The sequence below is a fragment of the Bos mutus genome, chromosome X, assembly GCF_027580195.1.
Source record: "Bos mutus isolate GX-2022 chromosome X, NWIPB_WYAK_1.1, whole genome shotgun sequence".
Lineage (NCBI taxonomy): Eukaryota > Metazoa > Chordata > Mammalia > Artiodactyla > Bovidae > Bos > Bos mutus.
Window position 1 is genome coordinate 48,405,633 of NC_091646.1, and position 72,089 is coordinate 48,477,721.

The 72,089-nt window shown below is 39.3% G+C and overlaps 1 protein-coding gene across 1 annotated transcript; it reads left to right on the top strand.

The window, feature by feature from the left end:
* The first annotated feature begins 16,392 nt into the window (after positions 1-16,392).
* On the top strand, positions 16,393-37,976 carry TNMD (tenomodulin). Its single transcript, XM_014481679.2, has 7 exons — positions 16,393-16,540; positions 16,712-16,843; positions 26,906-27,046; positions 27,258-27,359; positions 35,173-35,326; positions 36,943-37,112; positions 37,605-37,976. Exons 1-7 carry the CDS (start codon positions 16,493-16,495, stop codon positions 37,812-37,814), a joined length of 957 nt encoding a protein of 318 aa, XP_014337165.2. The 5' UTR covers positions 16,393-16,492; the 3' UTR covers positions 37,815-37,976.
* The last annotated feature ends 34,113 nt before the right edge of the window (positions 37,977-72,089 follow it).

Sequence of the window (72,089 nt, forward strand, 5' to 3'; positions counted from 1 at the left end):
AGAAATAGAATGAATTAAGTCAGCTGCTTCTAGATGTTTGTGATTGATTTTCCAGAGCACCTTGGAGACTGCCCATTTATCTCCTACTGTTCTTAATTAAAAAAAAAAAAAATACATCTTTGGTAAGGCCTATGCTATTTTCCATCTATCCTCCTTGGCACCTACTACTACATAGCACCACATGTTCTTTTCATGCGAGTTGCTTGATTTTACCACGTTTCTCTGAGGTTCTTTTTTTCTCCCTATGATCACTGTTTTTTTGTCAAATTCTCTTTGAATGATCGCTTTCTTTTCCTGTCTCTATTTCACGCTCACTTTTGAATGATACTTTTGGTAATATCCAAAAGGCTTATTTAGAAAGAAAAAGATCAGTAGGAAGAAAAACATTTTCTCTTACTCTAGGTTTTTCTCACATCTTAAAATATGATATTCTATTAATCTTGAAGATTTTTTAAAGTTTTCAAAAGTGAATATTAGTCAAGCCACAGTATAAGGCAATGCAGAGTCCGTTTACCTTTCTATGGCTCAATTTTATTCTTTGTAAAAGGCAGTCACTAATTTGTCCAGAGGTGATTCTCCTGGAATATAAGTAACTTCTTTCTTTTTTTTGTTACTTCTTTCTCATTGGTCTCTGCCTAAGCACTCTGAGCAGAGTCTGTCCTGTAAGATGAAGAAACTGAGGGACAGAGACCCATTGTGATTTGATGAAGGTCACATGGCTTGTCTGTGGCATTCAGAAATAGTTTGGTAAATTCAGTACACCAGTCTTCCCACTCAATTGTAAATCATTTAAACTCAGATTTAAGTATAATACCTTGCCTTGCTTACAGTGCCACAGCAGTCATTTTATTGTTACTGGCAGAGAAGGGGAGGGGGGGGATGAAAACTAATACAGTGGTTGAAAGTTAAATCTCTTTAACAGGCTAAGCTTAAAAACAAACTTACTGTTTTCCTTCAGTTCTTCGTTTTGCACCCTAGATTTGGTCTTTCTTGAAGAACATATGAAAAATTATTCCTTTGTCTTCTCTAGGGACAACTATCCCTGCTATAGTGAGAAGAGCCCTGTAAAAGCCCTGATTCTAGATGGATCATTAGCTATGTTACTTTGGGTAAGTTGTTTCATGACTGGCCTTCAGTTTTCTTGCCTTTAAAAATGAGGATTAGAGCAGAAAATTGCCAAGATCATTTTAGTCCCAACTTTTCTTCATGCTAAAATAAATAAAAGAAACCACACTCTGTGAGTGAGCACATGGAGTAAATAGAGAAGAAAGAAAAGAGACCAACCTTTGGTCAGGACTCTACACAAAGAAAAGTCCAAAGAGGTATGAAGCTGAGAAGTATGAGATGCTGTTAGCAACCTAGAAATGGATTTAGATATCATTTGGTATAGGTTCGTCATTTTACAGAGAACCTAAAGACTTGGATTAGATGGTCAAATTCCACCCCTAAGCTGTACTTTTTTGTTTATTGGTGTAGTTACCAATCAAAGGGAATATAGGATGAGCTGGAAGCAAGGACCTTAAGAAGTGAAGAGTATGGAAAGACAGAGTCTGACCATAATCTACAGAAAATGGACACCACTCTTTCAGCCAAACACTGATAACATCATTCGTAACATAACAGAATGTTTGACACTTGGCAAACATTCTGTGAGGCTATGCACCCATGAACACAGAGGCAGACAAATAAACTCATATTTCTCAAATTTAGGAATGCATGAGAATGATCTGAGGAAACTTGTTAAAACACAGATTCCAGGGTATGGCTCCTGGGATTGTGATTCAGTAGGTCTGTAATTACACCCACCAATCTGTATCTTTAAAAAAGTATTGCTGGTGATTCTAATGCAAGTCAGAACATACTGTAAGAAACTCTGGAGTAGAGAGAATAGATCAGACTGCTTCTATCTGGCACCCGTTCGTATATGGCCCATTAGAACAAGGTCTTCCAAGAAAAGAGTGCTCTACAGTGAGTTTTCTTTCACGTTAAAAAGTCAAAAGCAATACACAGAAAATTCAGGTATAATCCAAATCCAAGAATAGTATTTACTGACTGAAATAGATATAGGCTGCTAATTATCCCCTCTATCTTTAGCATCTTCATCATCACCTTTAATTATCTTTGCCCCTTGAGCATTTTAATCTACCATAGACATTATTTTACTAAACTTTACAGCAGCATTTGAAACATTTCGTATACTCTAAAGTAATGACCACCTCCACTTTTTTGAAATTCTTGCTTCACTTGACTTGCATGACATCAAGTTCTCAAGATTTAGCTCTTAATTTTCTGGCAGTGACTACTTAGTTTCCTTTGTGATACCTTCTTCCTATTCCCATTCCTGATAGGATGCTGATCTCCTCTGTTCTGGCCCTCTTCTCATTCTAAATTAGGAAAGAAAAGAAATAAATGGCAGCAGAAATGGAAAGAAAGAAAGTGAAATAAAACTGACAAATAAAGCTATTTGTAGATGACATGACCATATAATGGAGAAAAATCTAAATAAGCCACTAAAAAAACTATTGGAACTAATAAACAAGTTCAGCAAGGTTTCAGGATATAAGATCAATATACAAAAGCTAGTTGTATTTCTATACACTAGCAATGAATGATATAAAATGAAATTAAGAAAATAATTCCATTTACAATAGTATCAAAAAGAATAAAATCTTAGGATGTAATTTAACCCAAAAATGCAAGACTTGTACACTGGAAACTAGATAACATAATTGAAAGACATTAAGGAAGACCTAGATAAATGAAAAGACATCATTCTATGTTTATGGATTGGAAGAGTTAATACTGTTAAGAAGGCAGTACTGCACATAGGTCTACAGAGTCAAAAATAATCCCCATCAAAGTTATAACATTCTCTTTTGCAGAGACTTAAAGGCCAATCTTAAATTTTATATTGAAATTCAAGGGACACATAACATCCAAAACAATCTTGAAAAACAACAACAGAGATGAAGGAGTCACAATTTCTGATATAAAAACTTATTACAAAAGCTACAATAATCAAAACAATGTAAAACTGGCATAAGGATAGACCATTTAGATGACCATCCATCATATCCATGGATATGATATTCCATTTAGACCAATGGAATAGAATTACAATAAACCCAAACCTCTTTGGTAAGTTGATTTTTGACAAAGGTGCCAAGACCATTAAATGAGAAAGAACAATCTTTTCAGCAAATGGTGCTATATACACTGGATATCCACAGGCAAAAGAATGAATTTAGATCTGTACCTCACACCACATGCAAAAACTAATTCAAAATGAGTCAAAGACTTAAATAAAATGGCTAAAACTGTAAAACTCCTAGGAAAAAATCATAGGGATAAATTTTCTCACCTTGGATTTGGCAAGGTACTCTTAGATATGACATCAAAAGCATAAGCAACAGAAGAAAAATATGTAAGTTGAAAATTAAAACCTTTGTGAATCAAAGGACATTATCAATAACTATTAAGGTCATCCATAGAATGGGAGAAAATATTTGCAAATTGTATGCTTAACAAAGGATTGGTATCTATAATAGATCATAAAATCTCTTCTAACTCAAAAATAAAAAGACAAATAACACCATTTAAAATGATCAACGGATTTGAATAGACATTTAAAGGATATACAAATGGCTAATAAGCACATAAGTCTCCTTAGTTAAAGTCGCTCAGTTGAGCCCAACTTTTTGTGACTCCATGGACTATATAGTCCATGGAATTCTCCAGGACAGAATACTGGAGTGGGTAGCCTTTCCCTTCTCCAGGGGATCTTCCCAACCCAGGAAACAAACCTAGGTCTCCCACATTACAGACAGATTCTTTGCCAACTGAGCTATCAGAGAAGCCCTGACAGAAGCTTCTTCTTCTGACAGAAGCAGAAGATATTAAGAAGAGGTGGCGAGAATACACAGAAGAACTGTACAAAAAAGATCTTCATGACCCAGATAACCAAGATGGTGTGATCACTCACCTAGAGCCAGACATCCTGAAATGTGAAGTCAAGTGGGCCTTAGGAAGCATCACCACGAACAAGGCTAGTGGAGGTGATGGAATTCCAGTTGAGCTATTTCAAATCCTAAAAAATGATGCTGTGAAAGTGCTACACTCAATATGCCAACAAATTTGGAAAACTCAATAGTGGCCACAGGACTGGAAAAGGTCAGTTTTCATTCCAATCCCAAAGAAAGGCAATGCCAAAGAATGTTCAAACTACCACACAATTGCACTCATCTCACACGCTAGCAAAGTAATGCTCAAAATTCCCCAAGCCAGGCTTCAACAGTATGTTAACAGAGAAATTCCAGATGTACAAGCCTGATTTAGAAAAGACAGAGGAACCAGATATCAAATTGCCAACATCCGTTGCATCATTGAGAAAGCAAGAGCATTCCAGAAAAATATCTACCTCTGCTTTATTGACTAAATCAAAGCCTTTGACTATGTGGATCACAACAAACTATGGAAAATTCTTAAAGAGATGAGAATATCAGGCCACCTTACCTGCCTCCTGAGAAATCTGTATGCAGGTCAAGAAGTAACAGTTAGAACTGGACATGGAACAACAGACTGGTTCAAAATTGGAAAAGGAGTATGCCAAGGCTGTATGTTATCACCCTGCTTATTTAACTTATATGCAGAGTACATTATGAGAAATGCTGGGCTGTATGAAGCACAAGCTAGAATCAAGATTTCAGGGAGAAACATCCATAACCTCAGGTATGCAGATGACACCATCCTTATGGCAGAAAGCAAAGGCTCTATAAGAAGAGTCTCTTGATGAAAGTGAAAGAGGAGAGTGAAAAAGTTGGCTTAAAACGCAACGTTCAAAAAACTGAGATCATAGCATCTGGTCCCATCACTTTATGGCAAATAGATGGGGAAACAATGGAAACAGTGACAGAATTTATTTTCTTGGGCTCCACTATCACTGCAGATGGTGATTGCAGTTATGAAATTAAAAGACACTTGCTCCTTGGAAGAAAAGCTATGACCAACCTAGACAGCATATTAAAACACAGAAATATTACTTTGCCAACAAAGGTCTGTTTAGTCAAAGCTATGGTTTTTCCAGTAGTCATGTATGGATGTGAGAGTTGGACTATAAAGAAAGCTGAGTGCAGAAGAATTGATGCTTTTGAACTGTGGTGTTGGAGAAGACTCTTGAGAGTCTGTTGGACTACAGGGAGATCCAACCAGTCTATCCTCAAGGAAATCAGTCCTGAATATTCATTGGAAGGATTGATGTTGAAAACGAAACTCCAATACTTTGGCCATCTGATGTGAAGAACAGACTCACTGGAGAAGACCCTGATGCTGGGAAAGATTGAAGGCAGGAAGAGAAGGGAATGACAGAGGATGAGATGGTTGGATGGCATCACCGACTTGATGGACATGAGTTTGGGCAAACTCATGTCACTGCCCAAAAATGTTAGATGGTCCCTCAGAAACTTAAACATAAAATTATGAAATGGTCCAGCAATTCTCCTCCTAAGGACATACTCAAGAGAATTTTAAAACATATGTTCACACAAAAACTTTTACATGAATGTTCGTTCATAGCAACATTTGACTTCTTTTATTTAGGGTAATGTTTTCAAGATTCAGTCACGTTGTACCATGTAGAAGCATTTCATTCTTCTTTATTGCCTAACAATATTCCATTGCATGTCTATACTATATTTTACTTAATCATTCATCAGGTAGATGGAAATTTTTATTGCATTGATAATGGAATGCTGTTCAATTGTCAATACGGTTCTTGTATTGAAAAGTAAGGATATCTGTGATATATTTTTAAATGGCAATTCACATAGAAGACAAATATGAATATTTTATAAGATGATATATTTTTCAGACTATTAATAAAGTATATATACACACATACATGTGTATGTGAGTGTGAATTTTCACTTGAAGAGTTCAGTTCAGTTCAGTCGCTCAGTTGTGTCCAACTCTTTGCAACCCCATGAATCGCAGCACGCCAGGCCTCCCTGTCCATCACCAACTCCCAGAATTCACTCAAACTCACGTCCATCGAGTCGGTGATGCCATCCAGCCATCTCATCCTCTGTCGTCCCCTTCTCCTCCTGCCCCCAATCCCTCCCAGCATCAGAGTCTTTTCCAATGAGTCAACTCTTCACATGAGGTGGCCAAAGTACTGGAGTTTCAGCTTTAGCATCATTCCTTCCAAAGAAAACCCAGGACTGATCTCCTTTAGGATGGACTGGTTGGATCTCCTTGCAGTCCAAGGGACTCTCAAGAGTCTTCTCCAACACCGCAGTTCAAAAGCATCAATTATTCAGTGCTCAGCTTTCTTCACAGTCCAATTCTCACATTCATACATGACCACAGGAAAAACCATAGCCTTGACTAGACGGACCTTTGTTGGTAAAGTAATGTCTCTGCTTTTGAATATGCTATCTAGGTTAGTCATAACTTTCCTTCCAAGAAGTAAGCGTCTTTTAATTTCATGGCTGCGATCACCATCTGCAGTGATTTTGGAGCCCAAAAATATAAAGTCTGACACTGTTTCCCCGTCTATTCCCCATGAAGTGATGGGACCAGATGCCATGATCTTCGTTTTCTGAATGTTGAGCTTTAAGCCAACATTTTCACTCTCCTTTTCACTTTCATCAAGAGGCTTTTCAGTTCCTCTTCACTTTCTGCCATAAGGGTGGTGTCATCTGCATATCTGAGGTTATTGATATTTCCTCCCCGCAATCTTGATTCCAGCTTGTGCTTCTTCCAGCCCAGCATTTCTTGTGATGTACTCTGCATATAAGTTAAATAAGCAGGGTGACAATATACAGCCTTGACGTACTGAAGAGTAAAGGATATTAAAATAATACTCACTAAACTATTAATGGTTAATTTGTGGATTGTAGAGGTAAGGAATAAACTTTCATTTTTTTTTTTACTTCTTACTTTTGATTGATTATTTCCCAGTGAAGATGTACTTCTTTTGTAACAGAAAAAATTTTAAACACTCCTTCCACACTAAAATTCTTTCAGTTGCTCAAACGTTCCATTCTCTTTCACATTTTCAAGATTTTATCCATGATTTCCTTCTGCCTAAAACACTATTTCTCTTGATAGCTTTGCCTGCCTATTCATCTTGCAAGTTTTGATTTCTCCATCATTTTCTCCTGGAAGCCTGCCCTAAGTACCCTTCCCTTGAACTGAACTAAACCTCCCTGTAACCTTGCAGAGCAGGCTTTCCTCTGCATTCCAAAGCACCCCATACTGCCTTAAGATAGCACTTAGCACACACTGGGCTGTGATAGTTGCATTCCCTGTCTTCACCATTATACTGTTTTATATACTACAGCATTCTCAATAGATATTCAATATTTATTGAATTGATTTATTGATTTTTGGACAGGACATTACTGAAAATCCCATTTTTTTTTATTCCAAAAAATAAAGAAATATAGAAGACATTGACCATCCGGTCAAAGCTATGGTTTTTCCAGGAGTCATGTATAGATGTGAGAGTTGGACCATAAAAAAGACTGAGCACCAAAGAATTGATGCTTTTGAACTGTGGTGTTGGAGAAGACTCTTGAGTGTCCCTTGGACCACAAGGAGATCAAACCAGTTAATCCTAAAGGAAATCAATCCCAAATAATCATAATTGGGACTGATGCTGAAGCTGAAGTTCCAATATTTTGGCCACCTGATGCAAAGAGCTAACTCATTGAAAAAGACCCTAATGCTGGGAAAGTGGAAAAGACTGAAGGCAGGAAGAGAAGGGAATGATAGCAGATGAGACAGTTGGATGGCATCACCGATTCAATGGACATGAGTTTGAGCAAGCTCCGGGAGATGGTGAAGGACAGGGATGCCTGGTGTGCTGCAGTCCATGGGGTTGCAATGAGTCGGACAAGACTGAGCAATGGAAAAACAACAAATGGAAAACAACAATGGAAAAACAACAAAAAAAGACACTAAAGAAGGGAGCAAGAGAAAGCTAACTCAGAGATATCTTTCTTTAATCCAGATGAAGAGCTAGGTGGACAGGCAGAAGGAAAAACAAAAAACAAAAAACAAAGCGGCCTGATAGAAAAAGAGATCTGGGCAACATGGTCTGTCATAACTTCATCTTTCCCCTGAAATCAATTTTCCACCCACAATGGACTACTCAGTACTCCCACAATCCAAACACATACTTATACACCTATAAAATTTTCATTTATTATTGCAGCCCCAAATGCTCTTCCACATTCTCTGTATCCACCCAAATCCTATTTTTGACAGGCTTTTGACCTTGTAGAGGCTTCTGACAGAATTCACTACTGCCATCTTTGTCAAACCTAACCTTCTCTTGGCTTTTGTGACACCTCAGTGTTTTCCTCCCTTTTTCTTGGCTACACTATTTCAATCTCATTTGACAGCTCCTCCTCCTCCATCATTTGACTCCTAACGCTGGAATTTCTGCAATGAAATCCATCCAGCCAATGGACGAACGGAAGAGGCCATGATGAAAAGACCAGTGTAGCCCACAGTGCCATAGACAGTGGAGTGATAATCAACAAACTCCCGAGGGAACCAAAGTGTGACCCAAGAATTTTCTATCCTATCAGTTTGCACTTCAACACACAGATATTCTCAAGCCTGCCAAAGTTCAAGAAATGCAACACTCATGAGGGCTGGTTTAAAAAAAATAACTAGCATCTTATAAAACCTAGACAACCAAGAGATACATGAAAACAAAGAACTCAGGAATAAAGAAGCTGTAATAAAAGGAGTAGTGTTAGGCACTGAATTCATTTAAACACAGAAGCAGGACCGAACAACTTAGAGAATTCTAGGTGGAGAACAGAATATAAATGTTATAAACTATGAGAAGGTAAAAACAATAATATAGCTAACAAAAATCATGAGATGGAAGGAAAAGTGTATTTCATCACATTATATAATGATAACTTATTTCCTCATATTTATAATAATAGTTCATTATGTACCAGGCACTGTGTCAAGTATTATGTATGTATTAACTCTTTTATTCTTTACAATCCAGTGAAGTAGGAAATTTTTTAACATTTTATTTTATATTGAAATATAGCCAAAATGTTGTGATAGTTTCAGATGGACAGCAAAGGGACTCAGCCATACATACACATGTATCCATTCTCCCCCTTATGAAGTAGGCACTTTTTAGTCTTCGTTCTAAAAACGAGAAAACTGAGGCAAATAGAGATTAAATTATTTGCCTACCTTATAGCTAGTAAGTTGCAGAACTGAGCTTAACCCAAGCAGGCTGTCTTCAGAACCCATATCCTTAATCAACTAGCCAGGGAATCAGTCTAACACTCTCAAGAACTGAAACATGGAGATAAAAATATAGTAACTATAACTTCTTTGTATTTTCCAAATCTTTAATCTTAACTTTAAAAGTCTTTCAGAGACTACTATTTCTTGAGAGGGAAGAAACATTTATCTGAAATTTGTCAGTTTCTTTACTTTCACTTTAATCTATTAGTCTTTTGTTCAACTTCTGACTTTTTGAAAGAGCATGTATATTATTTCTATTAAAATTTTATATCTATCCATTCCTTAATCCTTTATAATAAAAGTGATGTCCAGAATAATGTTCATTAATCTTAGTAATTAATGTTTATGAACTATTTACTATTTGCCAGATAGCAAAGTAAGCACTTCAAATGGATTATCTTATTATCACAGCAATCTTATAGTTACTATTTTTATCCTCTTTTATTCAGATAAGCAAATTAAGGCACATACTGATTAGTTCTATTTCCTGCAGGTTTCTGGAGGTATTTTTTCCCTCCTTTTTGTACTTCTCTATATTGCTGGCTTATTTTATAATGAATACTGCATGCATTTTTTAATAAAATGCAAAAACCATTCTAAAAGCATATTTTTAAATAAATAACTCTTGAAGATTCCCAGTGGTCAGCCTTAAGCCTTTCTCTCCTGTTCTGTACTCATTTTCTAAACCATGTCATCAACTCCCATAGTTTTGAATACCATTCACAGGTAAATGGCTCCCAAATCTCTATTTCTACTTCAGGGCCCGTCTTTTCAATTCCAGACACATATGTTCAACTGCCAACAAGATATCCCCTTTTTATGCTTCATAAGCACCTCAAATTCAACATGTCCAAAATCATACTCATCACCCCAATCTGGTCCTCCATGTTTCATAATCTAATAGATGATAGCACTCTCCATCCAAATGCATAATCCACAAACACATGAATCATTTTTTATTCCTCTCCTTCTCTCACCCTGTGGATCCAATTTCTCACCAAAAGCATGCTACCTCTACTTCTCTCTACTGTCTACTTATCTCCATCTCTACTACCACTTCCTTTATCCAAGGCATCATAAGCTCTTGCAATAACCTTCTAACTGGTCAACCTTTAAACCACTCTTGCCCCCCTTACAATTCATCCTTCTCACAACAGCCAAACAGATGCTAATCAACATAAAAGGAACTGTGTATCTCCCCTGCTTAAAACCCTTCAATGAATTCCCACTGTTTTTAGAATAAACTAAGAAATCCCACACACTTTGTGGTAGCAACTGCAAATTGCCTACCTAATGTGTTTTCCCCTTTTCTAATAAAACCAGTAGATTTTTTTAGGAGTAGTAATAGACTAAATTGAAAATGAAACCTCCTCATACTCTATTGTAGCTAAAGGTGGCCATCCAACCTAGTTCTATCTAATAGATAAATGGGGCTTCCAGGAAAACTTACTTTCCTGATGGAATGAGACAGACTTAGCTGTCATATGTTTGTTTGTTTGTTTGTTTGTTTTGTCCTTTGCATTCTTTCCTTTTGCTTCCTGTAAGTAGAACAGCAGGAAGCCTGAAGATAGAAGCCATGCTCACTGGATCATAGAACAAAAAGATAGATGCTTGAGTCCTGAAACTTATGAGTCCTGAAACTTATGAGTCCTGAACTGTTGACATTGAGGCTCCTTTATGTTAGAAAAATAAAGTTTTTATTTTGTTAAACCACCATAACTTGGTTTCTGTTACATGCAGCCTAAGAGTCCTAATAGATACAATCTTGTATGATATAGTCCCTGCCTACCTCTTCAGACTTATCTCAAGCAACTCTCCTCCACATTCACTATATTACCACCACACTGACTTTCCTTTTATTCTTCAAACACAATCTCTTTTCTGCTTCAAGGTATTTGGATTTGCTGACCCCTCTGCCTGGAATAATCTCTTTCCCACTCTTCACAGGCTAATTTCCACTCATTATTTAGATCTGAGCTTAAGGGACTTCTCTTTAGTGTGGGCTTCCCTGACCACCCCCTCCCAATCTAAATTAGGTGTTTTCATAATATTCCTTGAACTTTTCCTTCTTAGCCTGTTTTGTTATTTATATATTTTTTTTATTTGCAGGGTTTTCCCCCTTTAGTTTAACTTCTGTCTCCCTAAATAGCTTCTGAGCTCTATAATGTCAGGGACTGTGTTTGTCTTGTCCACTACTGAGTATGTATCTAGCCCCTACAACAGTGCTTGCCACATAGAGTGCTAGTAAGTGAACAACCTACTGAAATTTCAGGTGCTTTGTGTCATTTTCCCTGCTCTCCTGAATCAGAATTAATCATTCCTCTTTCTGTGCTTCTATGGCATATCAATTGGACCTTTATTTTATTTCATGTTTTAAAGGATCTCAAAGTCTACTCAGAAGAAAAATACAGAAACTACTTATAATACAGTGTAACAAGTGCAACATTTGAAGTATGAGCAAGATACAAAAATAGAGCAAGGGAAAGGCCTATGAACTCAGTGAAGTTGTAGAGATGAGATCAGTGAAGTCTGTCAGGAACTGGTAACATCTAGGCAGTGTTTTGAAGACTAAATGAGAATTTTCAGGTAGACAAGGGGAAGAAGGGAAACCCAAGCAAAGACTGTAGCCCAGCAATCACACTGCTGGGCATATACACAGAGGAAACCAGAATTGAAAGAGATGCGTGTACCCCAATGTTCATCGCAGCACTGTTTCTAATAGCCAGGACGTGGAAGCAACCTAGATGTCCATCAGCAGATGAATGGATAAGAAAGCTGTGGTACATATACACAATGGAGTATTACTCAGCCATTAAAAAGAATACATTTGAATCAGTAATAATGAGGTGGATGAAACTGGAGCCTATTATACAGAGTGAAGTAAGCCAGAAAGAAAAACACCAATACAGTATACTAACGCATATATATGGAATTTAGAAAGATGGTAACGATAACCCTGTATGTGAGACAGCAAAAGAGACACAGATGTATAGAACAGTCTTTTGGACTCTGTGGGAGAGGGAGAGGGTGGGATGATTTGGGAGAATGGCATTGAAACATGTATAATATCATATGTGAAACGAATCACCAGTCCAGGTTCAATGCATGATACAGGATGCTCGGGGCTGGTGCACTGGGATGACCCAGAGGGATGGTATGGAGAGGGAGGTGGGAAGGGGGTTCAGGATGGGGAACACGTGTATACCCATGGCGGATTCATGTTGATGTATGGCAAAACCAATACAATATTGTAAAGTAAAAAAAAAAAAAAAATAAATGAAAAAAAAAAAGAAAATGCATTGCAGGGTAAAAAAGCAAAGAGTGCTCAGAATCAATAAAGCACAAAGTGTAAGGAAGGTATTAGAAGCATAGTGTGAGTAACATTGTTGAGGGGGAAAAAATCTAACACAATAAACATGGATTTCTTCATAAGACTGCTCTCATAGATTAATTTTGTTTTAAGTTTGGCCAAAGAATTGTAGAACAAATAGAACCATGATTGATATTTCATAACTTCCATAATCAATTCATGCGTGCTCATGTCTGCAACAAATTAGAAAAATATTTTCCTTTGAGACATTAGGATGTGGGTAAAGTCACACATATATATTCCATAGCTCTGCCCAGCTAAGACACCCAGTTGTCTCCATTTCTACAGAAGAAATTGTCCAAAAGCAAGGCTGGGGGTATTAGACACAGTCAAGACCTTGAAGTGCCTATGATGTCACCATAATGAGTTTTGATGTTTATAGACAATGAATAAACACAGAAAGGTTTTAATCATGGCAGAGATTATCCTCAAATCTGAGTCCTAGAAAAGACCATTGAAGGTAAGGGGACCAGTAAAGACTCTATTGCAACAATAAAAGCAACTATGAGAACCTCAACTAAGACAGTGGAACTTGAGGAAGGAAAGAATAAAACTGGGAAGATAATTCAGAGGCAAAAATGACTGGATTTAATAATTCACTAGTTATGGAGGCCTAATTAGGCAAGAGAGGAAGAAATAAAGGATCATTTGGAGGTTTCCATTCTAGAAACTGATCATCATGCCATTTAGTGAGAGAGAGAATATAGAAAGAAAGGTATATTTGGAAGGAGAGATAATTAATTCAGTTTGAGACATGTGGGTCAGGAAGATCCCCTGGAGGAGGAAATGGCAACCTATTCCAGTATTCTTGACTGGGAAAAATCCCATGGATAGAGGAGTCTGGAGGGCTGCAGTCCATAGGGTTGCAACGAGTTGAAGATGACTGAGTGACTGAGCATGACACAGCAGAGGACATGTGGTATTTGAGGCATCTCTGAGATATCCAAGTGGGAATATCTAGCAGGTTAGATGGACCCATGAGTCTGGAGCCCTAAACAGACTGGATAAAAGATATGGATTTGAGATTTATCAGAGAAGAGGACAACCTAAACTAAGGCTTTAGAAGTCAATATAGGGAGAAAAGAATGGCCTTGATAGATTTACAAATTTAGAATAAGAAATACCTAGTCACTGATTGGATAAGGGAATGTGACAGAGAGGGAAGTCTAGGACAAACCATAGATTTTTGGTTTTAGAGCCTGAGTGAGTAATGGTTCCAGTGTTACAAACTAAATTGTGCCCCCGCCACCATCCAAATTCATATGTTAAAGCCCTAATATCCATTATTTTTTAATGTGATTGTATTTGAAGACAGGGCCTTTAAAGAAGTAATTAAGGAAAAATTAAGTTGGATGGCCTAATCCAATATGACTGGTGTCTTTATAAGAAAAGATTAGGACATATATAGGCATAGAAGGGGAGTACCACGTGAACATGAAGGCCATCTACAAGTCAAGGAGGAGGCTTCAGAAGAAGCCAACTTTGCTGAGGCCCTGATCTTGGACTTCTAGCCTTCAGAGCTGTAGAAATATAAGTTTCTGTTGTCTAAGCCACACAGTCTGTGGTACTTTATTATGGCAGCTCTAGCAAACTAACGCAGCCACCAACTGAGATTAACATTGTGGGAAAAAAAGTAGGTTGGAAGAAAGTGGTGTTGAAAGGTTTTTTTTTATTTAAATTTATTTTAATTGGAGGCTAATTACTTTACAATATTGTAGTGGTTTTGCCATACATCAACATGAATCCGCCATGGGTGTACACGTGTTCCCCATCTGAACCCCCCTCCCACCTCCCTCCCCATACCATCCCTCTGGGTCATCCCAGTGAACCAGCCCCAAGCTTCCTGTATCCTGCATCAAAACTGGACTGGCGATTCATTTCACATATGATATTATACATGTTTCAATGCCATTCTCCCAAATCATCCCACCCTCTCCCTCTCCCACAGAGTCCAAAAGACTGTTCTATACATCTGTGTCTCTTTTGCTGTCTCACATAAAGGGTTATTGTTACCATCTTTCTAAATTCCATATATATGCGTTAGTATACTGTATTGGTGTTTTCCTTTCTGGCTTACTTCACTCTGTATAATAGGCTCCAGTTTCATCCACCTCATTATTACTGATTCAAATGTATTCTTTTTAATGGCTGAGTAGTACTCCATTGTGTATCTGTACCACAGCTTTCTTATCCATTTATCTGCTGATGGACATCTAGGTTGCTTCCACGTCCTGGCTATTAGAAACAGTGCTGCGATGAACATTGGGGTACACACGTCTCTTTCAATTCTGGTTTCCTTGGTGTGTATGCCCAGCAGTGGGATTGCTGGGTCATAAGGCAGTTCTATTTCCAGTTTTTAAAGGAATCTCCATACTGTTCTCCATAGTGGCTATACTAGTTTGCATTCCCACCAACAGTGTAAGAGGGTTCCCTTTTCTCCACACCCTCTCCAGCATTCATTGCTTGTAGACTTTTGGATCGCAACCATTCTGACTGGCTCGAAGACCAGAAACGATAAAACTCCTAGAGGAGAACATAGGCAAAACACTCTCCAACATAAATCACAGCAGGATCCTCTATAACCCACCTCCCAGAATATTGGAAATAAAAGCAAAATAAACAAATGGGACCTAATTAAAATTAAAAGCTTCTGCACAACAAAAGAAACTATAAGCAAGGTGAAAAGACAGCCTTCAGAATGGGAGAAAATAAAAGCAAATGAAGCAACTGACAAACAACTAATCTCAAAAATATGCAAGCAACTCCTGCAGCTCAATTCCAGAAAAATAAACGACCCAATCAAAAAATGGGCCAAAGAATTAAATAGACATTCCTCCAAAGAAGACATACAAAAAAAAAAAAAAAAAAGAAGACATACAGATGGCCAACAAACACATGAAAAGATGCTCAACATCACTCATTATCAGGGAAATGAAAGAAGATTTTGATGTGGGACATGTTGCATTTTGAGATTCTTGAGATCCATCGAGGTAGAGATAGTCAAATGACTTTGAAATTCAAAAGACATATTGGAGTTGTAAGTATAGATTTAGAAATCATTGGTATGTAAGTTATATTTTAAACTGTAGAAGTGGATGAGATCATCTAAGAAGGGTATATATAGTGAGAGGATCATCAGTGATAGAATCATAAGGAATATCAACATTATGGAACAGACTAAGGAAGACAGTGTAGGAAAAGAAAATAATCAGAGAGACAGAATGAAAAGAGAGAGAAAACTTGTAATTAACCATTTAAATCTTGTTTTTAATTATAATTTGTTGACTACATATTGATCTTAGTCCTCAAAGAGCTTTAATATAGAGAAAAAGGCACTATCTTATTCATTTCTGAATCTCCTATACTAAGCACAGTGCTTGACATTTAATATCCTTGCAGTAAATATTTGTTAGATCAAATGGAATTGAAATTAGGTCTCCATTCTTTTCTTTGTTTTGTTTGCTTATTTCTGGAGTATGCAGCATGCATTGCCACTGATATTTTAAGTTCATAGTGAAAAATCATTTCAAAGTGTCCTAGGCTTGGTCCCCTTCCAAACCAACCCCCAGGACAATAGTTTTCATTATAACCTTCTGTCTTTGCCATTCTGGATGGAATTCTGTGCACAGAAGTTATATACATATATGGGTATATCGATGCAACAAATCGCAGCACAGGAGCCCCCTGGGCTCCCTCAGGCTCTGGTATGACATATTTGAGCCATATAAATTCAGCTTCTCCTCTGGCATCTGTTAGTCGACTCACTTGCAACTCCACCTCAGCAGTGGTCTCTCAGTCCTCTCAAAGCAGGGAAAGAGTGCTGTGTGCTGAGAGATCATGGCAAAGAATCCTCCAGAGAACTGTGAGGACTGTCACATTCTAAATGTAAGTTGATTCATATTTTTTCCCCTTTTGAGCAAAAGCATGGCTTTACAGAGATATCGTATTGCTATGTGAACATTAAAAAGTGAAATTAAAAGTGACTTTGAATTACGGCTTGCATTTTTAAGGGCTATTGTTTATTTTTTGTTGTTGTTCTCTTTGTATTTTGCTTAGGCAGAAGCTTTTAAATCCAAGAAGATATGTAAATTACTTAAGATTTGTGGATTGGTATTTGGTATCCTCGCCTTAACTCTAATTGTCCTGTTTTGGGGGAGTAAGCACTTCTGGCCTGAGACACCCAAAAAAGTAAGTAAATGAACACTATTATCCAAAGATTCTGTTTTGAGTTTATTGAATTTAATTAGTGGTTGACATGTATATTACTCTGAAAATGAAAGTCACTGTTTGTTTTACATTTATTTTTTGGTGACGTGAAAAACTGAACCAAGATTTCGGTTCACTCTTTTTCTGCCTAATTATTTTGGCAAAATGGAGAACAAAGTTTTCTCTGTATTTCAGTTAGTAATGATAAGATGTAGAATTATCCATTCTTTTTTAATGCTTGGTTTTAAGGAGTTAAAGTTCCTCCTAGAAGAAAAATTCTTACTGTAAGAAAAAATAGTTTTCATCTTTCTTTCAATTATCTGGGCAGAAACTGATGGAAAAGTAATTATGCTACCACATAAGAAGAAACCACCAGAAATGGCAGCAAAAGATTTTCAGGGATTACGTTTCTGACTTAATGCATCTCCTGTGAGGACAGGCAGCAAGCTCCTTTTCAGAAGGAGTAATTCTCGTACCTGAATTCACATTTATTTGTGACTCAAAAAAAAAAAAAAAAAACTAGAGCTTTTCAGCTTCTCACTACAGGTTAGTGTTATGTTAGGGTTTAGCCACAGTTGTTGCTGTCCCAGTGAGATAGTAATGCCACAAGGTAGAAAAGTGACACCAAGTCATTAATCACAGATGTCTCAGAATGCTTCTGATATTAGGGTTATTTAGTGAAGCTTAGCAGGCCACTGTAGTTGATATTAGTGTACCTTAGTGTTATTGTCACCCCTGGGCTCATACACAATGAGCAAGTTTAGCTGTGACTCAAAGGAAATCATAGCCCCTTCATGCCAACAATTTCCATTTGAAAGAGAATTAATAAATTTACAAGCTGTACAGTGTGAAGATGATTTTCTGGTTTTATCACATTTTTTTTCAGGGTGTAGGATGTTGCTGTTGTTACCACTGTTATTAATTATTTGCTAGCAGACATAGGAAGGGAAAGGCACACATCTAGGAGGCAGGATGAAATAATGGGGAAGGGAAGAAGAAAATAATGGGTTGTTATGAACCATTAGGGAGCTTCCCCAGTGACTAAGTGATAAAGAATCCACCTGCAATGCAGGAGAAACAGAAGGTGCAGGTTTGATCTCTGGGTCAGGAAGATTCCCTGGAGGAGGGCATAGCAATCCACTCCAGTATTCTTGTCTGAAAAATCCCATGGACAGAGGAGCCTGGCAGACTACAGTCCGTGGGGTCACAGAGTTGGACACAACTGAAGTGACTGAGCATGAACCATTAGGAGCCAAAGGAGTGATAGGAGCAAAGAGAAAATAATATGGATTAATAAGGAAGGACACTGGGGGTATAGAAAATAGAAAGTCAACTGGAAAGTGAAAGTCGTTCAGTCGTGTCCGACTCTTTGCGATCCCACTGACTATACATTCCATGGAATTCTCCAGGCCAGAATGCTGGAATGTGTAGCCTTTCCCTTCTCCAAGGGATCTTCCCAACCCAGGGATTGAACCCAGGTCTCCCACATTACAGGCGGATTCTTTACCAGCTGAGCCAGAAGTCAACTGGACAAATGTCTAAAAAAAAAAAAAAAACAGAGAAGTAAGACATAACACCCTTTGGATTCTTCACCTCTGCTGCCATACTGACTTTCATTTAGTCCCAGGGGCTACCTTATCAAGTTTAAACAGGAGAAAGAATAGTGAACTTTCTTTGCTTGTTTTTTTTTATACCTTGCTCCAGAAAGGATTTTTTGCATCATCCATTGCATATAGTTAGCCCTTTCTCTTATCATTCTCACTGTTCTCTGCTTCTCAACTACTTTCTGTTCACATGTTTTTCTAGAGAAGCCATCTAACGTTGAGGCTAGCAAAGTTGGCAAAGTAATTAAGATCAGGAAAGAAATAGTAAATAAATAAGAGTGCCAAGATACATTCTGATCCAATTTTGCTATTACATAACTCATTCCCAAGGTGACACGCTGCCCCACAAATTGAATCTTGGGTCCTCTTGACAATTACAGATGGGACAGAGAAGAATTGGTCTTCCCCAGTGGCTCAGAGGTAAAGAATCTGGCTGCAATTGCAGAGATGCAGGAGATACAGTTTCAGTCCCTGGGTAGAGAAGATCCCCTGGAGGAGGGCATGGCAACCCACTCCAGCATTCTTGCCTAAAGAATCCCATGGGCAGAGGAGCCTTGTGGGCTACAGTTCCTAGGGTCTCAAAGAGTTGGACACGACTAAAGTGATTGAGCACGAGCACAAGAGGAGAATAAACTGTTTGTCCTTCATGACCATAATGTACTTAACTGGGTGTAGTCAGTCACTAGCCCTTTCAGCCACCAATATGTATGTGCCTAAATATGGGGCTCTATGACTTTTCTGGTTTTATTGTAGCCATTGTAATTGCAAATCTTATTCTGAAAAATTTTGTATTTTCCTAAAACTGCAGTGCTATTTGTCTCAGTGTAATTATAAATGACTGTGTGGGGACCTCGCTTTTATCTAACAAGGTGTCAAGCTCACTAACAGAGCCCATGGTCACCTCTGCTTTTGTATTATATCATCTTTGCTTCTCACTCCAGTTTGCTTTTTAATGCAATCCTGTAATTTCCTCAAACCAAATGTCAAATCTTGTCACTGTGGGCAAAGAAGAGGTGGGGTATGTTAGTAAATAAAGTTTATCAGGAACCAAATCTCTCAAGAAGTAATCCATTTGAGTATGTAACTTTTTAGCAAAGGAATTCTCAGAAATGAACGCAAAGCAATCTGGTAAAAGATAATACATAGGTGTCTCCTGAGGTAACTTTTTTCTACTGTGAACAAAGGTTGTTTGTTCTTCATTCCAATGGGGAGTTGTGATTTATTGCCTTTGATATTGAAGTCCAGGCCTTGCCCCAGAAGACCAGGTTAGGTCCACTGCAAACCAAGGACCCAGTTGGAGATGTGGATGCTCCACTAAGTCCACTACCTTCAATTCCCAGACAAAGAGCCCCAGGGAACATCTAGGTTTCCGATGGCTAGGGCTGCTAATAAGGCTGCCTCAGAGAGGACTTAATAAATGCTGGGAAGTGAAGAGAAGTCAGACTAGTCTTGGAAGAAGATTTGCAGAGGAAAATGATCCAGGCATCTTGCACAAATTAAAGAGGCTCCCCTTAAGAGTATGGTCTGGCAAGAATCATCAGTTAGCAGATGAAAACCCAGGATCTTCTGGACTTTCCTTTACAAGACTGTGGGACCTATGGAGACTGTGGGGACCTTGGTGGAGAGAACTGGTGATGCTGTTATGCTCATGGATGACAGTGATGTGTTTGGCATCCCAGGACTCCCTCCAAGTTTTTAATGTTTGCTCCTCTAGCCTCCAACCACACCTCATTTTTATTTTGCTTTTTGACATTTGCTTATAATAAAGTGTTTATTTAACATTCCACATCTGGTGTTGACATTTCCATGCCAGTAAGTTCTCCCCTCCTCCTCCCATTACCTCCCACCTTGATGTGGACAAAAGATCCAGATTTTTGATCTGAAATGGGAAGTAAGCTATGATGGACTCCTTCTCTCCACACACCTCAGGCATGAGCACATGCACACAGAAAAGAGAGAGGAAGGGATGAAAATAAAGTGAAACAAGGAAGACTAACTTTGAGAGAACTGCTTCACTCCCTTACAGGCTACAGATCCCCAACCCACAGCCACGTATAGAAGCCACTCGAGCTGAATGAAAGCCAGTCCATTGAGTTCTATATGCAGCTTTCTTAAACCGAGCAGAGGGTACCTATTCAGTCCCAGAGGTTTCAAGAGGGCATCACAAGGCTCCACTTCCATGCAGTGACTGCCCAGTCATCTTTGAAGCAGATTCCCTAGAGATACATTCTTGCTTAAGGCTCCCTGTATCACACATAGAACTTGAAACAAGGAGAAATCAACTCTCCAGCTAATTTATTCAATATGGAGAAAACAAGGCAGAAAAATCCCAGCTTTTAAACCAACAGTTGATAGATATAGCACAGACCTTGTAGCCTATCCTCCCTCCAATCCTTTGTAGAATGAGGCAGAAGACTAATTAATTAAATAAATGAAAGGCTGCCCTTCCTGCCATATATAGGAACTGCCTGGTGATTTTAGGGCTATTTGGAAAGCCTAAGTCCTAAGACCCACATGGCAATCCGCAGATTCCTGGAGATGTCCCCTCAGCTCCTGCATATAAACAGGATGAAATGAGAATGGTTAGGATAGGTGGGCATCTGTCTGCCCTCCCCCTCACATCAACTGCAGATGACAATTCAAAGAGTTTCACTCAGGACTGCAAACACAACAGCATTCTAGCCTGAAAATCCTTTGCTCAGAAAAAGCACTTTCCTGATAAGTCAGGATCTGGCTTTTTTGAGGCTATTTCTCTAATACTAATATTGGCCAGGGCCAACTTTATTCATTCCCCTTGTAGGCACACAGGGGATACAACTTTCTTCCCTGAGTTCCCCGGGTTTTCCAGTTTGGTGGGTGAAATGTGGGTCTGGAGAAGCATTTCATCCTCTCAAGTGAAAGATGGAGCTGGAATCTATTTAGCAGGGGAACTGAACTTTACCAGATGGTGCCATGTCAGCATTTTAAAATTTTATTTTCCTCCCAAACCATGCAAAAGTGAAGTCCACCGTTGTCTAGAAACTCTCTTGAGTCAGCTCTTACTCTGTGTTGTTGAGGGTCCGCATCAATCACATAGGTTAGGACTCTGGCTCCTAGGAACACATTTGTATTCAGTCTCCTTATTCTCCTAAGGCAGCATTGCTGGCAAATCACATGGTACCAGCCAGAAAAACCCTAGGTCTTCAAAGGGAGCTATCCTTTAGTGGCTAAGAGAGGGGCTGTGGCTACTGTAAGGAAGTAGCTCAGGAATCAACAGGTAGTAGTAGTTCAACAGTTCAACTTGACCTCTGTCTATCAAATCTGAAAAGAATTCATTTTGCCAAACTACTGTATATAAAATAGATTAACAACACGAACCTACTGTATGCATAGGGATATATTCTATATCTTGTATATATATATTCTATATCTTGTAATAATCTATGATGGAAAAGAATCTGAAAAGCTGAATCACTTTCCTGCACACCTGAAACTAACACAACATTGTTAGTCGTAGCTACCAGTCTATCAGTCGGTGGCTCAGTCGTTGTCTTCGACTCTTTGTGACCCCATGGACTGTAGCCCACCAGACTCCTCTGTCCATGGAATTTTTCAGGCAAAAATAATGGAGCAGGTTGCCATTTCCTACCCTAGAGGATAAAATCAACTATACTTCAATTTAGAAAGACAATTAATTTTGTCAACTATTCAACATTGCATATGGCAAGGGGTGAGAGATAAAGATGGGACCCAAGCCTCCAGAGACATCTGGTGACTTGTCCAAAGTCACACAGCTTGTAAGTGGCAGAGTTGAGGCTAGGACTAGAAACTGGTCTAGAGATTTTTTCCACTATTCTTCATCTGCATTTAAGAATAAGGAGTGGTAAGGGTAGTGGGTAGGAAAAACTTCCAAGTCAGCTTGAATCTCTAGATGAAAGAAATGTGGGTTTTTTTTTTTTTTTTTTTGAAAAAGAGGAATGTCTGTGCTGCCTAGTCAATTTTTTTTCCAGGGGTGAGAACTGGTGATTGAAGATACAGAAGTCCAACTTTGCATAAGAAACAATGTGTCTGCTCTGTGTTAGTTAAGGAAATACCCAGAGGCCCTTTAATTCCCACAAGCTAGTTCGGTAATAATACGGCACAATACATTCCCTTCCCTTCCTTCCAGCCTAACATCTGCTAGCCAGCTATTCTGAGCATGTATTTCACCTTTGGAGGGTGTATGTACCTCATAAACAGACAGTAAAGAAGGACGGTGGAGAGAAGAACAGCTAGATTAATCACAGGCTTCAAAAAACAAACCTAAGCCAAATGTGCTCAAATACTTTTTCAGGACAAGCTAAAGCTACTTGCCCCCAAACAGATCTATCACACTGAGGTCTCAGGCAGCTTCACTCTTTATAAAAAGCTTTTTTTTTTTCTTATCTCAGAGATTGTCACAAATGGAGGCTTGAAAGCACAGCAAACTGTGAAAGAGGGATGTTAGGGCTCATTTGCTGCCTGAGTGGAGGATTTAACTGCACTGAGGAAAGAATTCCTGGGCAAGGAAGAGAAATGAGTCTGTGTTTTCTCCATGTTTTATCAGTGCACTCCTCTTATATCTCTCACTCCTTGGACTTCACCACATATATATCTCACTTTACTTCTGAGTCATATCTCATCCCATTGGTTTACCTGTCCCACTCCAGTGTTCTGGTCCTTGGTATTTGAGATCAGCCTTACCTGTGGATGGAGCTGGAGCCCATTTGAGTGGTGCAGGAAAGATGCCCTTAAAATATCTCTTATTCTTGTTGCCATTGTGTTTAAAATCCACCAGTAGTAATTCTTTCCTTTGAGTTAAGTATCAAACTCAATTTTTTAAACAAATGCCCATCACTAATATCTTAGTGTGAAATCATTTGCCAGATAGATTTCTTTGATATAAAGTATCAGAAAAATCACGAAATTCCTAGATGTCTAGACAGGAGACAGAGGAATAGAGGGAGATGGGAAGAGGAGGAAGGCATAGAAAGGCGCAAAAGGAACAGGATATAAAAAGTACAGAAAAGGGAAACTAGAAGCACCAAAGATTAACTTGCCCTAATTTGCCAGTTTGGCAGAAGTGTTCTTATCATACTCTGACCCTGCTCTGTCCTTCCTGGAATAAAGCTGACTTAGAGGCAGTCTGAAATGAGGTATGAGGAGCCCACTCACACTTCTCTCAGACAAGTCATCCTGTCTCTGCTTTAGTTTACACCCAGAGTGGACAAAATCATTTATTCCTTCATCTCCAGAAAGACCCTTAGCCCCTTAGCCAGTGAGCTTAGTAGAAAGAAAAGTACTTCTAAAGCCAGAGGCATGAGCTCAGTCTTCATATGGGCCAGTTAAGCAATGTGCTCCATGGGGACTCGGACAAGACAGCATGTCTGGATTTGCTCAAACTCATCCCTAAGCAGTCCAAAGTGGGCCACCAGCATCATCTTCTAGACAAAGTTTGTTCCAAAAGGACACCTTTGATAATGGAATTCCATCTGAGTGAATATATAGCCCCCACCTCCCACCCAGAATTCACATACAAATGAAGTCATTCTGATCCCACTATCATTATTAACAAAAAGGCAACATGCTGGTTAATAATTACAATCAGAATGGATGCCTCCTCCCCCAACAACAACAACAAAACTCTTTGAAAGAATGCTGAAAATAATCAGGATCTGCTGAGCGTGGCAGTTTCCAATAGTTTTCATCTAGCAAGGTGTCCAAGTGAAGTGCATTGCCAACAGTGCAGGAAAATTCATTCCACAGAAGTACACTGAAATCCTAAATGTCACCAGTATGGTTCCATAGTCTTCTCCCAATGATTGAAAATACAGCCTGTATTTTCTCTTTTGCCCAGGTAGGCAGCGTTCCAACAGCCCCTAGTCTCTAACCTCATTTTTCCGTGCAATAATCCATCAGTTGTGCTACTGATGAAACAAACACCCCACCCCACCCCCAGTGACTGGTGGTGTCGACATTTGTCTCAGCAATGGATAGTATTTCTAAAGAAATTCCACCCTGTTGAGAGATCTGACAAGGCTGAATCTGCATTAGATGCCTCTCTCCTCTACTTAGGTCAGGCCCACTGAGAGCTCAATTTGTTGCCATAAGGTAGAAGTTTCTCAGGCTGGCCGCAGAGCTGCAACTCAGAACAAATTTATAACTAGAAGCAAATAACAAGTCTAAGGGAATTTGCTACCTGTCACAAACCAACTCAGACTCACTGTGTTAACTCTGCAGTTGCTGGAAAGTTCTAAATAGTGTTTTCCTTCCCCTTTTAAAATGTTGTCTCTTAAAAGACCTTGCCAATGCTCAAATTTCTTTAGGAAGCCAAGAATTTGCCATTGGTGAAAAAAATGTATTCAACAATTATTTCAGCTCTGACCATGTCTAAGTTACTGTAGGGCAGCAAAGAGGTCAATATCATTGTCTCTTGCTTTCCTATTCAGTAACTAAATCAACTTTTCACACTTGAGGTAACAGTGCTTCTACAAGCCCTTCCAACGTGTTTTTCTACTTGAGGTGGGGAAAATTTGACCAGGTTAATCTAACATTCAGTCACAGACACTGGCAGACATTAAAAAACAACCCAACCCAGTGCAAGCTCTAAAAGACTGCCACTGGGAACAGAATCATTAGAAAGCAATGTTGGCTCTGTGGATGACTTGCTTTTTCAGGCTTTCAGTTTACCAAATGCTTTTCATAAAGAAAAATGAATATGAAGAAACGTGATAGCAAAAGGCCTCCTAACAACAGGGATAAGATAGACTTCCACATGACACCATCAGGGCTGCCCTGGTTTGTGATAGCAAATTCCTTCGGGTTTTTCTTATGCTTCTAGCTGTAAACACATCTGGCTTCCCTGGTGGCTCAGCAATAAAGAATCGGCCTGCAGTGCAGGAGACCCAGGTTTGATCCCAGGGTTGGAAAGATCCCCTGGAAAAGGAAACGGCAACCTACTCCAGGATTCGTGCTTAGAGGATTCCATGGACAGAGGAGCCTGGCGGGCTACAGTCCACAGGTTCTCACAGAGTCAGACACGACATAGAAACTAAACAACAACAACGTAACACGTCCTCAATTATAAGCAATGGGCTTGTTAATAGACTGGGATATTCTACGGGCCTTAGAAAGAGGACAGTCTCTTTTAGAGGTTAGCAGAGAGTCTGGGGTTTTGTTTCAACCATTCAGGAGTAACCTGATATTTAGCTTTGCCAAGGCGCTCTTCTTGGAAGATACCATATTACATAGTGCATATTACAATTCATGGTTATTAAATTCTGTATGCAGGAGAACCTGAAGACTTAAAGTCAGCTGAATCGAGTTTGGAAAAGAGAATTCAGTAATAAACTGAATAGATTTTGTTAGCCCATAACAGAGAAGGTTAGGGGAAGGCAGTAAATGTTTCCTGGAGTTTAAAGGGCAAAAGGAAGCAGTTGAGGTCGGGGTAAGACTCTTACTTGATATTCGCCAAAGACAATGGTCTTCAGTGCTTAAAAAGGACATATCCAAGACTGGTAAGGCAATATTAAATCTCTTGGTAGATAAGGAGATAAAGAGCATTCTAAATCTGTTCAAATCTCTTTCTCAGCCCTACTGAATTTCACAGGAAGAAAGTGGGTGACCTTTGAGTACTTAGAAAGGGAAGTGGCAGTTTAAAGAAGCAGTAGAGGTCTTTGGCAGTTCCTTTTCTTACCATAAGGGAAAAACACCTTATAGACTGCTTTGCAAAATATCATTTGCTATTTAGTCAAGGCTGCCAAGAAAAACTGTTGGAATTCTTAGTAATTAGTTCAACAACTTGGCTTGAATACAAAATACTAACTCTGAAGGGATCCCCGTATCAGCTCTAGTGCCAAAAAACACCTCACTTTAATCTCAAGTCTCAGAGAATTCCCAACAGCAAGCTGCTGAGACAGCACCTCTCTACAAAGGCTCTGGAAAAAGAATGTGCCCCAGATATTACCCAATTAAAGTGTCTTATGAACAAACATGCTTCCCTAGTGGCTCAGTGGTAAGGAATCTGACTGCAATGCAGGAGACCATCCCTGGATGGGGAAGATCCCCTGGAGGAGGAAATGGCCACCCACTCCAGTATTCTTGCCTGGAGAATCCCATTGACAGAGGAGACTGGCAGGCTAGAGTCCATGGGATTGCAAGAGTCAGACACAACTTAGCTACTAAACCACCATCACCATGAACAGACATCTGTGTGTGTGTGCTAAGTTGCTTCAGTTGTGTCCGATTCCTTGTTACCCTGTGGACTGCAGCCTGCCAGCTTCCTCTGTCCATGGGATTCTCCAGGCAAGAATTCTGGAGTGAGTAGCCATTCACTCCTCCAGGGGATCTTCCTGACCCAGGGATCAAACCCATGTTTCTTACATCTACCTGCATTGGTGGTCATACTGAGTATCTTACAGCTTGTTTTCCTTTGTTCTCCCAGACATATGACATGGAGCACACTTTCTACAGCAATGGAGAGAAGAAGAAGATTTACATGGAAATTGATCCCATTACCAAAACTGAAATATTCAGAAGTGGAAATGGCACTGATGAAACATTGGAAGTACATGACTTTAAAAATGTAAGTTGGATGTTTTCTCCCTAAGGCTTCCCACTTAAAATATTAGAACACTTGAGTCAAGTTAAAAATAACCTGTAGCCTCCATTTAATTTATAAGAGAAAGCTTTCCTTTTGAATTCAAATTTTGCCAGCCTGGGGCCCTAACAAATCATGACACTCATTAATTGTGGCTACTTCAGAAAGTTTTCTTATTTTTTTGTCTGTTTTATAGGGATACACTGGCATTTACTTTGTAGGTCTTCAAAAATGCTTCATCAAAACTCAGATTAAAGTGATTCCTGAATTTTCTGAACCAGAGGAAGAAATAGATGAGGTATGTAAGAATGACAGTAGTAGTAAAAGCCATAATTTGTTGGGGACTAATTATGTGTCAGACTTTGTACTAAATGCTTTACTCTTATTTGATTCTCACAATGATCCTATAGACAGGTACTATTATTGTCCCCATTTTCAGATGTGAACCAAAAAGTAACTTGCCCAGTGTTACACAGTTAGAGAAGAGCAGATTGGGATCTTGAACTCAGACCTTTCAAAAACTAAAGTTGATGCTTTTAGGTCCAACATTGTACTTTTCTTTTTTTTTTAGTTTTAGTTTTTTTTTTAACTTTTTATTTTATGTTGTAGTACAGTTGATTAACAGTGTTGTGTAGTTTCAGGTGTACAACAAAGTGATTCAGTTATATATATACATATAACTATTCTTTTTAAATTATTTTCGCAATTAGGTTGTTACAGAATATTGAGCAGAGTTCCTTGTGCTATAGAGTAAGTCCTTGTTGGTTTTCCATTTTAAATATAGCAGTGTGTACATGGCAATCCCAAAGTCCCTAACTGTTCCATGCCCCCTGGTAAACATAAATTCATTCTCTAAGTCTGAATCTGTTTCTATTTTGAAAATAAGTTTATTTGTATCATTTTTTTAGATTCCTCATATAAGTGATGCCATGATATTTCTCTTTCTCTGTCTGATTTACTTCACTAAGTAAATGCTCTAGGTCCATCCATGTTGCTGCAAATGGCATTATTTCATTTTTAATGACTGAATAATATTCCACTGTATATATGTACCACATCTTCTCCATCCATTCATCTGTTGATGGACATTTAGGTCGCTTCCATGTCTTGGCTATTGTAAATAGTGCTGCTATGAACATAAGGGTGTATACTCATATATCTTATAACAACTTTTATATATATATATATATATATATATATATATAGCTGATTCACTTTGCTGTACACCTGAAACTAACACAACATTGTAAATCAACTATACTTCAATAAAAATTAAAAATTAACTTAAGGATAGCAGCCATTAACATGGCTTATGTGCATTTGCTTCCAAACCAAAGATTTCTGGTAAGAGTGGTGAGCTAGAAGAACAAAATCAATCCTGCCAAAACAAAAGCCCCAGGGCCACTCGGGATCCTTGCTGCTTTTGTCACACTTTGACATTCGCCTATTCTAAAGATTTTAATTCAACACTACTATACACAAAATAGATACCAACAAGGACATACTGTATAGCACATAGAACTCTTCTGAGTATTATATGGCAGCCTGAATGGGAAGGAAGTTTTGGGGAGAATGGATACATGTATATATGTGGCTGAGTCCCTGTGCTGTTCACCTAAAACTATTACAGCATTGTCAATCAACTGTACCCCAATGCAAATTATAAAAGTTTAAAATAAGAAATAAAGATTTTAGTTCAACACTACCATATATAAAATAGACAACCAACTGCATAGCACAGAGAACTATACTCAATATCTTGTGATAACTTAAATATATAGCTGAATCACTTTACTGTACACCTGAAAGTAACACAACATTGTAAATCATCTATATTGCTATTGCTTGTGCACTCAGTCATGTCCAACTCTCTGTGACCACATGGACTGTAGCCCTGCCAGGCTCTTCTGTCCATGGGATTTCCCAGGCAAAAATACTGGAGAGGGTTGCCATTGCCTTCTCCAGAGGATCTTCCTGACCCAGGGACTGAACCCACATCTCTTGTGTCTCCTGCATTGGCAGGTGGGTTCTTTATGATTAAGCCACAAGGGAAGCCCAAAATCAACTATACTTCAATAAAAAAATTAAAATTAAGGGACTTCCCTGGTGGCTTGGATGGTAAAGAATCTACCTGCAATGTGGGAATCCCAGGTTGGATCCCTGGGTTGGGAAGATCCCCTGGAGTAGGAAATGGCAACCCACTCCAGTATCCTTGCCTGGAGAACTCCATGGACTGAGGAGCCTGGCAGGCTACAGTCCATGGAGTTGCAAAGAGAGGGACACAACTGAGCAACTAACACTGGTGGCCTAGTGGCTAAGACTCCACACTTCCAATTCAAGGGGCCTGAGTTCCATCCTTGGTCAGGCAGCTAGATCCCACATGCCACTACTAAGACCCAGCACATCCAGGTAAATAAATATTTTTAAAAATTTAAAAAATATTTCAGTTCATTCATCTTACCATTTTATGCTGGGATGCTAATGGAATAATCTATCCTTAATATCACTAAGAAAAGAAAAAGCAAAGAAGGTTAGAAGTACAGTGTAATACAAATTCTCTGAAAGCACACCCCTAGGTCAGGGTAAGATAACCTAGTGCATCAGGGCAACAGCTTAGTGGCCCTTGTAGGCCTAGTGGGAGATGGAGGATTATTGCTTAAAATACAGCCATCAATAAAGCCCAGGAGACTCTTCATTTTTCCATGATATTCTGACAATAATTATGGTATGTTGCTGTCAGTGGAGGAAGGAGGGGAACCTTAGCTAAGGATGTATTGTGACTATAGCCAGAAGAAACAAATGGGTTGGGTTGGTTTTCTTAGTGCTTAACTGGCAAATCTAAAATGAAATTATCCCAATAGCACAGAGACCGCTCTATGTACTATAAATACCTCTTTCTTTTTCTTCTCTCTTTCCTAGGTTCTTTTACATTTTTCTCTTGCCCAACTCTCTCCATCTTAATTCTCATCTACCCATTTACCTTTTTCTTTTACTTTTATTTATTATTTGCAGGGATGGGGTGGTGTGGGGATCATTTTTACTTTCCATTATCCAAGTCTCATGGCTGTCGCTGGTTCCCACAGAACCAGTAACTTCCAGAGAAGTTACAGACTCTTACAGAAGTTACAGAAGTTCCTAGAATTTCCAAGAAAAGGATTTCCCCCAAAGACGATGCTCTGCTCCCAAGGTCTATGGCAAGTGAAAAGTTTGGGAGTCTTTTTTTTTTTTTTTTAAATAAGCCTATTTTGGATGCTTCCCTAGTGGCTTAGACGGTAAAGAATCTGCCTGCAATGCAAGACACCCAGGTTCAATCCCTGGATCGGGAGGATCCCCTGGAGAAGGGGATGGCAACCCACTCCAGTATTCTTGCCTGGAAAATCCCATGGACAGAGGATCCTGGCGTGCCCCAATTCATGAGGTTACAAAAAGTCGGACATGACTGAGTTAATAACACACACTCAATTTGGATGCATCCGAGGAACAGAGCAACTTCTAGGATATTAGAGACTACTATAGGAGGCAAGAATAAGATGAAAGGAGAATGAATAAGATTAAAAGCTATTATATCCAGTATCACATACTGCTTTTTACAGAAAATAATGTAAGACTTTGAGTTGGGCCAGCCAACAATGACATTCCAAACTGACATGACAAGATTTCTTTTCTGAAAAAGTTAAAGGCAGGGACTTCCCTGGTAGTCCAGTGGTTAAGACTCTGCACTTCCACTGAAAGGGGCATGGGTTCAATCCCTAGTCAGGGAACCAAGTTTCCACATGTGGTGCTGCCCCCCAGAAAGATCAGATCAGATCAGTCGCTTACTCGTGTCCAACTCTTTGCGACCCCATGAGTCACAGCACGCCAGGCCTCCATCTCCATCACCAGCTCCCAGAGTTCACTCAGACTCACGTCCATCGAGTCAGTGATGCCATCCAGCCATCTCATCCTCTGTCATCCCCTTCTCCTCTTGCCCCCAATCCCTCCCAGCATCAGAGTCTTTTCCAATGAGGCAATTCTTCGCATGAGGTGGCCAAAGTACTGGAGTTTCAGCTTTAGCATCATTCCTTCCAAAGAAATCCCAGGGCTGATCTCCTTCAGAATGGACTGCTTGGATCTCCTTGCAGTCCAAGGGACTCTCAAGGGTCTTCTCCAACACCACAGTTCAAAAGCATCAATTCTTCGGCATTCAGCCTTCTTCACAGTCCAACTCTCACATCCATACATGACCACAGGAAAAACCATAGCCTTGACTAGACGAACCTTTGTTGTCAAAGTAATGTCTCTGCTTTTCAATATGCTATCTAGGTTGTTCATAATTTTCCTTCCAAGGAGTTAAGCGTCTTTTAATTTCATGGCTGCAGTCACCATCTGCAGTGATTTGGGAGCCCCCTCAAATAAAGTCTGACACTGTTTCCTCTGTTTCCCCATCTATTTCCCATGAAGTGATGAGACCAGATGCCATGATCTTCGTTTTCTGAATGTTGAGCTTTAAGTCAACTTTTTCACTCTCCACTTTCACTTTCATCAAGAGGCTTTTTAGTCCCTCTTCACTTTCTGCCATAAGGGTGGTGTCATCTGCATATCTGAGGTTACTGATATTTCTCCCAGCAATCTTGATTCCAGCTTGTGTTTCTTCCAGTCCAGCGTTTCTCATGATGTACTCTGCATATAAGTTAAATAAACAGGGTGACAATATACAGCCTTGACGAACTCCTTTTCCTATTTGGAACCAGTCTGTTGTTCCATGTCCAGTTCTAACTGTTGCTTCCTAACCTGAATACATATTTCTCAAGAGGCAGGCCAGGTGGTCTGGTATTCCCATCTCTTTCAGAATTTTTCACAGTTTATTGTTTTCCACACAGTCAAAGGCTTTGGCATAGTCAATAAAGCAGAAATAGATGTTTTTCTGGAACTCTCTTGCTTTTTCGATGATCCAGCGGATGTTGGCAATTTGATCTCTGGTTCCTCTGCATTTTCTAAAACCAGCTTGAACATCAGGAAGTTCACAGTTCACATATTGCTGAAGCCTGTCTTGGAGAATTTTGAGCATTACTTTACTAGTGTGTGAGATGAGTGCAATTGTGCAGTAGTTTGAGCATTCTTTGGCATTGCCTTTCTTTGGGACTGGAATGAAAACTGACCTTTTCCAGTCCTGTGGCCACTGTTGAGTTTTCCAAATTTGTTGGCATATTGAGTGCAGCACTTTCACAGCATCATCTTTCAGGATTTGAAATAGCTCAACTGTAATTCCATCACCTCCACTAGCTTTGTTCGTAGTGATTCTTTCCAAGGCCCACTTGATTTCACATTCCAGGATGTCTGGCTCTAGGTCAGTGATCACACCATCGTGATTATCTGGGTCGTGAAGATCTTTTTTGTACAGTTCTTCTGTGTATTCTTGCCATCTCTTCTTAATATCTTCTGCTTCTGTTAGGTCCATTCCATTTCTGTCCTTTATCGAGCCCATCTTGGCATGAAATGTTCCTTTGGTATCTCTGATTTTCTTGAAGAGATCTCTAGTCTTTCCCATTCTTTTGTTTTCCTCTATTTCTTTGCATTGATTGCTGAGGAAGGCTTTCTTATCTCTTCTTGCTATTTGGAACTCTGCATTCAGATGTTTATATCTTTCCTTTTCTCCTTTGCTTTTCACTTCTCTTCTTTTCACAGCTATTTGTAAGGCCTCCCCAGACAGCCATTTTGCTTTTTTGCATTTCTTTTGCATGGAGATGGTCTTGATCCCTATCTCCTGTACAATGTCACGAACCTCATTCCATAGTTCATCAGGCACTCTATCTATCAGATCTAGGCCCTTAAATCTATTTCTCACTTCCACTGTATAATCGTAAGGGATTTGATTTAGGTCATACCTGAATGGTTTAGTGGTTGTCCCTACTTTCCTCCATTTCAGTCTGAATTTGGCAATAAGGAGTTCATGGTCTGAGCCACAGTCAGCTCCTGGTCTTGTTTTTGCTGACTGTATAGAGCTTCTCCATCTTTGGCTGCAAAGAATATAATCAATCTGATTTCGGTGTTGACCATCTGGTGATGTCCTTGTATAGAGTCTTCTCTTGTGTTGTTGGAAGAGGGTGTTTGTGATGACCAGTGCATTTTCTTGGCAAAATTATATTAGTCTCTGCCCTGCTTCATTCCGTATTCCAAGGCCAAATTTGCCTCTTACTCCAGGTGTTTCTTGACTTCCTACTTTTGCATTCCAGTCCCCTATAATGAAAAGGACATCTTTTTTAGGTGTTAGTTCTTAAAGGTCTTGTAGGTCTTCATAGAACCGTTCAACTTCAGCTTCTTCAGCGTTACTGGTTGGGGCATAGATTTGGATTACTGTGATATTGAATGGTTTGCCTTGGAAACAAACAGAGATCATTCTGTCATTTTTGAGATTGCAAGGCCCACAATGTCTCATTTTGGCCATAATTTATTTTTCAGTTAATTTTGCCAGATTGTCTAAATAACATTAAGTATTCATCTCATGATAGTGAAATTGCTTTATCTTCAAGAAAATCCTATTTGTTTGTACTTAGGCTACAGATTTTTTTATGAGACAAAGTTGTGATCCTGAATGACAAAAACTTTTTATTCTGTACTTCCCTCACCATTGCATCCATAGTTTGCACATGTTAACATGCAGAACAGTTATATAAATAGCCCTGATTTTTCTAACAAAGCTAGTCAGTGTACCAACCTCATTCTATACAGTCCCTTTCAGTGCATACCAAGGTCTTTACAGACTCCTGAACAAAGGAGCTAAGATGAAGAGTTTTAAATGACTAGGAGAAAAATTACACATAGCCATATTTCAAAGAATAAAAACAGTGAAACCATAAAACTAGAGAGAAACAAAAGAGAAAAGGAAAAACCTAATTAAGAGTACTGGGTAAATTGTCAAAGCCCAGGAGATTAAGAGATAAGTATACCGGACTTCCCTGGTGGTGCAGTGGCTAAGACTGCACACTCCCAATGCAGGGGCATAGAGTTCGATCCCTGGTCAGGGAACTAGATCCCACCCACATGTTTCAACTAACAGTTTTCATGCCTCAAAGAGGATCAAAGATCTCGTGTGACATAACTAAGACCTGATGCAGCCAAACAAGTAAATTTAAAAATATATATATGTTTAAAAAGAGCTAGGTATACACGACAACTACTTCCAACATTATAAACAGAAAAGTAGGTAGTGCTCTTGACAATAAAAAAGAAAGATTGCCTAAATAAAAACCATTCTGTCAGACAAACTCCAAGCATCTAGAATGAAAGGAGTAAAACAGTAGTCAGGGCATTGTAGTCACAAGTTAGAGACTTGACTTCAAAACAAACAAATAAAAAATAAAGACATCTTTGGTACTACAACTATACCATTAACAGGCAATCTTGAAAGCCAAAATATTAGGTCCTGGTGCTACTTAACTGATTTCACCAATTTGGATTATAGGAGTGTTTTTCAGCTTGTGATCAAATTAAACTTGCAATCCTAATCATAAGCCTAAAATAAGGCAGGCACTCACAACACCAAGGGGTTCCCCCATGGGTCAACAGGTACAGAATCTGCCTGCAATGCAAGCAACACAGGACATGCAGGTTCAGTCCCTGGATCAGGAAGATTCCCTGGAGGAAGGCATGACAACCCGCTCCAGAATTCCTGCCTGAAGAATTCCATGACAGAGGAGCCTGGTGGGATACAGTCCATGTGGTCATAAAGAGTTAGACATGACCCAAGTGACTGAGCATGCACACACAACATCCATTTAAAAGAAAACAAACATAAGTCACTCAAGGTTCCAGAAGGCCAAATTAAAACATACTTGGCCCAGTGAGAGACCTAGAAAATGACAGAGAGCCTTCCTGACTTTAAGAGAAATTAAGCAGAGAAGGCTGCTGTTTCAGTGAGCAGACTTACAGTTAGAGGGGAGAAGGAGGAACCAGTTGCTAACTCTCCCAAAGGCACCTACTGTATGCATGGCACAGAGCTACTTCACAGGAAGCTCTGGGACTATAATTATTATTCAGACTTGAAATATGGTGTTTTCCAGTATCCCATAATTTCTCACTCACTTTATTAATTTCTCTGCCTATCCCTACCCTGAACAACTTTCTTCTCTCAGAATGAAGAAATTACCACAACTTTCTTTGAACAGTCAGTGATTTGGGTCCCAGCAGAAAAACCTATTGAAAACCGAGACTTTCTTAAAAATTCCAAAATTCTGGAGATTTGTGATAATGTGACCATGTATTGGATCAATCCCACTCTAATAGCAGGTATGGCTTCACCCTCCTCCTCTTTCTCCTCCTCCTCTTCATCCTCTGCTTTCCAAAATCAGTAACGGGTTAATGTTACCAGCATTCAGAGACTACATTTCTAGGAAAACAAATGATAAGCTTGTATCTTCTTAGATGAAACTGTATATGCTGACAGCCAGTGAGGAGGAGATTTTTCACAGCCAAGTTATAAATCAGATAAATTAATGCTGACAGGCTATTAAATATCCCATCAAAGGTAACGCCACCCCAATGTTTGCAGTGATAGCAAAAAGCTAATCTGTCTCTCTTTGTACATCTATATTCATTGCAGTCGAGCTACCAAACTATGGCTCAAACCACTATGTGCCCAACCCAAGAACAGAGGAGAGAAGAGCCAAAATAATGCCCTATTGTCTCAAGAAGGATTTTCTATGTCAAATGGTGGCATTCTCCTCAGAAGAAAGGACGGTCACTGCAATACCAATTTCTTTGTGACTATTTTAGGAATCAGTATAAAAGCAATTGGATGCTAAAGGTAGAGTTAAAGACTCCAGATCTCAACTTCCAGTCAGCCCACAGAGAGGGCAAATGTCCTTGGACATCTTATTCTGCCTAACTAGCATAAAATTTGGCCTCCCTCATTCTGGACAGCATAGATCACTATATTGCCCAAGAGAGAAGGATCTAATCAATGCGGGCATCTATTGGTACTCTTTGGCCTTAAAAAAAAAGCAATTGTGGTTTCCTGGATTGGACACTACAACTTCTGCTTCAACATCCTTCTCTTAAATGACATTAGTGGAGATAATGATGAAATTTGAGTAAAGTTTGTAGTTTAGTTAATTTTATTGTACCTATAAAGGGCTTCCCTGGTGGCTCAGTGGTAAAGAATCTGCCTGCCAATGCCTGCAATACAAGAGACATGGGTTCAATCCCTGGGTCAGGAAGATCCCCTGGAGAAGGGCATGGCAACCCACCCCAGTATTTTTGCTTGGGAAATCCCATGGACAGAGGAGCCTGGTGGGCTAAAGTCCATGGGATCACGAAGAGTCAAACATGACTTAGTGACTAAACAACAACAACCTATTGTACCAATACTAATTTCTTAGTTTTGCTCATTGTACTGTGGTTATATAAAATGTTAACCTTAGGGGAAATTGGGTGAAAAGATATACAGATACTCTGTACCGCCTTAGCAACTCTTCTATAAATCTAAGATAATTTCTAAATACAAAGTTTAATAAAAAAGCATTTAACACAGAAAAGAGAAGGGATGAGGAAGGAGGACAGAGGACACTATATCAAATCAGGCAACCAAAAATATTTACTGAGCACCGACCATGAGTAAAATCATTGTGGGAGACACCAAAGTCTCCTGCCCTCAATTTTTAATTTAACATGCTAATAAGGCAAAACAGTAAGTGTCTGATGCCAAATGAGCAAAGGTGTCTGTGTACATAGGAATGGTCAGATCTCTTTTGGAAGACCTTAAAATGTCAGCTACAGAACCCTGGAAAAGTGGTTCATGCATACCTAAATGAGGACAGTGAGAAGACACAATGAAAATCTCTATCCCCCAATGCTAGTCCCCCAAGCAAAGTGGTTGCATCACAACTTTGTGTGTATTACCTTAGTTTCAGAGTTACAGGACTTTGAGGAGGATGGTGAAGACCTTCACTTTCCTACCAGTGAAAAAAAAGGCATTGAACAAAACGAGCAGTGGGTGGTCCCTCAAGTGAAGGTGGAGAAGACCCGTCAAGCCAGACAAGCAGCAAGTGAGGAAGAACTCCCAATCAATGACTATGTGAGTTCTGTGCACATTATTCTTGTTTAGAGGAAAAAGACAAAGAGCCTTCACAAATCTCACTATTTTTCAGATCAAAGTCACTGAAAGGAGACTGGTCATTGTTTTAACAACAACAAAAAAAGTATTTAAGAAACTTGGAATACCTAAAAGGCTCATTCAAAATCAATCTTGTCAATATTTCACAATAAATGATAATGGAAAGGAATATGAAAAAGAATATATATAAATATATGTATAATTGAATCACTTTGCTGTACAGAAAAAAATTAACACAACATTGTAAGTCAACTCTATTTCAATAAAACTAAGTTTTTTAAAAAATTTTTAAATTAAGAAAACTAAAATCAATCTTGATCTAGTCCATTGATATATCTCCAAGATCAGGCTCAGGAACTTAATTACTCACCAGGCCCCAACTTCTATAGTTTCATATTCCTCCCCTGCTTGGCAGACCTCTTCCCCTCCAACACTGGTTTCTTCTTCTTTCAGACTGAAAATGGAATAGAATTCGACTCCATGTTGGATGAGAGAGGTTACTGTTGTATTTACTGCCGTCGAGGCAACCGCTACTGTCGCCGCGTCTGTGAACCTTTACTAGGTTACTACCCGTATCCATATTGCTACCAAGGAGGGCGGGTTATCTGTCGTGTCATCATGCCTTGCAACTGGTGGGTGGCCCGCATGCTAGGGAGGGTTTAATAGCAAGTCTGAGCTCGAGTGCTTAAACTTCTGGCACCCAACATATAACAAATGCATGCTATTCAATGAATTTCTGCCTATGAGGCATTTGGCTCCTGGTAGCCAATACTCCGGAATTGCTTGTAGGTAATTCTTCTCTTCATGTTCTAATAAATTTCTACATCATCATCAATGGCCTGATTGCTGCTGAACACACTGGGTAAGTGTTTGCTAAGAATATTTCCTGCAATGAATGGAGCAGATCTGCCTCATGTGGAAGATGATGAAAACTTGCACTTCATCAGGTTTGGGGTGTAAGAAAGGGCAAAGCATAAAGATTCTCAAATATTGTATTTTACTGGGCTGCATTGAGAAAGTGGAAATAGGGGCTGATGATAAAATGGCCCCATAACTAATGCCTAAAACCATGTCCTTTTGTGCATATCCCAGTGTTTCATTATCTGAGATACCTATTGTGGACTTAGTTAAGCATCTCTTAAGCCACTGGACAGGCAGTGAGTCACAGCAGGCCAACACTAAAATATTCCAAGTGCTCAGACTCAGCAAAGGAGAAAGCTAACCTAGCAAAAATGGTCCCAGGCTCTCCTCCTGTGAATAAGAGCTCAATTTTGGACAAATTCAACACTTTATAACTTTCAGCGTCTGATTATGTAACTTCCAAGGCAATAAGCCTGGAAAATGGGGACCCATAAATATCATTCACAGAAACAGGCATTATAGGACATTACTGAGGTGAGGAGTCCAATAGAATGCTGTTTTTCCTCCCAAACCACAAGAAACTAGCAGTATGGCACTTTCTTAAAGGAGGGGTAAGGCCTAATTTCTAATCATTTGATACTCTGCTTGGGAATGGGAAAAGGGCCAAAATGGAGAGAAGAAGTGGTTAGAGGGTCATGTTAAACTTGGAGTCCCAGCCATTTCTAGTTTCAAAATTCCTGTTCTACTCATCTGCCACCCCTTCTAGTTTCACTGGCAGGTAGTCCTTTCACTGTGTGTATGCTCAGTTGTGTCCGACTCTGCAACCCTATGGACTGTAGCCCTCCAGGCTCCTCTGTCCATGGGATTTTCCAGGCCCATAATACTTCAGTTTGTTGCCATGCCCTCCTCCAGGGGATTTTCTCAACTCGGGGATAGAACCCCCATCTTCTGCATCTCCTGCATTGGCAGGTGGGTTCTGCCACCGGGGAAGCCCATAGTCCCATCATTGCCAAACTTCAAAGTTATTGTGTCATGAAATACCTGTCTGGCACATTCTATTTTAAAAGAGTAAAATCTTCATCTGGATGCCTGTGAGCCAGCAGTCATTTTCCCCCATTTAACAGCTGAGGAAGCACATAGAAGCAGATTTGCCCAAGGTTGAGTTAAGATTAATCAGTCATTAATTCATAATTAGCATACATACCATACTTAGATTACCAATTTTCACAGGATGAGAGCATAGTAAAACATATCTGACAATGCAACATCACTAAAAGTATTTTACTGTTTTATTAATGATTTAGAAGTCATCTGAGAATTTTGGAATACTTCAATTATCATAATAGGCATTAATTTGTAGTTGAAATAGAAAAATATAAAAGATATAAAATTAATCTGAGGTTGTATGGACTTTACAACATTCTCTATCATTTTTTAATAAAATTTTTGTTTTTAAGATTGACCTATAATTTTAAATTCCTAAGATGCTCTATTCGATGCAATATACATTATTTTATATATATACACACACACACACTATGTTCTGTGGGGGATACAAAGGAAGTAGAAGGCATACTCCTTATTGTCCAAGAAAAATAAGACATGCCAAATATACAAGCCCATATACAGAAACTTATGCACAACTAACTACAGTTGTATATGACATGCTAAATGTGTGTGCAGACACACATACACACACAAGAAGTGCTGGAGAGGGTGTGGAGAAAAGGGAACACTCTTACACTGTTGGTGGGAATGCAAACTGGTACAGCCACTATGGAGAACAGTGTGAAGATTCTTTAAAAAACTGGAAATAGAACTGCCATATGACCCAGCAATCCTACTGCTGGGCATACACACTGAGGAAACCAGAATTGAAAGTGACATGTGCCCAGTGTTCATCGCAGCACTGTTTACAATGGCCAGGACATGGAAGCAACCTAGATGTCCATCGACAGACGAATGGATAAGAAAGCTATGGTACATATACACAATGGAATATTACTCAGCCATTAAAAAGAATGCATTTGAATCAGTTCTAATAAGGTGGATAAAACTGGAGTCTATTATACAGAGTGAAGTAAGTCAGAAAGAAAAACACCAATACTGTATACTAACACATATATATGGAATTTAGAAAGATGGTAACAATGACCCTATATGTGAGAACAGCAAAAGAGACACAGATGTAAAGACCAGTCTTTTGGACTCTGGGAGAAGACAAGGGTGTGATGATTTGAGAAGGTAGCATTGAAACGTGTATATTATCATATGTGGAGCGGATTGCCAGTCCAGGTTCTATACATGAGACAGGGTGCTCAGTGCTGGTGCACTGGGATGACCCTGGGGATGGGATGGGGAAGGAGGTGGGAGGGGGGTTCTGGATCGGGGACACATGTGCTTCTGTGGCTGATTCATGTCAATGTATGGCAAAAACCACTATAATATTGTAAAGTAACTAGCCTCATATTAAAATAAATTAATTAATTTTTTAAAAGAAGTTTTCATATCATATGTGAGAGCTAAGAGTTCCTACTCACATTATTTTAATTCAGGAAGCATTTCTTGTTCAAATGCGATACCTAGACTTCACATGTTTCACACTGAGATAACTTCATACTGAGAACATGTGGATCCCCTTAATGAAGCAGATCACGAATTTTAAAGGAAAATACAAGGACATGCTGGAAAAAAGCACCCAAATCATCTCATGCTTAGGAAAACACAAACCAAAATAGCAAACAGACCCAAATACATAAGTCTACCACTCACATAGGCCTAAGTCATATTAAACAGGAAGAAAGTATGGTATCACTCTCCCATCATAGATTTTTACCCCTTGCAAGGCATGAATACAGTGGGGGTGACAAATAAATTGAAGAGATTGGATCTGGTAGACAGAGTGCCTGAAGAACTATGAACAGAGGTTTGTAACATTGTACAGGAAGTGGTGACCAAAACTATCCCCAAGAAAAAGAAATGCAAGAAAGCAAAATGTTTGTCTGAGTAGACCTTACAAATAGCTTAAAAAAGAAGAGAAGTGAAAGGCAAAGGAGAAAGGGAAAGATATACCCATCTGAATACAGAGTTCCAGAGAATAGCAAGGAGAGATAAGATAACCTTCTTAAGTGAACAACACAAAGAATGGGAAAGATTAGAAATCTCTTTAAAAAAATTAGAGATATCAAGGGAACATTTCATGCAAAGATGGGCACAATAAAAGATAGAAACAGCAAGGACCTAACAGAAGCAAAAGATATTAAGAAGAGGTGGCAGGAATACACAGAACTATACCAAAAAAGACTTAATGACCCAGATAACCATGATGGTGTGGTCACTCACCTAGAGCTGGACATCCTGGAATGTGAAGTCAAGTTAGCCTGAGGAAGCTTTACTATGAACAAATCTAGTGGAAGTGATGGAACTCCAGTTGACTGACTTAAAATCTTAAAAGATGATGCTGTTAAAGTGTTGTACTCAATATGCCAGCAAATTTGGAAAACTCAGCAATGGCTACAGGACTGGAAAAGGTCAATTTTCATTCCAATCTCAAAGAAAGGAAAAGCCAAAGAATGTTCAAACTACTGTCCAATTGTACTCATTTCACATGCTAGCAAGGTAATCCTCAAAATTCTTTAAGCTGGGCTTCAACAGTACATGAACCAAGAACTTACAGATATACAAACTGTATTTAAAAAAGGCAGAGGAACCAGAGATCGAATTGTCAACATCTGTTGGATCACAGAGAAAACAAGTGAATTAAAAAAAAAAAAACTACTTCTGCTTCATTGACTATGCCAAAGCCATTGACTGTGTGGATCACAACAAACTGTGAAAAGTTTTTAAAGAGGTGGGATTACCAGACCACCTTCCCTGCTTCCTGAGGAACCCATATGCAGTTCAAGAAGCAACAGCTAGAACTAGACATGGAACAATGGACTAGTTCAGTCTTGGGAAAGGAGTATGTCAAGGCTGTATGTGGTCACCCTGCTTCTTTAACTTCTGTGCAGAGTGCATCATGTGAAATGCTGTGCTGGTTTGATCACAATTTGTAATCAAGATTATCAGGAGAAATATCAACAACCTCAGATATGCAGATGATACCATTCTAAAGCAGAAAGCAAGGAGGAACTAAAGAGCCTTTTGATGAGGGCAAAAGAGGAGAGTGAAAAGGCTGGCTTAAAAATCAACATTCAAGAAACTAAAATCATGTCAGTGTTCCCATCACTTCATGGCAAATACATGGGGGAAAAGTGGAAACAGTGGAAATTTTTATTTTCTTAGGCTGCAAAACTGAAGTCAGTTCAGTTCAGTTCATTTCAGTCACTCAGTCATGTTCGACTCTTTGCTACCCCATGAATTGCAGCACACCAGGCTTCCCTGTCCATCACCAACTCCCAGAGTTCACTCAAACTCATGTCCATCGAGTTGGTGATGCCATCCAGCCATCTCATCCTATCTCGTCCCCTTCTCCTCCTGCCCCCAATTGCTCCCTGCATCAGGGTCTTTTCCAATGAGTCAACTCTTTGCATGAGGTGGCCAAAGTATTGGAGTTTCAGCTTTAGCATCAGTTATTCCAATGAACACCCAGGACTGACCTCCTTTAGGATGGACTGGTTGGACCTCGATGCAGTCCAAGGGACTCTCAAGAGTCTTCTCCAACACCACGGTTCAAAAACATCAATTCTTCGGTGCTCAGCTTTCTTCACAGTCCAACTCTCACATCCATACATGACCACTGGAAAAACCATAGCCTTGACTAGATGGACCTTTGTTGGCAAAGTAATGTCTCTGCTTTTCAATATGCTATCTAGGTTGGTCATAACTTTCCTTCCAGGGAGTAAGCGTCTTTTAATTTCATGGCTGCGGTCACCATCTGCAGTGATTTGGGAGCCCCCTCAAACAAAGTCTGACACTGTTTTCACTGTTTCCCCATCTATTTCCCATGAAGTGATGGGACCAGATGCCGTGATCTTCATTTTCTGAATGTTGAGCTTTAAGCCAACTTTTTCACTCTCCTCTTTTACTTTCATCAAGAGGCTTTTTAGTTCCTCTTCACTTTCTGCCATAAGGGTGGTGTCATCTGCATATCTGAGGTTATTTATATTTCTCCTGGCAATCTTGATTCCAGCTTTTGCTTCATCCAGCCCAGCATTTCTCATGATGTACTGTGCATATAAGATAAATAAGCAGGGTGACGATATACAGCCTTGATGTACTGCTTTTCCTGTTTGGAACCAGTCCGTTGTTCCATGTCCAGTTCTAACTGTTGCTTCCTGACCTGAATATAGGTATCTCGAGAGGCAGGTCAGGTGCTCTGGTATTCCCATCTCTTTCAGAATTTTCCACAGTTTATTGTGACCCACACAGTCAAAGGCTTTGGCATAGTCAATAAAGCAGAAAGAGATGTTTTTCTGGAACTCTTGCTTTTTCGATGATCCAGTGGATGTTGGCTATTTGATCTCTGGTTCCCCTCCCTTTGCTAAAACCAGCTTGAACATCTGGAAGTTCACGGTTCACGTATTGCTGAAGCCTGGCTTGGATAATTTTGAGCATTACTTTACTAGCATGTGAGAAGAGTGCAACTGTGTGGTAGTTTGAGCATTCTTTGGCATTGCCTTTCTTTGGGATTGGAATGAACACTGGCCTTTTCCAGTCCTGTGGCCACTGCTGAGTTTTCCAAATTTCCTGGCATATTGAGTGCAGCATTTTCACAGCATCATCTTTCAGGATTTGAAATAGCTCAACTGGAGTTCCATCACCTCCACTAGCTTTGTTTGTAGTGATGCTTTCTAAGGCCCACTTGACTTCACATTCCAGGATGTCTGGCTCTAGGTCGGTGATCACACCATCATGATATCTACGTCGTGAAGATCTTTTTTGTACAGTTCTTCTGTGTATTCTTGCCACCTCTTCTTAATATCTTCAGCTTCTGTTAGATCCATACCTATCTTCAGCTTCTGTTAGGTCCATACCACTTCTGTCCTTTATCGAGCCCATCTTTGCATGAAATGTTCCCTTTGTATCTCTAATTTTCTTTCCCATTCTGTTGTTTTCCTCTATTTCTTTGCATTGATCGCTGAGGAAGGCTTTCTTATCTCTCCTTGCTATTCTTTGGAACTCTGCATTCAAATGGGAATATCTTTCCTTTTCTCCTTTGCTTTTTGCTTCTTTCCACAACTATTTGTAAGGCCTCCTCAGACAGCCATTTTGCTTGTTTGCATTTCTTTTCCATGGGGATGGTCTTGATCCCTGTCTCCTGTACAATGTCATGAACTTCCATTCGTTGCTCATTAGGCACTGTGTCTATCAGATCTAGTCCCTTATATCTATTTCTCACTTCTACTGTATAATTATAAGGGATTTGATTTAGGTCATATCTGAATGGTCTAGTGGTTTTCCGTACTTTCTTCAATTTAAGTCTGAATTTGGCAATAAGGAGTTCATGATCTGAGCCACAGTCAGCTCCCCGTCTTGTTTTTTCTGACTGTATAGAGCTTCTCCATCTTTGGCTGCAAAGAATATAATCAATCTGATTTCAGTGTTGACCATCTGGTGGTGTCCCTGTGTAGAGTCTTCTCTTGTGTTGTTGGAAGAGGGTGTTTGCTATGACCAGTGCGTTCTCTTGGCAAAACTCTATTAGTCTTTGCCCTGCTTCATTCCGTATTCCAAGGCCGAATTTGCCTCTTACTCCAGGTGTTTCTTGACTTTCTACTTTTGCATTCCAGTCCCCTATAATAAAAAGAACATTTTTTGTGTGTGTTAGTTCTAAAAGGTCTTGTAGGTCTTCATAGAACCATTCAACTTCAGCTTCTTCAGCATTACTGGTTGGGGCATAGACTTGGATTACTGTGATATTGAGTGGTTTGCCTTGGAAACGAACAGAGATCATTCTGTCATTTTTGAGATTGCATCCAAGTAATGTATTTTGGACTCTTTTGTTGACATCATGGCTACTCCATTTCTTCTAAGGGATTCCTGCCCGCAGTAGTAGATGTAATGGTCATCTGAGTTAAATTCACCCATTCCAGTCCATTTTAGTTCGCTGATTCCTAGAATGTTGACGTTCACTCTTGGCATCTCCTGTTTGACCACTTCCAATTTGCCTTGATTCATGGACCTAACATTCCAAGTTCCTATACAATATTGCTCTTTACAGCATCGGACCTTGCTTCTATCACCAGTCACATCCACAACCGGGTATTGTTTTTGCTTTGGCTCCATCCCTTCATTCTTTCTGGAGTTATTTCTCCACTGATCTCCAGTAGCATATTGGGCACCTACCAACCTGGGCAGGTCCTCTTTCAGTATCCTATCATTTTGCTTTTTCATACTGTTCATGGGATTCTCAGGGCAAGAATACTGAAGTGGTTTGCCATTCCCTTCTCCAGTGGACCACATTCTATCAGACCTCTCCACCCTGACTCGTCCATCTTGGGTGGCCCCGCAGGGCATGGCTTAGTTTCATTGTGTTAGACAAGGCTGTTGTCTGTGTGATCAGAATGGCTAGTTTTCTGTGATTATGGTTTCAGTGTGTCTGCCCTCTGATGCCCTCTTGCAGCACCTACCATCTTACTTAGGTTTCTCTTACCTTGAGCGTGGGGTATCTCTTCACGGCTGCTCCAGAAAAGTGCAAAACTGAAGTCAGAAAGAGTTAAAAGATGCTTGCTCCTTGGCAAAAAGCTATGACAAACCTAGACAGTGTATTTAAAAGCAGATACATCACTTCATCGACAAAGGTTCATATAGTCAAAGCTATGATTTTTCCAGTAGTCATATATGGATGTGAGAGCTGGACCATAAAGAAGGCTGATGCTTTCAAATTGTGGTGCTGGAGAAGACTCTTGAGAGTTCCTTGGACAGCAAGGAGATCAAACTAGTCAATCCTAAGGGAAATCAACCCTGAATATTCATTGGAAGGACTGATGCTGAAGCAAGGCTCCAATACTTTGGCCACCTGATGTGAAGAGCTGACTCATTGAAAAACACCCTGGTGCTGGGAAAGATTGAGGGAAGGAGGAGAAGGGGGTGACAGAGGATTAATGGTTGGATGGCATCACTGACTCAAGAGACATGAGTTTGAGCAAACTTCAGGAGATGGTGGAGGACAGAGAAGCCTGATGTGCTGCAGTTCAAGGGGTTACAAAGAGTCATATATGACTGAGCCCCTGAACAACAACAAGGCATGAACAGATAGACTTCTTATATCATGCCTTGTACTTCACTCAGACCAACCTCACTGAAGCTAGAGTTGCCTCTGTTTCTTCCACCACCCTTCCTTCCCATCACAAGAAGTGACCTTATATTTGTTTTAATGTATCCCTATCCTCTACTCCAGTAGCTCACCAAATACTTTCAGCTTATCCTCCTAAACCACTCCTCAATTACGCTCTAGTCCAGGCCATAGGTTATTTCTTCACATAGCTGTTACAACCTCCTCCTTGCTCAAGTTCCCAGGCTACAGACTGAAACAAGAATAAATGCTTTTACACAAAGTGGATTTTTCACTTATAGATTTTATAAATGCCATTTCCTTTCCTGAAAGTTGATAATAGTACTTACTATATTAAAGATCGGGCCTAACTTGTATTCAAATAATCCTCCTCAAACCATCTTTAACCACCATCTCACATCACTTTTATCTTCCCATTATCCTCCCTTCCCCTTTTGCTTATCGCAGGTACATTGGCTTCATGCTCTATTTGTGCAGTCAACCCACTTCCTTTATAGAGCTTCCTCTTACTAATTGGAAGATATTTTAAAATCCCATTTTCCTTTTACCCAAACATGAAACTTCAGTCTTCTCTATTTTATTCTATGCCTGTTTAGGTTAATATATCATTCAGGGCACATACTGTTTACACATGAGTTTACCCTGAAAATTCTTTTTTTAAAAAACAGCCCATACCCTCTCCCATTTTTCTCTGTTCAGAACCCAGTACAGTATCAAAAGCATACAAGTGGCCTTTGAATTTTAATTGAGAGCAAGAAAGAAGAGAGAGAAGAAGGTAGAAGAAAAAGAGGAATTTCCAAAAGACCACAGCTATAAGGCTCTTCAGAATGTCAATACAAAAACTTGGATTTGAGTTCTGTTGAAATTTAGGATGAAATTTCTTATCTTACTTAAATCCATATTTGCACTTCTTATCTTTTGACACAGTCTGGTTCTACAAGTATGAAGAATTCCTCTAATCCCAGAATGATCAAAAGCATTGTTGATGGCCCACAGCTCAATTATCTCTTTCCTTCATACAAATGCAGGCTATTTGCATTTTCTTCTCAATTTTCAATGATTCCATGCATAAAAAGGAAAAAAGGCAAAAAGCACATCTGCTGTGAAATCATGAAGACTGTATCGCCTTTCAGATTCTTTCGGAATCTAGATCCCAGTCAAAAGGGGTCAGGTGAAGCAGGGCTACCCACCGCCCTACTCAGCAGAGGGCACTATGCACCAGTGTGCTCAGCGCCTTCCTGTGCACCTAAAATGGCTCTTTGGCAGGACTAGGGGCAAAGGAAATCTATTTTGAGTCTTTATATATAAGGCTTACTGTCTGCTGAGTCCAAAACTGTCACTTTGGCTCCTAAAGTCTAACGCTGAAAGCTTACTGAGATAAATATGGACCTTCTCATTCACACTGTCAGGAAATGTGTGTAACTATTTTATTTATACCCTTAAAAATGATTTCATTTTGGCTTTCTTTTTTTGAAGAAGTTTCATTCCAGGACTTAATTTTGCTGACAACATGCTGTTCCCTAACAAGACAGAAAAGTGGCTCCATATTTAAAACCAGGTATGAAAGTATACGCAAAAAATATTGTTTGTGGTTCATTCCAAAGTCCTGCTTCCAAGTCTCCTCTGGTATCTTTAACTAACTTGTATGAAAACTACTTACCCAAGGACTGCAATTCAGATTAATGGTCACTTCTGGCATTTGTAGCTTAATGAGTGAATAGCCACTTGAATACTTACTGCTTTGATATTTAGCTCCCATTTGTCTGGCTTCTCTGGTGGCTCAGAGAGTAAAGAAACTGCCTGCAGTGCAGGAGACTTGGGTTCGATCCCCTGGAGATCCCCCTTGGGTTAGGAAGATCCCCTGGAGAAGAGAATGGCTACCACTCCAGTATTTTTGCCTGGAGAATTCCATTTACAGAGGAGACTGGTGGGCCACAGTCCATGGGGTAGTAAAAAGTTGGACACAACTGAGCGACTAACACACACACACACACACACCCATATGCCTATTTTTTCTTTTAATCACTTATTTGACACTGGGACCTATTGTCCTTGCTAAAAAGGCTGAGAGGGAGAAAAGCACATTGAACCAAGGGAAAACAGCCAAACCAAAATAAATCCCTCAACCCAAACAAGTAAACAAATGAAAATCAGCGAGTCTATAGTGCTGAGATGAGCTCTGTCTAATAGTGATATGAATATATTATTTATATTTATCCTTCCCCGCTGTTGCTATCATTTGCCATTCTGAATTTTCCACTGACAGCAGTATTTCCGCTGGTCTTACAGAGATGTTGGCTACTGAAATACAATTCAGGCTCATACCCACATCAGTCGTCAGTGGGCCAAGAATAAGACACTTACCAAAGGTAAGGGATTTAGGGTCCAGGCCCTAGCTAGGTTTGAGTTGCCAAAGTAGACAGTAAAAAACAGCAATGTGGCTAGCTACAAATAAAACACAGGGATTTGAGCTTGTTTATTTTGCAAAGGGGCCCATGTGGCATGCTGACCAAAAATTCACTGTGTCCACTGAAATCTATCCCTTGGGGCAGGGTTGCTTCTTCACAGAAATGTTGCTCTAGCCCTGTGTGTCTGTCTGATGTACCACTGTGATTTAAACCCCCATGTTCCCACTAATAGCTTTTGATGTTTTGGTTATGCTAAATCAAGGGCTTCCTTGATAGCTCAGTTGGTAAATAATCCGCCTACAATGCAAGAGACCCCGGTTTAATTCCTGGGTTGGGAAGATCCCCTGGAGAAGGGAAAGGCTACCCACTCCAGTATTCTGGCCTGAAGAATTACATGGACTGTATAGTCCATGGGGTCGCAAAGAGTCAGACACAACTGAGTAACTTTCACTCAGTTTATGCTAAATCACATTCTCTTCAAATCAAAATAGTTTGAGGTTGGTCTTTTACATTTCCTGTTCCTCCAGACTACTTCCCTCTTTGAGAGTGTCTCTGTATCAGGGCATGTCAGTTTAGGGTAACTGCTAAACCAATATGATTAACAAAATATGAAGAACCCAGTATTTCACTCTGCTAGACAGTGTAGCATGGCAGATAGGTTATCCTCTTTGCTCTCTAGTCATTCATAATACATTTGGCATGATAAGACCTATGCCTTCTGAACAGTTAGGAAAGTATAAGACAGATTTTTTTCAGAAGGATTCAGGAGAGCAACAGTTCTCCACATGCTCTTTCAAAAGCCAACAACGACAGTTTTCTCAGAATTAACCTACCAATTTTGCTGAGATACCACAAAGTCTTGATTTCCAAAAGATATTTGTCATTTGTCTCTTTCAAATCAAGTTCAGTTGCACATAACAGAAAATTCCAAAATGACATAACTTTAAAAAGGTAGAGGACTTCCAAGGTGGTGCTAGTGGTAAAGAACCCACCTGCCAATGCAGGAAATGAGATGATGGTTCAATCCCTGGTTTGGGAAGATTCCCTGGAGGAGGGCATGGCAACCCACTCTAGTATTCTTGCCTGGAGAATCCCATGGACAGAGGATCCCGGCAGGCTACAGTCCTCAGGGTGACAAAGACATGACCAAAGTGACTTAGCACAGCACACAGCACAAACAAGGCAGACGTAGGTAATCCATGTAGTCCAGTCAACTGTACCTACCTTTCTGCTCCACCATCCTCAGTATATGGTTTCTATCCTCAAGGATAGCTGATGATTACCACTAACTCCAGTTCTAGTCATCATGTTTACATTCTAGATTGGCATCACAAAGAAGCTGGTTAGGACAAAAGTGAAAGTCTCTCAGTCATGTCCAACTCTTTGTGACCTCATGGACTATACAGTCAGCAAAAACAAGACAGGGAGCTGACTATGGCTCAGATCATGAACTCCTTATTGCTAAATTCAGGCTTAAATTGAAAACTTAAATTGAAAAAATTAGGGGACACCACTAGACCATTCTGGTAAGACCTAAATCAAATCCTTTACGATTATTCAGTAGAAGTCAGAAATAGATTTAAGGGACTAGATCTGATAGACACAGTGCCTGATGAACTATGGACAGAGGTTCATGACATTGTATAGGAGACAGGGATCAAGACCATCACCAAGAAAAAGAAATGCAAACAAGCAAAATGGCTGTCTGAGGAGGCCTTACAAATAGCTGAGAAAAGAAGAAAAGTTAAAATCAAAGGAAAAAAGGAAAGATATACCCATTTGAATGCAGAATTCCAAAGAATAGCAAGGAGAGATAAGAAAGCCTTCCTCAGCGATCAATGCAAAGAAATAGAGGAAAACAACAGAATGGGAAAGACTAGAGATCTCTTCAAGAAAATTAGAGATACCAAGGGAATATTTCATGCAAAGATGGGCTTGACAAAGGACAGAAATGATATGGACCTAACAGAAGCAGAAGATATTAAGAAGAGGTGGCAAGAATACACAGAAGAACTGTACAAAAAAGATCTTCATGATCCAGATAATCATGATGGTGTGATCACTCACCTAGAGCCAGACATTCTGGAATGTGAAGTAAAGTGGGCCTTAGAAAGCATCACTACAAGCAAAGCTAGTGGAGGTGATGGAATTCCAGTTGAGCTATTTCAAGTCCAAAAAGATGATGCTGTCAAAGTGCTGCACACAACATGCCAGGAAATTTGGAAAACTCAGCAGTGGCCACAGGACTGGAAAAGGCCAGTGTTCATTCCAATCCCAAAGAAAGGCAATGCCAAAGAATGCTCAAACTACCATACAATTGCAATCATCTCACATGCTAGTAAAGTAATGATCAAAATTCTCCAAGCCAGGCTTCAGCAATACATTAACAGTGAATTTCCAGATGTTCAAGCTGCTCTTAGAAAAGGGAGAGGAAACAGAGATCAAATTGCCAACATCCACTGGATCATCGAAAAAGCAAGAGTTCCAGAAAAACATCTCTTTCTGCTTTATTGACTATGCCAAAGCCTTTGACTGTGTGGATCACAATAAACTGTTGAAAATTCTGAAAGAGATGGGAATACCAGAGCACCTGACCTGCCTCTTGAGAAATCTGTATGCAAGCCAGGAAGCAACAGTTATAACTGGACATGAAACAACAGACTGGATCCAAATAGGAAAAGGAGTACATCAAGGCTTATATTGTCATCCTGCTTATTTAACTTATATGCAGAGTACATCATGAGAAATGCTGGACTGGATGAAGCAAAAGCTGGAATCAAGATTGCCAGGAGAAATATCAATAACCTCAGATATGCAGATGACACCACCCTTATGGCAGAAAGTGAAGTAGAACTAAAGAGCCTCTTGAAAGTGAAAGAGGAGAGTGAAAAAGTTGGCTTAAAACTCAACATTCTAAAAACTAAGATCATGGCATCCGGTCCCATCACTTCATGGGAAATAGATGGGGAAACAGTGACAGAATTTATTTTCTTGGGTTCCAAAATAACTGCAGATGGTGACTGCAGCCATGAAATTAAGACACGCTTACTCCTTGGAAGGAAAGTTATGACCAACCGAGACAACATATTAAAAAGCAGAGACATTACTTTGCCAACAAAAGTCCATCTAGTCAAGGCTATGGTTTTTCCTGTGGTCATGTATGGATGTGAGAGATGGACTATAATGATACCTGAGTGCTGAAGAATTGATAATTCTGAACTGTGGTGTTGGAGAAGACTCTTGAGAGTCCCTTGAACTGCAAGGAGGTCCAGTCAGTCCATCCTCAAGGAAATCAGTCCTGGGTGTTCATTGGAAGGACTGATATTGAAGCTGAAACTCCAATACTTTGGCCACTTGATGTGAAGAGCTGACTTACTTGAAAAGACCCTGAAGCTGGGAAAGATTGAAGGCGGGAGGAGAAGGGGATGACAAAGGATGAGATGGTTGGATGGCATCACCGATTCACTGGACATGAGTTTGTGTAAACTCCGGGAGTTGGTGATGGACAGGGAGGCCTGTTGTGCTGGGGTCCATGGGGTCGCAAAGAGTCAGACATGACTGAGAGACTGAACTGACTGGACTTACAGTCTGTGGAATTCTCCAGGCCAGAATACTGGATTGGGTAGCCATTCCTCTCGCAACCCAGGGATCGAACCCAGGTCTCCTGCATTGCAGGTGGATTCTTTAACAGCTGAGCCACCAAGGAAGCCCAAGAATACTGGAGTGGGTAGCTTATCCCTTTTCCAGCAGATCTTCCCAACCCAGGAATTGAACCAGGGTCTCCTGCATTGCAGATGTATTCTTCACCAGTTGAGCTAACAGGGAAGCCAGGTCAGGACAAAAGGCCACCCTCTATCTCTTAGGGAGACTTTGGTGGTTTACATGTTGTCAGCCTGAACTTAGCCACATGGCCAGATATAGCTTCAAAGGAGACTGGTACTAGTATTTGTTCTGAGTGCACAATCACACCAAATGAAATCATGATTCTGTTACTGAGAAAGAAATGAGAAACTGGGGGAGGCAGTTATCAATATTAGCCACACATCGTAATATGTTGCAAGGTCTAGAATCCCTGTTATTAAAGTCATCCCTTTTGTATTAAGTTGCTCCCTCTCAAAATCTCTGTTAAATGCAAATATTACTTGAAAGTGGTAAAACATTAACAAATGAAGACACATTTTCATATGATCACAAGTCTGTGAGATTATTTCTCTGACGAATGTGGCCGTAAGTAAAAAGAACCAAAAACATTAATGGAGAAACAAATGAATATGTTAAAGGAAAGCATCCACAGGACACTGTGGGGTCAAGGCACTATAGGCTGAAAGGCTGAGGGTAAGGAGAGAGCCAAAACCAATTTTGCTTACTTCATAATTTTGCTGAAGACTAATCCCACGTATCTAAATTGTTACAATGGAATACAGTTGCTGTAGCCTGTAGATTATATACAAAGACAGTATGTCACAAAGCAAATAATTTTATTTACTATTATCACTTGCAAGATTTTTATTTGTTTTTCATTTTTACCATAGAAGGGGTAGGGGAGTGGTACTAGGAGATTTAGAACTGGTTGGGAAAAAGAGAGAAGAAAACTGCTTTCAAACAACTGTAGTTTTTATTTTGGAATAAAAATAGAGCACTATTTTGAAGAAAAGCAATGGGGACGGGATTTTTCTTTTCAAAAATCTTCATCAGTTTTTAGAATAAGACCTTTATAAAAATGAATATTTTTCATCAAAGAAGTTTTGTTTTGACAGACAAACTGACTAGAGAAAGTTCATCTTCTACATTATGAGGAATCAAAATGTGTCTGTAGAGCAGAGTAAATTTCATGACACATCATACACAGAGCAGATGTGAGAGTCTAAATCCAGAAAAAAACGAATTCTATTTTACTGTCACCCAGGGAAGTTTCCCTTTTCCTTAAAGTAGCTGATAATCCACACTTATTTTTCTGGATCTTCAGTTTTTTGCCCCATCAATGGATCCCATCCATCAACCCAATGAATATAGCTTTGGAGATATAAAAGGCTGTAACCAATTTATAGACCAATCCCAGAAGCATAAGCCTTTATATTCAGAGAAACTACGATGACTATTTAGGCCACCAGAGAAAAAATAAAGGAAAAAATTTATTAATTTGACACTTATTCACAGTCTTCAAGCCAACCAACACAAACTGATTCCCTACAGCATATTCATTGTGGGCATTCAATAAATATTAACCAACACTCCCTGGTGTTTTGACCCAGTGTTATATTTAGCAACCTCAAGAATGAAGCCCACTTCAAGTCTTAAGAGATTTTTCACAGCGATTCTACTTGTCTTGATTTTCAGTCCAATTTTTTTTCTAAAGCTTGTTTTCCTAGTATCTACATTTTATTAATGAATGAATCCTTCCCTTTGAATTTATGAGAAGTTGTACAGAATGTAGCAAAAAAAAAAAAGGTGTTCATTTGGGGGTTTTGCTATCATGATGTCAGATATTTTGACTTGGGGGGATAAGGAGGAGGGGAGGGAAAGCTGATCTGTGTTTTAGTTTTTTTCCCAAAGCCCCCAAACTCTTGTCATTCCAGTTTCTTTTTAGGTGATAATTAAACGGTCTGTAGGAGCTGAGAAAAAAACACCTCGAACCAAAGAAAATTAAAATTTATCTTTCATCAAGCTTTCAAGTATTCTCCAACCCCCAGCTATCTAATTCCACATGCCAAAGCACGTTATTTTCAAAAATAGAAGAATTCAACATCTCATAATTTTTCTTACACATTTCTCTGCATTTCATATCTTATTTCAAGGTGCTCAGTTGGAACACATGTTACTCATGAAAAGAAGGGATCTGTTTCACTTTATAGAATGGCATGTTGAGGAGAGCACATTTTTCAGATATGAAAATTTTCATTTTAAAAGTTTCATTCTGTGTCATCTTTGAAAACTAAACAATTCCACCGGGAGGGTCACATTCCTACCCTACACAGAAATGGCCCTTGTCTCTTATTATCCAACCCCCAGGAAAAGATTTCCATACAAAAATAAAGAAGCCATCTCAGACTTCTTTTTAATAACAAGCCTAAGATCAATAGACTGACTGTGCTCCCTACTGGTAAAATGGAGAGCTACAGCCAGCAGTCAAAATTTTATTTGACGAAAGCCTTATAGAACTAGGAATTAAAATTTTATTTATCATGCCTGGAAACAGGAAATCTTGCCACATGAGTTCCAAAATTACATAGAAGATTATTCACTGGCCTGAAAGCAGAAACAAGTGAAGGCAGAGAAGTTACTGGGTCAAGCTCAATGTGGATTTGAACATTAGTACCATTTGATTTTATTGTCAGTGCTACTAGCTGCTTTCTGTGTTCTGACCAAACCATATCTGAACATAGGCTGATCCAAGGGTTCTCAAACTTTAGCCTGCATCAGAGTCTTCTGGACTACCTGTTGAAAATGGATAGTCTTGGTTCCAAGAACCAGAAATTCTGATTCTTCAGGTTTGGAATGAAGCTCTAGAATCGGCCTTTTATCAATTCTTCCCGACCTCGGTGATTATGATGAAAGTAGTTTAAGGAATACATTTTTAATAACACTGACATAGTCTTTACAAAGCGCCCTGGTAGTATGAAAAATTACTGTCTTGTTTGTCAGCAACACCATCTCCCTAACGATGATCTCCCTACTGGGATTGGAGCAAAGTTTCTGGTTTCCTTGCTCCCATACATACCAGCTCTCTGCCTCTACTTGCTTTCTTGGCTCCTGCTAAATGCCAATGCAGAGGAGAGAACTTTATTATAATAACAATAATAGCTAATATTTATTCAGTGTGTTCTATCTGCCCAGTTCTAAGTGCTTTTCTTATAGTAAGTAATTCAATGCTCATATTAAGCCTGTGTATGAAGGAGGAACTATTATTTTTATTTTACAAATGAAGAAACTGAGACATTGCCCAAGGTCACAGATTGAGTGACTGAGCCAGGATATGAAGGCAGGCAGTCTGGCTCCAAAGCCCATGCACTTAACCACTATGTTATACTAACTGTCTACATATAAAAGGGAAAGGACTAGATTTTTTTTCTTTGTGATTCTATGATTTTTATCTTACTCATTAAGGCATAAAAGTACAAAATTATTGTGAGAAGAAAAAAAAGATTTAAAGTATAGCCCTTTATCAGAGGCTTAATTGACCAAGTTCAATTTCCCTGAATAGTATATGATCATAGTAAAAGCCACCATAATGCTTTTATAATGCTTCCATATTCCCTGCTAATTCATCACCTCACTTGAGATCAAATTTTCCAAGGTCACCACAGGGTTAATGGTAGCAGCATAGTGAAGCCTGCTCATCTACCCCTCTACCCCTAATTCCTGCATGCTCCCAACTCAGCTTCTCTACATACTGGCCTGATTTGAGTAGTACAATATCCATAGTCTGGGAATGACCATGTATGAAAGATGCAAAAGAATAAGCTGTGTATTAACAAAACTTGGCATGGCTTTTGGAAACCATGCTAATGCTCAGAAAACAACAAATGCAATTGAAGACATCAGCCTAAACAAGGGAGATGTTTTCCCTACAGTTGTCATAATAAATCTCTCTGAACTTTACCTGACATTTAGGTATATCAGGCTTTCAATTGTAGACCTTTGATTTTTTTTCCCCTGTATTTTAACCTCACTTTAAAACATCACTATTTCCTTCTCTTGACTTCTCTCACACGATACTTTTAAAGCAGCTAAGACATAATAGTATTCTTTTCATATCCTCTACAGAAAAACTGTGAGCCCAAAACAGGTGCAATTCTTTCTAGTTGCAACTGTGAAGGAAAAAGATCACCAGTTGCTAGTTTAAATGTACGCAAGCAGCTATAAGTTCTAGTCAGAGCTTACCAGTGCCTCATAGCAATTAACAAGAGGGAGGGGCATTCATCATCCTGAGTCTTTATGCCAAATACCGAGGTGTAGAACTTCAGTCTCTCCAACAATCACAATGAATCTTAAACGTGTGGAGTTACCCAAATCCATGAAACAATGGCAAAAGCAGGTTTTGATTGATGGCTTTACCCCCGGACAGCTTTTGCAAAGCACTGGAAAAACCACCTTAGTAATAAGGCATAATCTGTGATGCTCCCAAATCTACAATTTCTTTTTCTTCTATTCTTGCTTTCAAACCCTGTGTGTGAGGTAAACAGATAGTCGGCTGCTTAATCATATTTATAGCATTAAAACCAATTAGAAATAAATAAGTGAATTAATTAAATGAGTCACCGTTTTCTGAACTATTTAGTTAGCAAAAATTAAGAATCTCAGTGTTGGGAAGTATATGTGAAAAAGGCACTTTGATATAGTAGTAGAGATAGTATAATTAGTATAGCTATTTTGAGGGCAATTTGGTAATATCAATGAAAATTAGAACCTCACCTACTCCTTAATTGGGAATTTAAACCAAAGATAGAGAATTGCAATATAATTGCAATATATCATTCAAAAAGGTATTTGCTGCATTAATAGTACTGGGGAAAAAACTAAATGGTCCAATGATAGGTCCTGGTTAAATAAATATGTCCCATCCTTACTCTGGAACAATACAAAAGATCTGTATGATCTGATACAGAAAAATCAAGAGGTATTGTTAAATGGGGAAAAATAAATAAGGAGAAGCTTGAATAATAAAGTAATAGCTAACCATGTGCGACTTCTAGCATGTCAGAGTGAAGGCTTCTATAAATCCATTCTTACATAAAAGCAACAAAAATACTGGCAAAATTATAAAATCAACTTTTTCAGAAATCTGAAAATTACTCAAAGGCCTGAAGCAACCTGAGAGGCATTTAATCAAGGAAAAGTGCTCAACTCCTATAAAAAACACTGTATGTCATTTTATTTTTTAATTTTAACTTATTTATTTTAATTGGAGGCTAATTACTTTATAATATTGTCATGGTTTTTGCCATACATTGATATGAATCAGCCATGGGTGTACATGTGTTCCTCATCCTAAACACCCCTCCCACCTCCCTCCCCATCCCATCCCTCAAGGTCATCCCAGTGCACCAGCCCTGAGCACCCTGTCTCATGCATCAAACCTGGACTGGCGATCTATTTCACATATGGTAATATGCATGATTCAATGTTATTCTCTCACATCATCCCACCCTCACCTTCTCCCACAGAGTCCAAAAGTCTGTTCTTTATGTCTGTGTCTCTTTTGCTGTCTCGCATATAGGGTCATTGTTACCATCTTTCTAAATTCCATATATATGTGTTAATATACTGTATTGGTGTTTTTGTTTCTGACTTATTTCACTCTGTATAATAGGCTCCAGTTTCATCCACCATAGGCTCCAGTTTCATCCACCTCATTAGAACTGATTAAAATGCATTTTTAATAGCTGAGTGATATTCCATTGTGTATATGTACCACAGCTTTCTTATCCACTCATCTGCTGATGGACATCTAGGTTGCTTCCATGTCCTGACTATTGTAAACAGTGTTGCGATGAACATTGGAGTACACGTGTCTTTTTCAATTCTGGTTTCCTCGGTGTGTATGCCCAGCAGTGGGATTGCGGAGTCATATGGCAGTTCTGGCATTTTAAACTTGACCTACTCCCATGTGCCTCTCCCCAGTTCCACAGCAGCCTTGAAAAACCGCAAACTCACAACCATTGTAGCAGTACAGAAAACAGCAGCAGCATTACTGCCACAAGAGGGAGCAAACTGGGTCTAAAGTGAAGTGAAGTGAACTGAAGTCACTCAGTCCTGTCTGACTCTTTGTGACCCTCATGGACTGTAGCCTACCAGGCTCCTCCGTCCATGGGATTTTCCAGGCAAGAGTACTGGAGTGGGGTGCCATTTCCTTCTCCAGGGGATCTTCCTGACCCAGGGATCAAACCTGGGTCTCCCACATTGCAGGCAGACGCTTTACAAAAAATCCCATTCCCAGGAGATTGTCATTATTTAACCTGTTTCACAGCTCCCTGAAAAGCCCCATTCATAGAGTTTTCATTATTTGACCCGACTCAGAGCTTGATCCACAAGATAAGCCCTATTTGCAGAGCATTTGTGGAATGCAATCAGCAGCAATTGGTTAATATCATAACTGCCCGAGATAAAAGTTTGGATAACCAAGAGCCTAGCCAAAAACTTAAAATAAAATAAAAAAAGATATAGATGAAAGAAGTCAGCCCTCCACAACAGGGTTTGTAAAAAAAAGTTTTTTAATTAAGAATAATCTAGGGAACTCTATGTCCATAGTGGCTTTTAAAGAGTTTGGGCACAATCCTGAGAGTCTACAAGGCTCCGTGTGTGCAGCACTGTGTACAAGCCTAGGAAAGACCTGTGAGGACACCGGAATCTCATCTCTGGCTGATCTTAAGGCTCTGTGCAAGCCAGAAGTACAGGCTAAGGCAGACTGAGTTTTTGTAAACTGCCTGCCTGAGTGTTGAACGCATGCCCCAGCCAGTACTGATCCCCACACCCACCCTGCCCTGACAGGAAAAGGGTGGACAAATTATTGATTCAAGACACTTAAGGAAATATCTGATGAATATTTAGTAGAGACTTGCATGGATACACACTAGAGACAATACAATAGAAGTAGTTCAGAAAAGTCACTAAACAAAAGAGCAGCAAAAACAAATTGACCAAGCCTTCCCTGGCCATCCAGTGGTTAAGACTTCACCTTCCAATGCAGGGGATGAAGGTTTGATCCTGGTCAGGAAACTAAGATCTCATATGCCTTCTGGCCAAAAGACCAAAACATAAAACAGAAGCAATATTGTAACAAATCCAATTTGTTGTTCAGTCTCTCAGTCATGTCTGACTGCGACTCTATGGACTGCAGCACGACAGGCTTCTCTGTCCATCACCATCTCCTGGAGCTTGCTCAAACTCATGTCCATTGAGTCGGTGATGCCATCCAACCATCTCATCCTCTGCCATCCCCTTCACCTCCTGCCTTCAATCTTTACCAGCATCAGGGTCTTTTCTAATGAATCAGATCTTCACATCAGGTGGCCAAAGTATTGGAGCTTCAGCTTCAGCATCAGTTCTTTCAATGAATCTTCAGGATTTATTTCCTTTAGGATTGACCAGTTTGATCTCCTTGCAGTCTCCTTGCAAATTCAATAAAGACTTTTAAAATGGTCCACATCAAAAAAATCTTTAAAATTTAAAAAAAAAAAAAAACAACTGACTAATGCAACAACCAAAAAATCCTGAGGAGGCAGAGGATGTGATCTAGAGTAGCCAAATTATATTAGCTAAAATGTCCAGTTTTTAACAAAAATTATAAGACTCATAAAGAAACCAGAAAGTATGACCCATATATGGGGGCAGCAGTCGATAGAAACTCTCCCTAAGGAAGCTCAGACATTGGACTTCAAATAAGCTTTTATATATATATTCAAAGAACTAAGAGAAAATATGCATGAATAGATAATTAAAGAAAAGCAAAACACTGATGCTTCATCAAATATAAAATATCAATGAAACAATAAATTTCTTTAAAAAAATACAAATAGAAACTCTGGAGTTGAAAAGTACAATAACAGAATGAAAAATTCACTAGAAGTGTTCATCAGCAGATTTAAGCTGACAGGAAAAAGAATCAGAGCACCCAAAGATAGGTCAATTAAGATTATCCAGTCTGGGGCTTCCCTGGTGGTGCAATGATTAAGACTTCACCTTCCAATGCAGAGGGTTTGGGTACGATCCCTGGTTGGGGAGTTAAATCCCACATGCCTCACAGTCAAAATATCAAAACATAAAACAGAAACAGTATTGTAACAAATTCAGTAAAGACTTTAAAAATGGTCAACATAAAAAAAAAAAAAAGATTATCCAGTCTAAGTAACAAAATAAAAAGAATGAAGAAAAATGAACAGAGCCTCACAGACCTGTAAGAAACCATCAAGCGTACCAACATACACATAATGGGAGTTCCAGGAGAAGAGGGGTCAGAGAAGGAGGCAGAAAAATTTTTTAAAGAAATAATGGCCAGAAACTCCCCAAATTCAATGAAAATCTTTAATGTACACATCCAGTAATCTCAACAAAATTTAAGATAAACCTAAAACGATATATACCCAGACATATCATAGTCAAACTTTTGAAAGACAAAAAGAAAGAGAGATTTTTGAAAACAGCAAGAGGGAAGCAACTCATCATGTACAAGAGATCCTCAATAAGATTAACAATGGATTTCTTATTAGAAACTATGGAAGCCAGAATGCAGAGGGATGACATAGTCAAAGAGTTGAAAAGAAAATACTGTCAACCAAAATCTCTATATTTGACAAAGCTATTCTTTAGAAATGAAGGAAAAATTAAGACATTTTCATACAAACAAAAGCTGAATTTTTTACCAGCTCAGACTACATACAGGAAATAATAAAGGGAATCCTTCAGTCTAAAATGAAAGTATTAGGCAGTGATTCAAACCCACACAAATAAATGCAGATCATTTAAAAAGGTAACTATGTAGGTAAATATAAAAGATAGCATAAATGTATTTTTTGGTAATTTTTGTCCTCTCCTACCTTATTTAAAATACAATTGCATAAGGAAGTAATTATAAAACAGTGTTGAGGGAAATTCCCTGGTGGACCATTGATTGGAACTCCAAGCTTCCCTTGCAGGGAGCACAGGTTCAATCCTTGATGGGGGAACAAAGACCTCACATGTTGTGTGGGACAGCCAAATAAATAAATGGTAAGAAACATAATTCTCAACTTTAAAAGAACAGTGTTGGTGGACTAAACATGTGTAAAGAAGCAATTTCTATGATGATAATAGCTCAAAGGAATGGAGAAGGAATGGAAATACATTGGATAAAGTTTCTGTATAGCTTTGAAATTTTAGGTTAGGGTTAGGGTTAGTTTTAATCTGAACTAGATTGCTTTATTATATTAATTGTAATCCTTAGATCTACCACTAAGATAATAACTTGAAAGATATATAGCAAAAGAAACAATGAAGTAATTTAAATGGTACACTAGAAAATACTCATTTATTACAAAAGAAGGAAGCAAAGGTACAAAAGATATGACATACAGTAAACAAATAGCAAAATGACAGAAGTTAGCCCCTTCTTATCAGTAATTAAACATAAATGAAATAAACTTTCTAATTAAAATAGATTGATAGGACAGATAAAAACAAGCATAATTCAACTATATACTGTCTACAAGAGACACGTCTTATATTTAAAGACCCAAATAGTTTAAAAGTGAAAGGATGGGAAAATATACACAAATAGTATGTGCAAAAAGATACACAAACAGTAATCAAAAGAAGCCTGGAATAGATATATTAATAGCAGACAAAATGGGCTTTAAGGCAAAAATTGAAATTAGAATCGAAGAGGAACATTTTATAATGATAAAAGTGTTGATTCAGCAAGAAGAGATAACATGCACTTAATAAAACATATTCAAAACACATGACTGTAAAACTGGTATAATTTAAAGGAGAAATAGACAATGAAACAATAATAGTTGGATACTTTAATATTCTACATTTGACAATTGGTAGGAAAACATCCTGATCTAGTCAGAAGATCAACAAAGATACAGAAGACATGACTAACACTAACACTAAATCAGTCTAACAAAAATGTACAGAACAGTATACTGAACAGCAGTGGAATACATACTTTTTAAAGTGCATGTGGAATACTGCCCATGATAGACTTATGCTAGGTCACAAAATAAGTATTAACAAACTTAAAAGGAGTTAAATCATACAAAAGCTGATCCATAACCAAAATGGAGCTAAATTAGAAATCAACAAAAGAAGAAAATTAGGGAAATTGACACTACTTGGTAATTAAAGAAAACACTAAAAACCTCATGGATCAAAGAAGAAATTCCAAGGGAACTAGAAAGTACTCTGATGTAAATTAAAATAAAAATACAAGTATCAAAATTTAGGGGATGCAGCTAAAGTAGTGGTTAAGGGAAATTTATACCTTTAAATGTCTATAATTTAAAAAGAAGAAAAATCCCAAATCAATAACATAAACTTTCAACTTAAAAAGCTATAAAATGAAGAGCAAACTAAACCCAAAGAAAGCCAAAGAAGGATATAAGAAAGATTAAAATGACTGCACTACCCAAAGCAATCTAGAGATTCAGTACAATCCCTATCAAATTACCAATGACATTTTTCACAGAATTAGAACAAAAAATGTTTTTAATTTGTATGGAAACATAAGACTCCAAATAGCCAAAGCAATCTTCAGAAAGAAAAACAGAGCTAGAAGAATCAGGCTACCTGACCTCAGACTATACTACAAAGCTACAGTCATAAAAATAGTATCAGTTCAGTTCAGTTCAGTCGCTCAGTCGTGTCTGACTCTTTGTGACCCCATGAATCCCAGCACGCCAGACCTCCCTGTCCATCACCAACTCCCGGAGTTCACCCAGACTCACATCCATCGAGTCAGTGATGCCATCCAGCCATCTCATCCTCTGTCGTCCCCTTCTCCTCTTGCCCCCAATCCCTCCCAGCATCAGAGTCTTTTCCAATGAGTCAACTCTTCCCATGAGGTGGCCAAAGTACTGGAGTTTCAGCTTTAGCATCATTCCTTCCAAAGAAATCCCAGGGCTAATCTCCTTCAGAATGGACTGGTTGGATCTCCTTGCAGTCCAAGGGACTCTCAAGAGTCTTCTCCAACACCACAGTTCAAAAGCATCAATTCTTCAGCACTCAGCTTTCTTTATAGTCCAACTCTCACATCCATGCATGACCACAGGAAAAACCATAGCCTTGACTAGACGGACCTTTGTTGGCAAAGTAATGTCTCTGCTTTTGAATATGCTGTCTAGGTTGGTCATAACTTTCCTTCCAAGGAGTAAGCGTCTTTTAATTTCATGGGTGCAGTCACCATCTGCAGTGATTTTGGAGCCCAGAAAAATAAAGTCTGACACTGTTTCCACTGTTTCCCCATCTATTTCCCATGAAGTGATGGGACCAGATGCCATGATCTTTGTTTTCTGAATGTCGAGCTTTAAGCCAACTTTTTCACTCTCCACTTTCACTTTCAAGGCTTTTTAGTTCCTCTTCACTTTCTGCCATAAGGGTGGTGTCATCTGCGTATCTGAGGTTATTGATATTTCTCCTAGCAATCTTGATTCCAGCTTGTGTTTCTTCCAGCCCAGTGTTTCCCATGATGTACTCAGCATATAAGTTAAATAAGCAGGGTGACAATGTACAGCCTTGACGTACTCCTTGTACAGCACAAAAACAGAACTATAGATCAATGGGACAGGGACAGAAAGCACAGAAACAAATCCATGCACCTACGGTCAATTCATTTATAACAAAGGAGGCAAACTACACGATGGAGAAAAGACAGTTTCTTTAATAAATAGTGCTGGTAAAACTGGAAGCTAAATGGAAAAGAATGAAATTAGAATACTCCATAACATCATAGACAAAAATAAATTCAAAATGGATTAAAAACCTAAATGTAAGTCTGAATACTATACAACTTTAGAGGAAAACATAGGCAGAACACTCTTTGACATAAATCACAGCAATATCTTTTTTGATCTGTCACCTAGAGTAATAGACATAAAAACAAAAATAAACAAATGGGACCTAATTAAACTCAAAAGCTTTTGCACAGCAAAGGAAACCATAAACAAAAAGATAACCTGCAGAATGGGAGAAAATATTTGCAAATCAAGCGACCAACAAGGGATTAATCTCAAAAATAAAAAAAGAGCTCATACAGCTCAATAATAAAAAATAATAATAACCCAAACAAAAAATGGGCAGAAGATCAAAATAGGCATTTCTCCAAAGAAGACATACAGATGGCCAAAAAGCACTTGAAAAAATGTTCAACATCACTAATTATTAGAGAAATACAAATCAAAACTACAATGAGGTTTCACCTCACACCACTCAAAATGGCCATCATGAAAAAGTCTACAAATGATAAATGCTAAGAAACGGTGTGGAGAGTTGCAGGCTATATTGTACATGTCTTTCCATAATTCAGTCTGTTACAATCTGATGTATGTATGTAAAGAACATGTATGAACTTTAATGGGCTCTTGGCTTTGGAAAACAACTAGACCATTCCGGTATGACCTAAATCACATCCCTTATGATTATACAGTGGAAGTAAGAAATAGATTTAAGGGACTAGATCTGATAGACACAGTGCCTGATGAACTATGGATAGAGGTTCATGACATTGTACAGGAGACAGGGATCTAGACCATCCCCAAGAAAAAGAAATGCAAAAAAGCAAAATGGCTGTCTGAGGAGGCCTTACAAATAGCTGAGAAAAGAAGAGAAGCGACAAGCAAAGGAAAAAAGGAAAGATATACCCATTTGAATGCAGAGTACCAAAGAATAGCAAGGAGTGATTAGAAAGCTTTCCTCAGTGATCAGTGCAAAGAAATAGAGGAAAACAATAGAACGGGAAAGACTAGAGATCTTTTCAAGAAAATTAGAGATACCAAGGGAACATTTTATGCAAAGACGGGCTCAATAAAGGACAGAAATGGTATGGACCTAACAGAAGCAGAAGATACTAAGAAGAGGTGGCAAGAATACACAGAAGAACTGTACAAAAAAGATCCTCACAACCCAGATAATCATGATGGTGTGATCACTCACCTAGAGCCAGACTTATTGGATACAAAGTCAAGTGGGCCGTAGGAAGCAACACTACAAACAAAGCTAGTGGAAGTGATGAATTCCAGTTGAGCTATTTCAAATCCTGAAAGATGATGCTGTGAAAGTGCTGCACTCACTATGCCAGCAAATTTGGAAAACTCAGTAGTGGCCACAGGACTGGAAAAGGTCAGTTTTCATTCCAATCCCTAAGTAAGGCAATGCCAAAGAATGCTCAAACTATTGCACAATTGCACTCATCTCACATGCTAGGAAAGTAATGATCAAAATTCTCCAAGCCAGGCTTCAGCAATACATTAACAGTGAATTTCCAGATGTTCAAGCTGCTCTTAGAAAAGAGAGGGGAACCAGAGATCAAATTGCCAAAATCCGGTGGATCATGGAAAAAGCAACAGAGTTCCATAAAAGCATCTGTTCCTGCTGTATTGACTATGCCAAAGCCTTTGACTGTGTGGATAACAATAAACTGGAAAATTCTGAAAGAGAGGGGAATACCAGACCACCTGACCTGCCTCTTGAGAAATCTGTATGCAAGCCAGGAAGCAACAGTTAGAACTGGACATGGAACAACGGACTGGTTTCAAATAGGAAAAGAAGTACATCAAGACTGTATATTGTCATCCTGTTTATTTAACTTTTATGCAGAGTACATCATAAGAAACACTGGGTTGGAAGAAGCACAAGCTGGAATCAAGACTGCAGGGAGAAATATCAATAACCTCAGATATGCAGATGACACCACCCTTATGGCAGAAAGTGAAGAGGAACTAAAGAGCCTCTTGATGAAAGTAAAAGAGGAGAGGAAAAAATTGGCTTAAAACTCAACATTCAAAAAACTAAGATCATGGCATCCAGTCCCATTGCTTCATGGCAAATAGATGGGGAAACAGTGACAGAATTTATTTCCTTGGGCTCCAAAATAACTGTAGATGGTGACTGCAGCCATGAAATTAAGACACAACTACTCCTTGGAAAAAAAGTTATGACCAACTGAGACAGCATATTCAAAAGCAGAGACATTACTTTGCCAACAAAGGTCCATCTAGTCAAGGCTATGGTTTTTCCAGTGGTCATGTATGGATGTGAGAGTTGGACTATAAAGAAAGCTGAGTGCTGAAGAATTGATGCTTTTGAACTGTGGTGTTGGAGAAGACTCTTGAGAGTCCCTTGGACTGCAAGGAGATCCAACCAGTCCATCCTAGAGGAAATCAGTCCTGGGTGTTCATTGGAGGGACTGATGTTGAAGCTGAAACTCCAATACTTTGGCCAGAGCTGACTCATTTGAAAAGACCCTGATGCTGGGAAAGATTGAAGGTGGGAAGGGAAGGGAATGACAGAGGATGAGATGGTTAGATGGTATTACCAACTCGATGGACATAGGTTTAGGTGGACTCCAGGAGTTGGTGATGGACAGGGAGGCCTGGCGTGCTGCAGTCCATGGGGTCACAAACAGTTGGACATGACTGAGTGAATGAACTGAACTGAGCTGCCTAAGGTTACTTGACAACACAGCCATGCATCAAAAGCTCATATGCTGGAGCTGGAGAAGCCCCTGGAGTTAGTTTGTATCCACTGTGTGCCTAGGGTGCATATGCAGAAGTTGGATAAGTCTCTGTAGTTATTTTTGTAGCAGTCTGTGAGTTCTCCTCCTGGAAGGCTGCAATCCATGGGGTGGCTGAGGGTCGGACACGACTGAGCGACTTCACTTTCACTTTTCACTTTCATGCATTGGAGAAGGAAATGGCAACCCACTCCAGTGTTCTTGCCTGGAGAATCCCAGGGACGGGGGAGCCTGGTGGGCTGCCGTCTATGGGGTCACACAGAGTCAGACACGACTGAAGTGACTTAGCAGTAGCAGCAGTGAGTTCTCCTGGGTGTGCCTGGGGTGGAGATTAGAGATCAGCTTGCATTCTTTTCTGCTAGGACACCCTCCTTGTTGTTGCTGTTCAGTAAATAAGTCGTGCCTGGACTCCCTGTGACTCTAGGGACGGCAGCACACCAGGCTTCCCTGTCCTTCACTATCTCCTAGAATTTGCTCAAACTCATGTCCACTGAGTCAGTGATGCCATCCAATCATCTCATTCTCTGTTGCCGCCTTCTTCTCCTGCCCTCAGTCTTTCCCAGCATCTGGGTCTTTTCCAATAAGTCAGCACTTCACATCAGGTGGCCAAAGTACTGGAGCTTCAGCTTCAGCATTGGTTCTTCCAATGAGTATTCAGGGTTGATTTCCTTTAGGATTGACTGGTTTGACCTCCTTGCAGTCCAAGTGACTCTCAAGAGTCTTCTCTAGCACCACAATTTGAAAGCATCAGTTCTTCGCACTCGGCCCTCTTTATGGTCCAGTTATCACATCCATACATGACTTCTGGAAAAACCATAGCTTTGACTATACAGACTTTTGTCAGCAAAGTGTTACCCCTCCTTTTTAGTATGATGTCTAGGTTTGCCATAGTTTTTCTTTGAAGCCGTCTTTTAATTTCATGGCTGCAGTCACTTTCTGCAGTGATGATTCTGGAGCCCATGAAAATAAAATCTGACACTGTTTCCACTTTTTCTCCATCTGTTTGCCATGAAATAATGGGACCAGATGCCATGATCTTAGTTTTTTTAGTGTCAAGCTTTAAGCCAGCCTTTTCACTCTCCTTTTTCATCCTCATCAAGAGGCTCTTTAGTTCCTCCTTGCTTTCTGCTTTGGTGTGGTATTATCTGCATATCTGAGGTTGTTGATACTTCTGATAATCTTGATTCCAACTTGTGATTCATCCAGCCCAGCATTTTGCATGATGTACTCTGCATAGAAGTTAAAGAAGCAGGGTGACAATATATAGCCTTAACATTCTCCTTTCCCAATTTAGAACTACTCTGTTGTTCCATGTCCAGTTCTAAATGTTGCTTCTTGACCTGCATACAGGTTTTTCAGTAGGCAGGTAAGGTGGTCTGGTAATCCCATCTCTTTAAGAATTTTCCACAGTTTGTTGCAATCCACACAGTCAAAGGCTTTAGCATAGTGAATGAAGTAGAAGTAGATTTTTTTAGAATTCCCTTGCTTTTTCTATGATCCTACAGATGTTGGCAATTTGATCTCTGGTTCCTCTGCTTTTTCTAAATCCAACTTCTACATCTGCAAGTCCTCAGTTCAGTCCTCAAGCCTAGCTTTAAGGATTTTGAGCATTACCTTGCTAGCATGTTAAATGAGCACAATTGTACAAGGTAGTTTGAACATCCTTTGGCACTGCCTTTCTTTAGGATTGGAATGAAAACTGACCCCTCATTGTTCATGGCTAACTTGGAGCCATGAACTAGCCATGGCTAACTTTGCTAGCAAATTTAAGGAATCGTCTAAGTTAAAAAAAAAAAAAAAAGACAATTCAGAACAGGCATTTGACAAAATAAAACACCCTTTCATGTTGAAAACATTCAACAAGCTAAGAACGGAAGAGAATTTTCTTAACTTGGTAAAGGATACTACATCATACTTAATTGTAAAAGCTTGAAAGCTTTCCCCTAAGATTGGGAAAGAGACAAGAATACTTGTTCTCATCACTTTTGTTCAACATTGTACTGGATGTTCTAGGAAATCAGGCAAGGAGAAAAAACAAAAGATATCCAGACTAGAAATTAGGACTACAACTGTATCTATTTGCATATAACATAATCTTGTGTATAGAATATCCTAAGGAATACATAAAAGAAAGCAAAAGGCAAGGCCACAACATCAATACAGAAAATTAACTGCATTTCTGTGCACAAGCCACAAACAATCCAAAAATCAAATAAGAATGTAATTTTATTTATAATAGCATCAAAATAATAAAATTCCTAGAAATAACTTTACCAAAGCACAAGACTTGTATACTAATAGTTACAAAACATTATGGAGGGAAGGTAAAAGAAGATTTAAATAAATGGACAGGCATCCCATGTTCTTGGACTGGGAGACTCAATATTGCTAATACAGTAATTCTCCCCAAATTGATTTATATACTCACATAGTCCCTGACAATATTACAGCACAGTTTTGCAGAAATTGACGAGAGCTCAAAGTTCATATGGAAATGTAAGGAATCTAGAATATCTAAAACAATCTTGAAAAAAATTTTTAGAAGTTGGAGAACCCTCACTTTCCAATTTCAAAAGTTACCATAAAGCTATAGTTATCAAGAAAGTTAGTGTGGAACTGGCATAAGGATAGACACAATGCTCAATGAAATAGAATTAACAGTCCAGAAACAAATACTAATATTTAAAGTAAACTGATTTTTGACAAAGGTAAAAAGGCAATTCACTGAGGGAAAGAATGTTCAGCAATTGGTTCTGGGATGATTGGACATGTGCATGTAAAAAGATTATCTTAGTCCCTTATCTCAGGCCATACACAAAAATTTGCTCTAAATTTATCAGATTTAAATGTAAGAGCTAAAAACATATGATGCTTTTAGAAGAAAATATAAGAGGATTTATGGGACCTTAAGTTAAAGCCAAGATTTCTTAGACATGACACCAAAACTATGTTCCATAAAAGAAAAAATATAATGAATTGGGACTCCTCATTTCAAGTTTTTTGTATTTCAAAAGGCACCATTAAGAAAATGAAAAAGCAAACAAATCTGGGAGAAAATATTTATGAAACATATATCTGATAAAGGACTTGTATCCAGAATACACAAAGAAGTCTTACAAGTTAATAAGAAGACAAATAATCCAGTTTTTTAAATGGACAAAAGAAATGAGCAGACTCTCATTTCTAACCCTAACCAAGGAAGATTTATAAATGTCTGATAAGCACAGGAAAAGATACTTAATATCATCAGTCAGATGCTTAATCTGACTGATACTTAAGTATCAGTATTAAGTATACTGATACTTAAGTATCATCATCAGATACTTAATATCATCATTGCTGCTGCTGCTAAGTCGCTTCAGTCGTGTCTGACTCTGTGCTACCCCATAGATGGCAGCCCATCAGTCTCCACCGCCCCTGGGATTCTCCAGGCAAGAACACTGGAGTGGGTTGCCATTTCATTCTCTAATGCATGAAAGTGAAAAGTGAAAGTGAAGTCACTCAGTAGTGTCCAACTCTTCTCGACCCCATAGACTGCAGCCTACCAGGCTCCTCCGTCCATGGGATTTTCCAGGCAAGAGCACTGGAGTGGGTTGCCATTGCCTTCTCCGATCATCAGTCATTAGGAAAATACAAATTAAAACCACAGTGAAATGCCACTTTGTGCTCACTAGAATGAGTGTAAGACAGACAATGCCACATGTTGGTGAAAATATGGAGAAACAGGAACAGTCACTGGATGTTGATGGGGATATAAAATGGAACAGCCACTTTGGAAACAGTTTGCAGTTCATCAAAATGTTAGACATAAAATCACCATACAACCCAGTAATTCCACTTCCAGGTAGAATTCAAGAGAAATAGAAACATATGTCCACACAGAGACTTCCATGGAAATGTTCCCAGCAGCATTAGTCATAATTGCCAAAAAGTAGAAGCAATCTAAATGTCCAGCAACTGGCAAATGGATAGACAAATATGGTATATCCATACAATGGAATCTGCATGCATGCTAAGTTGCTTCAGTGGTGTCTGAATATTTGTGACCTTATGGACTGTAGCCCACCAGGCTCCTCAGTTTATGGGATTCTCCAGGCAAGAGTACTGAAGCGTGTTGTCGTGTCCTCCCCCAGGGGATCTTCCCGACCCAGGGATCGAACCCACGTCTCTTGAGTCTCCTGCATTGGCTGGCAGATTCTTTACCTCTGCACCACCTGGGAAGTGTTTAGTGCTTCAGTTCAGTATCTCAGTCGTGTCCGACTCTGTGCAACCCCATGAATCGCAGCACACCAGGCCTCCCTGTCCATCACCAACTCCTGGAGTTCACTCAGACTCACGTCCATCGAGTCAGTGATGCCATCCAGCCATCTCATCCTCTGTTGTCCCCTTCTTCTCCTGCCCCCAATCCCTCCCAGCATCAAAGTCTTTTCCAATGAGTCAACTCTTCGCACGAGGTGGCCAAAATAGTGGAGTTTCAGCTTTAGCATCATTCCTTCCAAAGAAATCCCAGGGCTGATCTCCTTCAGAATGGACTGGTTGGATCTCCTTGCAGTCCAAGGGACTCTCGAGAGTCTTCTCCAACACCACAGTGCAAAAGCATCAATTCTTCGGTGCTCAGCCTTCTTCACAGTCCAACTCTCACATCCATACATGACCACAGGGAAAACCATAGCCTTGACTAGACGGACCTTTGTTGGCAAAGTAATGTCTCTGCTTTTGAATATGCTATCTAGGTTGGACATAACTTTCCTTCCTAGGAGTAAGCATCTTTTAATTTCATGGGTGCAGTCACCATCTGCAGTGATTTTGGAGCCCCAAAAAATAAAGTCTGGCACTGTTTCCACTGTTTCCCATCTATTTCCCATGAAGTGATGGGACCGGATGCCATGATCTTTGTTTTCTGAATGTCAAGCTTTAAGCCAACTTTTTCACTCTCCACTTTCACTTTCATCAAGAGGCTTTTTAGTTCCTCTTCACTTTCTGCCATAAGGGTGGTTTCATCTGCATATCTGAGGTTATTGATATTTCTCCCAGCAATCTTGATTCCAGCTTGTGCTTCTTCCAGCCCAGAGTTTCTCATGATGTACTCTGCACATAAGTTAAATAAGCAGGGTGACAATATACAGCCTTGACGTACTCCTTTTCCTATTTGGAACCAGTCTGTTGTTCCATGTCCAGTCTTAACTGTTGCTTCCTGACCAGATTTCTCAAGAGGCAGGTCAGGTGCT

What these genes read in the sequence shown, in the direction of transcription:
- TNMD (XM_014481679.2), top strand. Translation starts at nt 16,493, where the DNA reads ATGGCAAAGAATCCTCCAGAGAACTGTGAGGACTGTCACATTCTAAAT. An exon ending in GGCCTGAGACACCCAAAAAA is followed by an intron (nt 16,844 to 26,905) that starts GTAAGTAAATGA and finishes TTGTTCTCCCAG; the next exon opens with ACATATGACATGGAGCACAC. An exon ending in CAATCCCACTCTAATAGCAG is followed by an intron (nt 35,327 to 36,942) that starts GTATGGCTTCAC and finishes GTATTACCTTAG; the next exon opens with TTTCAGAGTTACAGGACTTT.